This window comes from Triticum aestivum, chromosome 5D (genome assembly GCF_018294505.1).
Source record: "Triticum aestivum cultivar Chinese Spring chromosome 5D, IWGSC CS RefSeq v2.1, whole genome shotgun sequence".
NCBI classification, from domain to species: Eukaryota; Viridiplantae; Streptophyta; class Magnoliopsida; order Poales; family Poaceae; genus Triticum; species Triticum aestivum.
In genome coordinates, this window is record NC_057808.1 from 505,640,904 (window position 1) to 505,712,992 (window position 72,089).

Below are 72,089 nucleotides of genomic sequence, written 5' to 3' on the forward strand. Positions count from 1 at the left end.
GCTCCTCAAAAATAGGCGCCAGAACATCTTCAAGGCAAGGTAAAGCACGGCTTCGCACGGGGGAGGGCGTGCGCTGCAGAGGGCCGTCGCAGATCAGGGGCGGTGTAGGCGATGTCTGGAAACCCGGCGGCCTGGAGGGCGACCGCAGGGGCAGCATGAGAGACGCGGGCGCACAAAGCTCCAGCAAGGCTTGACTGGGCGCGGGGCTCGCCAGGGGGGAAGTCGAGGCCACAGCGCGCTTGGAGATCAGGCTTGGCGGCAGCACGGTTGTCGAAGACAGCGGAGGGGACACCGGGGGGGTCCGCTCCTTGAGAGCGGCGCCTGGAGGAGCGTGGAGAGGTCTGACGCGTCGGGCTGCGCCCCCGAGCGTCAACGCCGGCAGGGTCGGGGACGACCGACAGCTCAAGGGCGCGAACAGGCTCAGCACTGCCTGAGCCAGAGCCCCTAAGCACCAAGCCAGGACACACAGGGGGGGGGCGGCCGCAACAGCCTGGCCGCACACACGTTTGGAGCTACGATACGATGAACAACCCGTGCCTGGTCGATCAGCCTGATATGCACAGACACAGTAACAAAAGTACCTCCATGTCCTGCGGTAGATGTCTCGATCACGCAACGAGCAAAGATTAGAGCTTGTCGATCATCACTCGACGTGGGCAGGGTAGTACGATGTCCACACTCCACTCCACGGTGGCATGAAGAAATCTCTGCTAATTCCAGTTTGCCTTGCCGGTGTGACCAACCGTTGCTCCCGATCGACCGGTCTAATAACGCTGAGTGCTACTACTATGTTCGCACTCCACAGTCCAGTCGCATTTTGAAGTTTCTCCTTTTAGCGTGTTGGTGTGACCGTCCGTTGCACACCATCGACGCATGCGTCTCATATTCAGTACGCATACACAAGGCGTAACTAATTGTGCGCGCACGGGCGGGCGTATCCTTACTCGCAAAGTTTCCTTCCCTTGGTTACGCGCGCGTATGCAGGACGACGGAAGCTTCTGGATCGGCAGGAAACGAGCCAAACCGAAGACCAAGACAAAACTGACCGCGTTCAATTGTGAGGTGCGACACGCGGTTGAGTACACGACGTGCACATTCCAAGAGAGGAATGAATGATGTTGGCACGAGACCGCACATACGCACCGGGCCATGCTGTTCGTGGTCGGCATGGGCACGTCCAGGTCAAACCCAACTCCGGCCATCTGCACACAGACAGAGCTACGAACGCGACCCTTGATTGCTTCCTGCCGCGTCAGCACCCACTAGTACTCATCGTCGACCTACCGACCGACCGTAGCAGCACCACAGCACGCGCTCGTAGCCCTGTCTGGCGGTTCATTCGTCGTGTTTAGAGACAGAAGTAAAGAACAAGGACAAGAATGAATCGCTGTTCTCTTCATTGATTGAAAACTGCTCTTTATACAAAGGGAAGAGACGCTTGTAGAAAGACGTCTGTTCGGAGGAGATGCCTGTCCGGCAGTGAACCGACGCGGAGGATAAGCAGGGATTATCCCTTCATTAACACTCGTTAATTAATCCTAACACGTCCGTGCTGTGCTCTGTCCAGGGTCTGCACCCACCACACGCACGTGCTCGTCACAGAGTACAGTATCACAGGATCCCCATCGCGGTTTCCATTCCCAGTATTCCATTCTACCGTCTCGTCGAATATTTCCGAGCTATACGGGCTCAAGAAATAGCAGCACGTACAGGTACAGGGGCATCCGCACCACACACAGTAGTATGCCATGTTCTTCCACATCTTTTACCATTATAAAAGAAATCATTTGATTCGATCGATCACGAGCCCCTCATGCTGAATAGCAAAGCGACTAAACAGGCAACGAATCAACAAACTCCAACTTATTACACATCAAAGTCGCACAACAGTTTAACCGCAGAACGGTGATAAAACTCAGTCTGATAGATGGATCATCAAAGAAGAATCAACGCATCCAGAAGCAAGGCCGGCATAGGAGCTGTGCACCATGCTAGGGACGTAGCCAGTCGAGGAAGTTCAGCCGGTGATCCTCGCAACCCCCGGACGAGGACGCCACTCCTGCGATGCACTGTATGCTTCACCCGCCACCTGCTCCATGACTTTTGCTCCCAGTGTCAACACCCTTTGATTTCCCTCCTTTATCTGCAAAATTGCCCAATTTGTTATCCACCGAAATATCAACCCGATAAGAGTAATAGGGTCATTTATCAGCTTTCTTTCAAAAATAATATCATTTCTGCTTCTCCAAATTGTCCCAAAGATAGCAGTAACACCAACTAACATCTGTTTTTCAGTTTCATGCTGTAAACTTTTAATCTAGCTACTAAAGTACAAACTCAGATTATAAGGAATATATCTCAAATGAAAAGCACATTTAAACAAACCCCACTCTAGTTTAGCCACCAAACTCCTGAAGAATAACTACTCAGAGCTCTCATCATTTTTTGGGGACCGATCTAGCCTCTTTTCAGCAAATTGTCTCTAGTTAATTTGCTATTTTGACCATCGACCAAAGAAAGACTTTCATTTTTGGCGGAATTATGTTTCCACAAAAAGGTCAAAACCCATAATATTGAATAGCTTATAGTTTTGATAATAAAAAGACTGTCTACAGTTAACATACACTTAATAGAATCCTTGTTGTTAGGCACAACAATTTCCTCACATCCTTTTTTGATGCTATCCACAAGAGCTAGAGTATTACCCCACGTAGTTCTCATAAATCTAAAATCCTCTCGGCCTTTCTGCAAGGTATCAACTACAATAATATTGTGGTCAAAACTAAAATTGTGCAGTCTAGCACAAGAGATTTTAAGAGGTTTATCATCCACCTACTTGTCTTCCCAAAATCAAGTATTTTTGCCATTACCACTTTTTTTGGCAAGGCTGGTAGAACATGTCTTTTATTTTCATGAGACTCAACTAAAAATGGGAGTCCCCTGTCTTAGGTTTAGTTGCAGAAAAGCAACCATTCCGAACATGTTTGTTCGGGAGAATTGTTTGCTAGAGACCATTTAAAGTCTCTAACTTCCATAACCATTTAGCCAGGATAGCATTGTTCATGAGGTCAAGATATCTGATCCCTAGCCCCCCTTGGTCTTTAGGTCTAAAGCCACTGGCCCAGTTTACTATGAGATATTTTTTTTCTTGTTGTCGTCTCATGCTAAACAAACCTAGCCATGAAGAAATTGGCTCTTTTCTTCACACTAATCGGGATGGGGTAGAAAGACATTATATAAGTTGAATCCTCCCCTTATGTTGTTAAAGAACCAAGGACAAATCATCCCAGCAACAATATTATAATCAAAATCAGTGGCATGATTGACTTTCGTTGAAAAATCCAGCGAAACTATTTGAAGCATGGAACTCACATCTTTGAACCCTATTTCTCGCAGCTACAAATCCCCACATCATTACTTTGTACAGGAGAATGTAAAAATTTGTAGAGACCAACAATCTTACTGGAAAATGAAGTAGCAAAACGGTCGCACGAGTCCTCATTGTCGGACTCCTCCCTGGCCAACAGCCAGAATCGACTGCCAGCCAGGAAGACGCCTACTCATCGGCGGCGGCGCTCTATGTAAGTGCCTGGATCCGTGCAGAACGCCGGGGAAACCGAGGGAAGCGACGAGGCAGCTGTGAAACCACCTGGGCAACATTTTTCCTTGGCAACACCTGCACGTCGTTGTCAGTCATGACGGGCATCGCCGGACTGCGTGGCGGTGACCTCCCCGTCATGGTCACCACCCGAACATTATCCCAGATTGAATGGGACGAAACCCAATCGTACGGCAAGTAGCGGTACCACCGCTCGCGCCGCATCGGATCGCCGGACTCCGCCTCCATCACCGCCCAATAGAGGATCTTGAGTGGGGTCTTCCCTGAGATCCGACTCTGCTCCTCCTCCTAGGCCGGTTCAACCACCCGACGTGATACTTGACACATCTCCTCTGCATCCATGTATCGCCAGTAGATCTCGCGGAGCCTCGCCATCTTCGCCTCATCGCCGCCCGCGATCGCCGCCGCAATGGGACCCCCCCGCACCCAAGGCCCTTCCAACCCCATCGCCGCCATGTTCTCTTCCCACGCCCAAGGCCCTTCCAGCTCTCAGATCTGACATGGAAGTCAGAGGGGGAGAAGGAGGGATTGCCAAGACCCTTGTGCTTTCGCGCGTGGATTTAATGTCTGCCAAACTCGTAGGTATTCATTGCCCGCCATTGATTTTTTTGGAAAGTAATATGTCATATATCTCGAGAAATCATTTATTAGGTGCCATCCTATCAAGATCCCACTGCCCAAGTTGTACTTCACTAAAACCAAAATTGGCATCTGTCCATCCGCGGAACGAGCACAAACCAACAAGATTACACCAAACGTGTTGCACCAGTTTCAGTATCCAGAGACGCTACCGTGGGAAAGCGAAGAAACTGTTGGTAAAATGAGGCACAAACAGTGTGGTAAACAGTGTCCGGTCGAGTCTGACACACGCCGCACCACAAACGCACCATCCAGCACCCGACATGCGCCTCAACCGCCGAACGGGTCAGACGAACAGTCATCTTACAAGCCGACCCCACTCGCAGCGACACCCGACACCCCCTTATTAACCGCACACACAGCCAGACCAATCCAATCATCGTCAACCTCGCCGCGTACCTCCCTCCGCTACGCGTCATAAAATGTTAAAACCCCATCCCTCCTAGACATTTCCCCGGTCCATCCACCGGTGCCGCGACGCTGAGCCCCGACCAAGCATGGAGTTGTTTGCGCACGCCGAGGGAATTCTCCTTCCAGCTTGTGCCAATATGACAGCGACTAACCTCTTTTCGTCGAGCTTTTCACTGCCCAAGTTTTCTATTTATAACCTGAATGGTGAGTAGGCTTTCCGCCACCATGACTATAACCATGCTTATATGAACCGCAATTTTATTTTTTTAGAAAAAGGAGGATTACCCCAGCCTCTGCATCAGAGTGATACATGCAGCCCCGACTATATGAACCGCAATGGCGAATGTAGACAAGTATGGATGGATCAATGGATGGATGCTCAGGTGTTTAATATTTCTTCTGAGCAATTTACTGTGTTGTGTGATATCGTGTTTCAGCCATGGCATGTTTTTTTCCTGAACATGCTTTTCGCGTTGAGGTGTTGCCATCATTCATGTCGCTTGTGGGTTTGGACTTGGATGCTCCTGTAAAACGGTGGCGGTTTGCCTAGCCACGTTATGCTTTCCTTCCCTTTTGTGTGAAAAGTTTCATGTATTTCCTTACGTATAGAAAGATTCCCTCATTCGTGTATATACTTTTCTGCTTGGTCTGCGCGCACACTTGAGCAAGTTCCAGCTATGGAAAGGATAGCAATGATTGATGAGGAGATGAGGTAGTTGTACTTGTACATGGATATAGTTTGCCAACACTGTTTTAATCTGAATTTGGCCCTCTTCATGGGGTTGGTGGCATTCGACGCGGATGTTTTGTCCATGATTGGACTGGACATGTTGTGTGCTACTAACCGTCCTTAGCATTGAGCCCCATATATACTCCTGATGATAATGAAAGACAAGTTGCCAATAGTTAGCTAGTACTTATGATTTAAGTGTGTTGTGACGTTAATTATAGAGGCAGGACTTTTTCCTGGAATGTGCGATGCAGTGCAATTCCTTGGATTCCAATTGTTTGGTGGAACCACGATTTCAGTCTTGACGTGTCCCTCCTCCCGTCCCTCCCGTCCCTCCCCCGTGCGGCGGCGCCGCCCCGCACCGGGGAGCCTCCGCCCTCCTCCTATAGCCTCGCCCCTCCTCCGCTCCCCTCCGCCGCCGTCGCTAGGGGCGTCACAGGGCAAAGCCCTTGTGGTGTGGCGGCAGCGGCGGTTTCTTCTCGGATCTCGATCTGGTTGGGAGGCGGCGCTCCTCTCTGGCCAGATCGGCGGCGGTGGCGCAGATTGGCGGCGACATGGAAGTGGTGCGGCAGCGGCGGGGGAGGACGGCACCAGCAACGACGGATCTGGCCTTGACTCATGTCGGGCTAATTCGTTGTGCTACCGATCTCAATCGCCGTCGGCGGGGCACTGTTCCTGGACTTGATCTGCAACACGAGGATGTCTGGGCGCCGGCCCTAGGCTTGGTGGTGGTGGCCTTCTTCTTCGTCGGAGTTGGTCGGCCGGCTGGCTGTGCTCGCATGGTCATGCAGTGACCGGCGGCTTGGCCGGTCGGCGGCGGCGGAACTTGGCCGGTGGCAGCGGCAAAGTTCTGTCTGGATCCCGGGGCGGCGGCCCTAGAGGGTGGAGGCCGGTGAAGCTCGGGCTTCCCGCGGCGGCATGGCGTGGTGCAGTCCCTGTCCAAGGCGGATCTGCGACGGCGATCTGCTATGGATTGGTTCGGATCAGAGACGGCGACGAGCGCGCGGGATCTTTCTCGGCGGCTTTCGCGGCTTGGCGAGGCGGGGTGGGAGCCCTCCTCCTAGGCTCCAGTGGTGGCACACTCAGGCAGTGGCCGGTGCGCCAGGGGTCCCACGGTGGCACTATTGCTGCGGTTGGTCGCCAGATCTAGGCGGCTGGATCTGGGGCTTTGAAAGCGGTCGAGACGGTGCACATGTTATTGGGTGGATTTCGTGGGACGGATCCTGGTGAAAACCTGATCTTCGGTCGATGACCGGAGACGGTGATGACGATGCCCTTATCATCGTTTCCTTCATGAAGGCATCATTGAGGTGAAGCTCCCAACTCCACTCAATACCTCCGGGGGAAACCCTAGATCAGCTAATCGGATGTTGGCGGCAATCATGTGTTGTAACCCCCTTGGGGGCGGCATTCTTGGAGGTGCACTCGGCTTCGTGGGACTAGCGGACGGCTTCTTTGGTGGAGCGGTGCTTCATCCATACATTGATGGCGACGGATCTGGACGCCGTGGTGCAGTGCAGATGCGGAGTTCGATGTGGGAGGATGGACTCGCGCAGGAGGATGACGCTGTCTGGCGTCGTGGTGGCGTCGATGGCAGAGAGACCTGGCACGGTAGATACAACAGTACAGCTCTGAAGATGGACTCGTGGCAGGTGGCTGCGGCGGCCCCATACCCGGCAGGCGTCCTGGTTGAGGAGTGCGCCGGACTGGTAGGTGCCCCATATCAGGCAGGCGTCCTGGTTGGGACCTCAGGTCTTAGATGTTTAGGTTTGGCTGCGATGTCTGTTTGGTATTAGACCCAGACTATCAGCGTCCCTTCATCAACTGGATAGGTGTAGCGACAGTTGTTGCTTAGACGGTGGCTTCAGTCTTACTGTTGTATGACTTTGTAAGATCTTATGAGAATAATTAATAAAGTGACCGCATGCATCGTCCAGATGCAGAAGCCGGGGATCGTCCTCCTTCTCTAAAAAAAGAGGTATTGACAGGTCTTGACGTACGTATATGGCTAGTGACGCATTGCCCGGCCAAACTCTCAATGTAATACACGTAGGCTAGAAACTCCCCATTCCGAAAAGGAAGAGGAAGAAGTTTGATTTCAGGGCCCACAGATGCAACATCGTTCATGTGGAAAATTGATCTTTCTCAACAACAACACAAACAAAAAATGGAAAGGTTATCCTGGCACGCACGGGTCTCTCTCGGTGACAAGCGCGTGCACCTGCTCTATTTAGGCGACGGTGAAAGCCGCCCCAGCAAAGCAAAGGAAGTTAAGTGATCGTGCATCCATCATTCGACATGCACCATAACTGGCGTTTTCACACCTAAAATAGCATCCTTTGTCAGTGTTGCATTCCTCTCATGCATTCTTAACCGTGAAACTTATTGTAGGAACAAATAATTAAACAAACAAGTAAATGGATAGTGAAAGTTTGTTGTCTTTCAAGTACCTCGGCAGTCAGCTAACAGCAGGAGTGACCACTTGTATCAATCAGGTGGCGGAAGATACGTACTCCCCTCCCGGAGAAAGACCGGGATAGCTAGGCTAGCGAGCCGACCTAGAACGACGCACTGAATCTCACGCGAACGCCAAGCTTTCTAGAAATGGGCAATGAAAAAATCTGACACGGATCCTGCATGCATGCGACGAAGCCGGCCGGATTCGGCACGAGTGAGTGGACCGATCGATCGGAGAGTGTCCAGGTCAGACCGAACCTCTCGACAAGACGCGGGGGCGAAGCCGAATGCCCTTGACAGACGCGTCCGTACGTGAGCCAGCAGCGGCAGTCGGCACATACTACGTTTGGAGCTACGATACGATGAACAACCCGCGCCTGGTCGATCAGCCTGGTCTGCACTGCACAGACAGTGACCGTGTGCTTGCACCACCATGTCCTGTGGTAGGTGTCTCGATCATGCAACGAGCAACGGTTAGCGCTTGTCGATCATCACTCGACCTGAGCAGGAGTAGGATGTTCACACTCCAATCCACGGTCGCCTGAAGAAATCTATGCTAATTCCAGTTTGCCTTGCCTTGTCGGTGTGACCAACCGTTGCTCTCCATCAACCGCTCTACGCTGAGTACTAGTACTACGTTCACACTCCACAGTCCAGTCGAATTTCGTAGTTTCTCCTTTTAGCGTGTTGGTACGTGTGACCGACCGTTGCACACCATGGACGGACGCGTCTCATATGTACTCCCTTCGTTCGGAATTACTCGTCCAAGAAATAAATGTATCTAGATGTATTGTAGTTGTATATACATTCATTTTTATGACAAGTAATTCCGAACGAAGGAAGTACGTGTATACAAGGCGTAATTAATTATAAGAAAACGTTTGGGGCCGGGGCACCGGCGAAACGATTCGGCCGGTCTCCCTCTTCCTCGCGCAGCGCACGTACAGAAGGGCACCAGAGCCGGCAGGCACCACGCGCGGGCCAGGCGACCAGCGGGCTCCTTCGATCGCTGTCGCCAGAGAAGAGCGCCTTGTCGTCCGCGTGCGGCCGCCCCTCACCGGATGTCGTTCGCGTGCGGCCGCCCCTCGCCGAATCTCGTTCGCATGCGGCCGCCCCTCGCCGGATCTCGTCCGCCTGCGGCCGCCCCTCGCCGGACTACTACCCCTCTGCCTCTTCCTAGAATCCGCCCCTCTCCCTGGAATCCGCCCCGGCCGCCCCTCGCCAGACCTTGCAGCGCTCGAGCCTCCCCAGCCATGGCAAACTACACCCCACGGTGATTTTTTGTTAGAACCGGTTGTAGCAAATTCAATCGCCGGTGGTAGCAAAAATCTACTACTGTTGCAGCAAAACGGCGTCATCGTCATCGCGAGCAAACACTAGACATCGCGCTTTTTTGTTACATGCTACAGCCTGTATCACATTTTGCTACAACCGGCACACCACTCAGCTACAACCGGCGCCGAGTTTTGCTACATCGGATATACAGAAAGTTGCAAGCGTTCAGTGCCATCGAGGAAAGCTACAACTGTCTACAGAAAATGCTACAACCTTCGATGAAAAAAGCTTCAACCAAACGAGAGATGAATTTTTCACCCGGACGCTGCTCAAAACGAAAAAAGTTTCAATCGTTTACAGAAAAGCTTCCACCGTAGAGGAGAAAAGCTACAATCGTGTCAATTTTTTGCTACTACCGTCTGTGTGTTTTGCTACATCCATTCATGCGGCCATGGTACTTTTTTGTGACTGAGGTGTGACCGGCGACGACGAGGACGAACATTTTTTGTTGCAACAACCTCGTTTTTTGCTACCATTGGCGATGTGTTTTGCTACATCTGATTAACATGTTTGCTACAATGGCGACGCTGATGGATTTTTTTTGTTGCAACCGTTGTCTTCATTTGCTACGACTGACACGGGAAAATGCTACCACGGGGCATCTCTGTTTTTTGCTGGAACCAATCATCGGTGAGGCGGAGCTGCATCCATGGCACTCCGACGAGCAGCGGGGGCAGCGAGCGGTCGGGGCCAACCGAGTCCCGGAGCGCGGGGCGGCCCCGACGGGTGGCCGGGGCGGCGAGCGGACTTGGACGAGTTGAGTCGCGGAGCTGCATCCATGGCGCTCCGATGGGCGGTCGAGGCGGTGAGCGGTCAGCTCCAACCGGCGGCCGGGGCGGCGAGCGGGCGGGGCGAGCTGAGTGCCGGAGTGTGGGGCGGCCGGCGAAGACGGACGGCGAGACGGGGTTCCTTTCCCGTCCGCGCTCGCGAGAGGAAGACGACGCCCTGGTTGGATAAGGATCCAACGGATCGGAATGGGCCGATCTGACGGCTAGGGCTGGACCGGCCGAAGCGTCCGGCCGGTCCGCCGGCGCCTAGCATCGCCCTTAATTATATGCGCACGGGCGGGCGTATCCTTCCTCGCAAAGTTTTCTTCCCTTGGTTACGCGCGCGTATGCGTACACAGGAGACGGAATAGCTTCTGGATCGGGCAGGAAACGAGCCAAACCGGAGACCAATACGAAACTGACGTTCCATTGTAGGGTGCGAGTGTGCGACACACGGTAGAGTGCACAACGTGCGCTCACTGCGCGGCAGCCGAATTCCAAGAGACGAATGAATGATGTTGGTACGTATGAGCCATGTTTGTTCGTGCTCGGCATGCGTCCACGTCCAGGTCAACCCCAACTCGATCTGTACACTGACAGAGCTACGAACGAGACCCCTGATTGTTGCAGTAGTACTCATCGTTACAATCGAAGGGCAAAAGATCCTCAGTATAAAGGGATCTTGGTTGAGCCACACCCACACCCCCTGACAGATTGCCTACTACTATAATTTGCCAAATGATCAGCCACACTATTTGGTTCACGAATATTCTGAGGAATAAACTCCCTCTCGGAACACAAAGCCTTTATCTCCAAGCCAAGATACGAGTCAATTGCACAAAACTACCACATTTGCGGCTAGGTTTGCAGAAAACCACCAAGTCGCTAATCCGTTGCAAAAATCACTGCTTTTTCACTAAACCTCTTGCAAAAACACTGATCATCCACTTTGGCTCATCTAAGCGAGTTTATGACAGATGGGACCAGATCGTCAGTGCTGGCTTGGCAAAAGAAAAGATTCTTCCCCAATCTCTTTACATAGAGACCCCTCTATGAAAAAAGAAAAACGCAATCAAATCCCGCCGTCTCTCCCTCTCTCTGGATGGAATGCACGGGGAGCCGGAGGCGGCCGCCGGGAGCTCGTCCTTGAAGCCACGACGGCGCCCTTTGCCTGTCGTCCGTCGGGATGTTGTGGCCGCTCGGCGCCGTGGATGGGGCCTAACCTCCATGCGCTTCGGCTCCTGGCGCCGGCGGCTCCGCCCGTCTCCGGTGCCTCTTCCAGGCCCGCAGGAGAGCCCCGCCGCCCTCTGCGCACGCGCCATCTAGCCTCGCGCCACTCCACTCGGGCTTCCCCGCAGCTAGCTGCCGCCAGTTCGCCGGTGCACCGGGCACCACCGCCGCCCCCTCTCCCTCTCCAACTTCGTTGTCTCTCTCCCTTCTCCAACACCGCTGCCTGCCACCGCGCCAGGGCCAGGCCGGCCGGCGACGGGACCTTCCCGTCCGTGCCCGTGCTGGGCGAGACGCCGCCCACCCTAGGGGACACCCTCCCTGCGAGTAGAGCCGACTAGTGGACGGTGCCAGAGGAAGAGCTCCACAAATCAACGGCGGCCGGAGCTGGGCCACCATGGCGTCATCCTCGCCAGAGGAGGAGCCGTGGCTGCAGGCTGCAGCACCTCCCCTCGACGGATCCCGTCGCAACTGAGCTCAACAGCGACAGATCTGAGCGGATGGATGAGGCCAACATCAGGAGGAGCAGACTGCGTTTGTTTTCAGATTCCAGGGGTGTGTGTGTCAATTTTTTGCCAAGTCAGCTCTGACGATCTGGTCCCATCTGTCATAAACACGCTTAGACGAGCCAAAGTGGATGATCAGTGCTTTTTGCAAAAGGTTTAGTGAAAAAGCAGTGATTTTTGCAACAGATTAGCGACTTGGTGGTTTTCTGCAAACCTAGCCGCAAATGTGGTGGTTTTGTGCAATTGACTCCCAAGATACCTATAAGCAGAGCGAGAGAGAGCTTCAGTGGAGAACACTGCTAACGCCTCCGAGGAATTGAGCTGTACAATGACTGGAAAGTCCGTATGTTGAATAGCCTTACATGATCTCATGTAACTTGACCTCCAGCGCCTCGTTGCAATTAAAGATATAGCGATAGGCTAAAGATAGGACCGAACCATCTTCTCTTCTCAGTATCATGCCTGCCGCAGCTGTGCCATCTGCTGTAAAGAAGGAACCATCAACCGACAGCGCGATGTAGCCAGCGGGCGGCTAAGGCCAATGTAGGCGTTGTGGAGGCGCAACACTCTCTTGGACGTGAACCAACTCACATGCACGCATCTTGCCTTTAACATTTTCCTCCAATCTATACTTGTGAGAGTAAATAAGAGACTTCAAATAGCTATCAAGGAATTCTACTGTAGCCACCACTCGAGGCGTCTCTGGAGCTGCCAAATGCACCAAATCAACATAATCACCATGTCCCGCATGGTTGCTGTGCAATTCATTAGAACATTCAGCAGCCAATTAGTCCCACTGTCTACTAACATGACATCACGGGGCAAGGGCCATATAGCACGCATGTGCTCCCAAATATTCCGAGCATGGCCGCAGGAAACCAATGCATGGAATGAACTTTAATCTTTGATACCGCACATGTATATGTTTGATAACCTATAAATATAGGGGATTAATTGTGTACTTTTTCGATAAGTAAAAGTGTCGAACCCAACGAGGAGCTAAAGATAGAATTAATATTCTCTCAAGTTCTATCGATCACCAATACAACTCTACGCACACTTAATGTTTGCTTTACCTAAAATAAGAATAAAACTACTTTGTAGGTGTAATAGGATAAGTTTGCAAGAATAAAACTAGAAGTTCTTAGCGGGATAATAAAAGTTAGTCTGTTTTAGTAGAGAGTATTTTGTAACACAAAGATAAAGATTGTCCATAGGCAATTGAATATAACACAATATATACTTATCGTATGGAATGAGGGAGAGACATGAGCTAACATACTTTCTCTACTTGGATCACATGTTCTTATGATTGTAACTCTAGCATCCGCAACTACTAAAGAACATTAAGGTAAAAGTCAACCATAGCATTAAGTAACAAGTCCTCTTTACTCTCATTCCCCCTACTCATGTTTAAGCTTCTGTCACTCGCGCAACCCACTATAAGCGAATTATGAACGTATTACAACGCCCTACAACGGTAATCCCACACGCTTGCGCGACACGGAGGGCATCATAGGACAGCACCATATTAACATACAACTCACATCAATCACACCATACCACAATTAACCCGTAGAACAAAACAAATCTACTCAAACATTATATGATGCCACACGTCATTGGACAATGATAACCCACAAGTATAGGGGATCACAACAGTTTTCGAGGGCAGAGTATTTTGCTGGGGAACGTAGTAATTTCAAAAAAATTCCTACGCACCCGCAGGATCATGGTGATGCATAGCAACGAGAGGGGAGAGTGTGTCCACGTACCCTCGTAGACCGAAAGCGGAAGCGTTAGCACAACGTGGTTGATGTAGTCGTACGTCTTCACGATCCGACCGATCCAAGTACTGAACGCACGGCACCTCCGAGTTCAGCACATGTTCAACTCGATGATGTCCAGCGAGCTCCGATCCAGCAGAGCTTCGCCGGAGAGTTTCGTCAGCACGACGGCGTGGTGACGGTGATGATGATGCTACCGACGCAGGGCTTCGCCTAAGCACCGCTACGATATGATCGAGGTGGATTATGGTGGAGGGGGGCACCGCACACGGCTTGGAACAATCAACTTGTGTGTCTTTGGGTGCCCCCTGCCCCCGTATATAAAGGAGCAAGGGGGAGGCCGGCCAGCCTTGGTGCGCCCCAAGGAGAGGAGGAATCCTCTTGCTACTAGAAAGAGGATTCATCCTTTCCTAGTCCAACTAGGAAGAGGGAAGGGGGAAGGAAAGAGAGGGAGAGGGAGAGGGAAAGAGGGGCCGCGCCCCCCTCCCCTAGTCCAATTCGGACTCCTCATGGGAGGGGGCGTGCAACCTCCTGGGCTGCTGCCCTCTCTCTCCCCTCAGGCCCACTAAGGCCCAATACTTCCCCGGGGGGTTCCGATAACCCCTTCGGCGCTCCGGTTTTCTCCGAAATCACCCGGAACACTTCCGGTGTCCGAATATAGTCCCAATATATCGATCTTTACGTCTCGACCATTTTGAGACTCCTCGTCATGTCCGTGATCATATCCGGGACTCCGAACTACCTTAGGTACATCAAAACACAAAAACTCATAATACCGATCGTCACCGAACTTTAAGCGTGCGGACCCTACGGGTTCGAGAACTATGTAGACATGACCGAGACACGTCTCCGGTCAATAACCAATAGCGGAACCTGGATGCTCATATTGGCTTCACTAGTGGCTTCTCTCAAGATAGCATAAGTATTACGGTGGGTGAACAAATTACTGTCGAGCAATTGATAGAATTGAGCATAGTTATGAGAATATCTAGGTATGATCATGTATATAGGCATCACGTCCGCGACAAGTAGACCGAAATGATTCTGCATCTACTACTATTACTCCACACACCGACCGCTATCCAACATGCATCTAGAGTATTAAGTTCATAAGAACATAGTAACGCTTTAAGCAATATGACATGATGTAGAGGGATAAACTCATGCAATATGATATAAACCCCATCTTTTTATCCTCGATGGCAACAATACAATACGTGCCTTGCTGCCCCTACTGTCACTGGGAAAGGACACCGCAAGATTGAACCCAAAGCTAAGCACTTCTCCCATTGCAAGAAAGATCAATCTAGTAGGCCAAGCCAAACTGATAATTCGAAGAGACTTGCAAAGATAACCAATCATACATAAAAGAATTCAGAGGAGATTCAAATATTGTTCATAGATAATCTTGATCATAAACCATCGGTCTCGACAAACACACCGCAAAAATAAGATTACTTTTCTTGTTGTAGTAGTAATAATTAAAAAGAAAACCCAAAAAGATTTCCCGTTCTTCTTTTGCTTGTTGGGAGCTTTCCCGTGTAAATAGTTTTTATTTCTGTCCTTTTCTTTGGGGGTCGATAGGAGAAGACCATAATTAAATTGTTGAAGTGGCTCTTATATGCATTATTGTTGATTTAACCAAGAGCCCATATTGCCTTGTCTTCTCCTGTTTATTGAATGCTCGCAGATTCCAGCTTAGTCCGATGCACGTGCACTCTTATTATTTTCACATCGTTCGGTCGTGCAAGTGAAAGGCAATTATGACGATATATGATGGACTGATTGAGATGAGAGAAGCTGGTATGAACTCGACCTCTCTTGTTTTTGTAAATATGATTAGTTCATCGTTCCTATTCAGCCTATTATGAATAAATATGTTTGCAATGACAATTAGAGATTATAGTTGCTTGTGCCATGCTTAAGTAGCTATGAGTTATAATGGTTTACCTTGCGTGCCAACATGCTATTAAAATGGTTGTGATGTGGTATAGTGGGGTGGTATCCTCCTTCGAATGATTTAAGTGACTCGACTTGGCACATGTTCACACATGTAGTTGAAACAAATCAACATGGCCTTCATGATATTTATGTTCATGGTGGATTATATCCTACTCATGCTTGTACTCCATGTTTATTAATTTTAATGCATGTTCATGACTTTTGTCGCTCTCTAGTTGGTCGCTTCCCAGTCTTTTGCTAGCCTTCACTTGTACTAAGCGGGAATACTGCTTGTGCATCCAATTCCTTAAACCCCAAAGTTATGCCATATGAGTCCACTATACCTTCCTATATGCGGTATCTACCTGTCGTTCCAAGTAAATTTGTATGTGCCAAACTCTAAACCTTCAAATGAAATTCTGTTTTGTATGCTCGAATAGCTCATGTATCAACTAGGTTTGTCCGTATCTTCCATGCTAGGCGGGTTATTCTCAAGAGGAGTGGACTCCGCTCCTCACTCACGAGAAAATGGCTAGTCACCGGGATGCCCAGTCCCATGCTTTATGCAAATCAAATCAAAATAATTGTAAACAAAACTCCCCCGGGACTGTTGTTAGTTGGAGGCACTCGTTGTTTCGAGCAAGCCATGGATTGATGCTTGTTGGTGGAGGGGGAGTATAAACTTTACCATTCTGTTTGGGAACCGCCTATAGGCGTTGTTTGGATAGGGCCGGATACATGGTAAACGAGTTTGTTGCCGGATTTTAGCAAAATCGGTTTTGCTAATGAATTTTTGGATAACTAATTTACACAGAAACACGTTTGGGTTTGGAAAGGATAAAACTAGCTTGTACATTTCCTTGTTTGGGTAGGAGGATACCGATTCACTTCCTCCCCTTGCCTTCTCTCCCTTACTTTCCCCAAGTTTGGCCATTGACGACGACTTCCCAAAGCTTCGACTCCAGCCGCTCCAGCCTGTGATTCCTCTTCCGTCGTTCGTCCTCACCGCCAGACACCGGTGCCCTCCTCCCGTCGGGACGGCCTCGACGACTCCGCGTGCGGAGGCTTTCCCTGGTCGCCTATGAAGGGGAACGCGACAGAAAACAAAAATTTTCCGACCTACGCACCAGCCCAGGACCACTATGGAGACTGCATACATGGTTTGATCTTTTTCGTTACCGACTCGTAGCGCAGCGGGAAGTAGAGTCGATGACGATCGGCAGTGCAGATCCCCGCAGCTAGGATTTACAACCTCCCAACTGCGAGGATGTATACCCTCATCTGCTCCTCAGACAGCCCTCCGGGAGGCGGTCGAACAGCCCCCCGGACGGTGTCGCGGACAGCCCTTCGGGAGGACCTTCGAAACTCGAACGATCACTCGGACAGCCCTTCGGGAGGACCTTCGAAACTCGGACGGTCACACGGACAGCCCTTCGGGAGGCACTCACGAACTAAGACCGAAACTACGATCTCTCTACAGAGTTGCACACATACGGTGTCATCTATCCGGCAGGGCTTCGCCGTCCAGAACTAGTTCCTGCCGGAACCCAGACAGCCTTACGGCTCTACGAAACTCTTTTCGTGGGAGGGAGAGAAGAAGCCAGATAATGCATGGCATGTGTATGAGAGCAAGGGATGAGTGTGGAGGGCTGCCCCTCCACCTCTATTTATAGGAAATCCCAAGGGGGTAGGGTAGTTTCACAAAAAACCCAAAATGCACATGAATGAAGTCCTTCCATAAGGACCTAGGAGTGAAACCAAGGAACAAGAGGGTCCCCAAGGGGGGATACCCCATGTGGCCGGCCACACCCCCATGAGGGGCCCAAAAAATGGCTCCTATCCATCCATGTCATCCCCAAGATCTTTTGGAGCAAAGCCCCAAAAGGTGGCTTTCCATAAAGTAACCATAAAGCTGATTTTCACTATTCACGACGACATTTTTCAGCGTCTGATCGAACTGAAAATATTTATGTGGGCTAAGAACATTTCCAGTACCCACTAAAATGATTTTCAACGCGTTCCGAAACAATTCCGGTTTTAGTGATTTTCATCTGCGAAACGCATCTGAAGTGGCTCCGGCAGCTCCGGAACATTTCCGGTTTTTATCTCAGAAAATTCCAAAAAGCTTCCAGAATGATTCTGGCATCCTCCAAGAATTATTAGGCATGTGCCGAAACCAATTTGACTTAATGGTGTATCCCGAAACAACTTTTCGGTATCATCGAAACTTATCCGATGACCTCTCTCTGCGGTACGATTCCGCTGTCCGAAACTTTTCGGTGTCCGAAACTTTTTCGGTGATTTTCTCTCAGACTCCCTGTCTAGTATTCAGCAGATAGATGACCCTTAAGCGTGTGACCCTATAGGTTCGGTGAAGTATAGACATCACCCGGAACCCCTTCCGATCAATGATCAACATCGGAGCCGTGGACACCCATATTGACCCCTATACCCACACGAATAAATATTCGAGTGAACCTCCAGTTGCCGTGTGCTATTCCTGTTGCTTCGCGATATGTTACAAATACCCGAGGTGAGGCATGTTGGCATTCCCGTGGATCAACAACTTGTCCACTATGCTAGTTACCTCGTTACCGGTTTTGTTCTCTTTTCTCGTTTCGTGTTCCGGCATCCCCGTGATCAAATCACAAAGTGTCTGGCCAGACGATGATGGACACCGTAACACCGAGAGGGCCCGAGTATATCTCTCCATCGTCGGAGGAGCAAATCCCAATCTCGAGCTATCAAGTCACTTAACATACTTTCCCATGAACCCGTAAGCCGCCGTAATAGCCATCCAGTTACGGATGACGTTTAACAAACCCCAAAGTTCATGAAGCAAGCATGAAGAAACTCGATACTCTCATGGTCTAAGGAATTATGCAAACATTAACCATCTCTGTGTTATAAACCAATAACTTGTGATGAATGTATCTCATAGCATAACATCAATTCGGGTCGATTCAACACAAATGTCCTTCCTGACATTGTGCCCTCAAAATTGCTTGGCATAGACATGCCCATGATTGGGAAAACATAATCATCATGCAACACTTGAGCTAGTCTTAGAGGCACGACTAGGAATACATTTTACCGTTTATTATTCCACACGTGCATATGGGTTCTCCCCAGAGCCTTTATGGATATACGGGCTCGGGAACCACAGCAGTTATAGCATGGAACATAAACATAATTATGAACAGGGAGATAATCAATAACATTTATTATTGCCTCTAGGGCATATCTCCTACAGCCTAGGCCGACTCTGGTCATCCCCGTACTGGCTCTGCTCGGCGAGATCTGCTCCTCGAGCTCATCCCGTAGGTCCGCCGCCCCTGGGCGACCTCCCACATCGGCCCTGCACAGGCTTTGCTCGGGGAGAGGTTCTTCTCGAGCTCATCCTAGATGTACGCCACCCCTTGATGCTGGCCGTCCAGCAGTGTCCGTACATGGAAGTTCAGATCTCAAAAGAGTGCTCGACGCCGCCCACCCTGATAGCGGCCATGTCGGGGCTGGAGGTCAAGCGTGAGGACGATGATTCGGCGGAGCAGGTAAACATTTCATCTTTGTTTGCATTTCAAGGTCGAATTATTTGAGCTGGGAGCTTGAACAATTCATATGATGATTCTACTTGTGTTAATAAGAAATGCCATTCTACTTGCCAAGAGGAAAAAAACTTCATAGTTTACAGGGCTTAACAATTAGCTACATGGTAAAGTCGTTGATTTAATTCTTTCCCATAATAGGGACGAAGTGATAATTTGGAGAGTGGTTTGACACAGCCTTTGCTCATAGAGACAAAGGAGTGGCAAGTTGACAATGCAGAGGATAATGATGGTTGCTGGTCCATACAGATTCCTCATGCCACATGTGAAGGTTTTCTCGTAATCTCTTGAATGTGCTTATTTTTTGTTGCTGAATGCATAACCTTCATCTGCATTGGCTATTTTCACAAATATATCAGTTTCAGTTCTTCAACTTCATTCTCTAGTCTGCAATGGCCATTTTTCTTATCGAATGACAAATTTATTGCACACAGTTGTACATAAAATAATTTAGCATTACTATCATCTTGTAATACAGAACGGGAAATTTTGGAACCTATAAATTGATGAAAAATTGTAACAATTATTACTGTAATGAATCTATAAATAAAATTTAAAAAATAATATTGTAATGCTCAATCATCTTCTGGTTGTTGAGCGGAACGCTGTTGATGTTTACTCCACAACTGTCGAGCAATGCCTGCACGAACTCTCTCACCAGCAGCTCGTTCATCTTCTCTTGCTTGCCCTCTAACTTGCTGATCACCATGGTCAACATGTTGTTGTGCTTCCCCATGCTCATAAAGCTCGAACAACTCATCATGATGATTAACCTTCCGGATGAAGTTGTGGATAATACAGCAAGCCATAACAATTTTGACTTGTGTTTTATATGGATAAGGAATTCCTCCTTTCCTACTTAAAATTGGAAAGCGAGCTTTTAGAACACCAAAAGTTCGCTCAACAACATTTCGTAGTTGTGCGTGCAGATGATTGAACATATCTTTCTCACTAGTATATCGTCGATTACTTCCACGAAAAGAAGCAATATGATAATGATCTCCACGGTACGGGGCAATAAATTTTGGAGTATTTTCATATCCAGAATCAACAAGATAAAATTTACCTGCACTTAAGGTTTGATAGCACGGTCAGAATCTTTATGTAATAAGATTAATCAATATATAGTTCATATGTTTGAACTTTTACCTTCAGGAACAACAAACCCCCCACTAGTAACAGCCCATCTTAGAACTGCTTGATCTGACGCAGAACCTTCCCATCCAGCAGCGACATATGAGAATGTCATGTCAAATGACACTACTGCCATTACATTTTGAGAGGGGTAACCATGCCTATTTCTATAAGGAGTTTGCTTATCTAGCTTGATTTTTGCCGCAATGTGTGTCCCATCAATTGCTCCTAGGCAGTTCTGTTGGGATTTTTGTTAGTCAAACAATGAAGTTTAAATTTTCCATGACATAGTATTTAATCATATTTAAAAGTAACATGTGTTTGCGATAGGAAAATACCTTGAAATATGGGTAGAACCTTGCATCACCCAATATTTTTGCTGGGATTTCATTCCTTGGATCTGTTATGCAAACATCACGCAACCCATTTATGGCATCTAAAACAATGTTGAAGTGTCGGCTGATTGGTTCACCAGAATGCTGATATCTATCTTGGATGACACGGTTCCTAACATTGTGACCAATGATATGGCTAATTTTTTTTAAATAATACTTTTTTTTAAATTACAGAAATAATACGCAAAAAAAGAATTTTCAAAAATAATACACCGTCGGCCTACTGCAGGCCGACTGAGCCCAGTCGGCCCACAGCAGGCCGACTGGTGGCCCATCAGTTTGCTGCTGGCCGATTGGGCCGTCGGCCACCAGATCAAGCCCAGTCGGCCTGCAGTTGGCCGACAGGGTCCAGTCGGCCTGCAGTACACCGATAGGCCTGCAGTGGGCCGACTATGCTCAGTTGGCCTGCTGTGGGCCGACTGGTGCATGCCTATTTTTAATAATACATGATGATATTTTTTAAAAGTATATATTTTAACACGTTATGAATACATGGTAACATTTCTTCAAATACATTTTTAATGGAAATACCATTTTTTTAAACCACACAACATTTTTTAAAATGCTTTTCTGAAATTTTCACAAACTTTTTTTAGAAACACGCGAATATTTTCTTACAATGTCATGATCCATCTAAACATTTGTTAACCCACGTGATATGTGAGTATATTGATTGTAATATCATCTTATATTATGGGATGAAGGGAGTACCATTTTTTACAATGTCATGGATATTTTTTGGAAACACGAGAATATTTCCAGCAAAGGTGACGTACATTCATTTAGTGGCACGAACCATTTCTTTTCATATTTTCCCAAAAAAATTGCATGCATTTTTTGAAAGGCGGGAACCTTTTTCCATTGTGATGAACATTTGTTTTGAAAGTTATCAACATTTCCAAACCGCGCTTTTCCCGCCACCCATTTTCCGCCACCCATTTCCCGCCAACCCTTTCCCGCCACCCATTTCCCGCCACCCATTTCCCGCCAACCAATTTCCCGCCACCCGTTTCCCGCCACCCGTTTCCCTCCTCCCATTTCCCGCCAACCTTTCCCGCCATACCGCAGTCGTTCTTTCCCGCCATTTTCTCGTCTCTACCTATAAAACCCCCTTCAGACGGAGCTGGATAAGCATTGCAGTGTAGTGTAGTTGAGGTGTCCCATTATCCTTTCGATCGTAGTTTTCACCCTGGGATGAGCAGGACTCTTCTGAGGCTAGCTACCGATTTCAGGATGGATAATAGGATAGTTCCATGGGACGAACTCACCGGTAGTGACACCATAATGAATGAGTTGGCTCACCAATTACGTAGGTCTGGGTGGCCTGAAAGGACCTATGAGGAGGTACGTAAAGAACTTCTTAGGTTGCATGACAGGTGGAAGAAGGTAGTGGTGCCGAAGAGTGAAACTTTCAGAAGGATTGCAGCAAATAATCCATGTTTATGGACTGAGGAGAGCGAGGACGAAGATGATATCTTCATGCCGCCGCTTCCGGGTTCTGCATCGTCGAAGGGCAAGAGTTCTTCATCATCGAAGGGCAAGGTTTCTGCATCGTCGAAGGGCAAGAGTTCTTCATCATCGAAGGGCAAGGTTTCTGCATCGTCGAAGGGCAAGAGTTCTTCATCGTCGAAGGGCAAGAGTTCTGCATCGATCGAGGATGACGATGATGACTTCATGTAGTTTTTATGCTGTATGTTGTGAGTTCAGTTACGTGCCATTTAATTTAGATGTAGTTCTATCTAGTTGTTTGTAATGTCTTGTTGTATGAATATTGTGTTCTATCTAAATATGATCTTGTAGAGTAGGCATATGTCTCGTACATAAGTACATAGTCATTTGTCTCATACATAGAATAGACATAAGTCTCACACATAAATAGATGGTAATGTCTCTACTGATACATAGGAGCTGCAATGACGACGTCTGGCCTGCCGGGGAGGTGGATCTCGAATAACAAATTCATCACATATAACTCGGTTTCCTGTAGCAATGCAACTGAACAACCCTTTTCCATTCCCATTCGCTCAGCATTTCTTGAATCTTGCCATCATCAGTTATGTCAATCAATTTTCTTTCCCCAGGGCCATCTGAATGCTTCCTGCTGACGTAGTACACAAAATCGTCTTCCTTCAACCCTTGCTTCAACATGAATTTAGTCTTCAACCAATCAAAAGTGAGGTCCACTTCACTAACTTGCACAACACTTGGAGACAAGCCTTGGACATGAACAATAGGGCTAAGCACCCACTGAGTACCCTCAGCCATCTGCAACACACAAATCGCATTGAGTACCTACCCTACCCCTTAATATCCCCACTAACAAATATTAGACATGTCTATATATTACGAAGCCATATATTACAGAATATTAACGGAGCAACTAATACAATTCACCCACCTACAATTATATTACGAATATTTGCCGTAACAACTACAAATATTGACAGATTAATATATTTGACTGGACTGCCTATATTACGGACCTTTTTTCTGGACTCCTACATATACTGACACTCCTAAATACTTGACATCCACATATAGGACGGATTATTACCGGAGCAACTACACATTTTTACACAACTAATTAGTTGACATCTAAATATATTAACAAATACTACCGGGGCACCTACGAAAAATAAAATGTGGGCTAAAATATACCCTTGAAGCGTGCGTGCGAAGGATGAACGATGAACGGCGGCCACCAAACTGCCGGTGCTCCGGCTCCAACGAAGAACGACGAACAACAGCTTCACCTCCACCACAGTGCCCCAACTTCACCACCCGCACACTGCAATGCTTATCCAGCTCCGTCTGAAGGGGGTTTTATAGGTAGAGAGGAGAAAATGGCGGGAAAGAACGACTGCGGTATGGCGAGAAAGGGTTGGCGGGAAATGGGAGGAGGGAAACGGGTCGCGGGAAACGGGTGGCGGGAAACGGGGCGGGAAATGGGAGGAGGGAAACGGGTGGCGGGAAAAAGTTGGCGCGAACATATGGCGGGAAAAAGTTGGCGCGAACATATGACGATGATGACTTCATGTAGTTTTTATGCTGTATGTTGTGAGTTCAGTTACGTACCATTTAATTTAGATGTAGTTCTATCTAATTGTTTGCAATGTCTCGTTGTATGAATATTATGTTCTATCTATATATGATCTTGTAGTTCCGATAACAGAGTACTAAAATAGAGTAGGCATATGTCTCGTACATAAGTACATAGTCATTTGTCTCATACATAGAATAGACATAAGTCTTACACAGAAATAGATGGTAATGTCTCTACTGATACATAGAAGCGTCAGTGACGACGTCTGGCCTGGCGGGGAGGCGGATCTGGAATCGGGGACCATCCCAACCTGTCGGGTGCCCTAATGTGACGAGGAGGAATCTCAGACTCTCCCTGGTCATGCTGTGTATCCTGTGTGGGGCCTGGTGGAGGAGTCGAAAACATGTTCATCCACTGGGTGTGCTGCGACATCTGAGCCTGTATGTTGTCCTCGGGATGTTGATCACTCCCCCACGTATCATGTGATGCCGACATAGACGCCTGATATCCATAGGCCCCTACGCGATGGAACGTTTCATCATGAAGAATGAGGTCGCGTCAATTAATATTGAAAACAATAAATATGAAGACACATACCTGCTGGGTGTGACGTCTGCTCTGGCTGAAACACGAAACTAGACGAGGGACCGTGCTGCTGTGGCTGTGGAGAAAACACGAAGCTCGACGAGGGACCGTGTTGCTGTGGCTGTGGAGAAAACACGAAGCTCGACGTGGGACCATAGTGCTGCGGGTGCCACGTAGAACTGCCAGGTTGGTCAGGACGGGGTGGCCTGGTTGTCGGCTGCTGTGCTAGGCGTGGACGTGGTTGATGTCGGTGCATGGAGTGACGCGGCTGCTCCTGCTCGTGCTGAACAACATCGGTTCTCCGGGTGCACGTGATAGCCTCGTACACAGTCCGTATCTTATTCTGAATTCTTTTTAAGAAGGGCTATACCACTGGACGATGATGAAGAAGAGGTCCAGACGATAGTGATCGTCCAAAGGTGGTCACGTCGTCGTACAGTTCGCGTGTCAAGGTAGCCTGCAAATTTCCATGACGATTAATAATGTCTGTCTCTTGCACGTCAAAGTATGTGACAACATTACGTAAAGAAAAAATATCTTACCGCGTACTGCCTAGAGCCCGAAGTATCATAGCTCGGGTACATATCCGACGGAGTAGGATCCGGTAACTCCTCTGGGTGGGAGTACTCAACAATGTGTAACCGTGTTCCGGTCATGTAGCGCCGCCAATAGAGATTGAATTCATCGAGATCGAAATTGTGATTCTCGTGCCATAGATTTGTGTTTGCTGTCTCCCATTCTATAACATACGGCTCTAGTCTAACTAGCCAGTCAGCAGTTGTCCTGTTCATGCCCTTCCTTGTCGACCTACAATTGTGGTGTGTGTTCAACAATTACCTAAAGCTTCGAATGGAGTACTATGAAAGAAAATGCAACATTGAAAAACTGGTTAATATCTGTGGATGTGTGCTGGCACCGGGTTCTCTATAGGGGGAGGTAGCTCCAACTGCAGAAGACCAAATTGCCTCATAACCCTCTGTTGTGCCATCTCCTCAACGAAGACATCGAAGATGATCTTCGATTTTGTCATCCAGTAATCTCGGTCCCTTGTGCATAGCACAGACATACCAGCAGGGTATCTCGCTTGTATGGCTGCTTCCGTGTAGGGCTGCCAGATGACCCCGGTGTACGCATCGAACTGCTCGTTCGATGCTATGTATGCCTTCCTGGTCTGATCACTAGCAAAGCGTCTCTGCAGAGAATAAAAGTTAGTAGCCGCTAGCATCGATTGATCTCTTGTGCAGAAAAAGTTGCATTAAACTACAACACGGTGCATACCTTGCGACGAGTCCAACACAGACCGAAAGTAGGCATGTCGATGCCGTCAACATCAAACATGGCGTCTATAGGCTCATGAACACGTACATCTGGTCGCCCTATAGAGAACCTCTCCCACGACCACAGCTGTAGGAATAGAGGGCATCCAAGAAGGGCTGGCTTTCTCGATGTAAGCTGGCAACCGTTGCACATACCTCGGTATGTAGCCGCTAACACCGCTGAACCCCAACTCCTCTGTCTGATCTGATCCGCCGTCTGAGCGCTCGCTATCTCGAGTGCCATAGGGATGTAGAGGGCGCTAATAGTGGTGACATGGTTCTCCGTGAACATCACCTTGCCGAAAAGCCACAGTAAGTAGGCCTCGAGGCTCCGAGTGATCTGTTCCGCAGTCAACGGCGCCCGGAAGTTCTGGATCTGCATTAAGCGAAGAGAAAGTTTTAGTAAGCCGCAATTATTTTTTGTAAAACTTTATGCGCGATAACTTGAAGAGAATAGGTAGGGGAAATTACCCGGAAATTTAGCAACCACTCATACTTAGGTCCGTGATGCTCCCATACCGGATCGGGAGCATCCGGAAAAACACCGTGAAAACGTTCTGTAAGAGCTCGCTCCCAACCAGCCGGTGCGTCCAACGGTCCTACGGCATGACCTACCAACGGTAGTCCGAGCAAAAGTGACACATCCTCCAGAGTAGGAGCCATCTCTCCCCATCTGAAGTGAAACGTGTGGGTCTCTGGCCTCCAACGGTCCACTAAGCAGCTCAGCAAAGACCCATCGATGGCGACGCGTTTCTCACCCGGGATAGACTCAACCAGACGCGCGAAAGGTAAAAGGCCGGCCCATTTCAACCTTCATCAGAGAACTTTTCAGTTAGTGTCTCCCATTTCAACCATTAATATGCATGTCAGTGTGCAAATTAATAAAGCACGTACCGCTGAAGCTATCCTGAGTGTATCTTCCAGTTTTCCTTAGGAGTGCGAGTGACCAGAGGCTCAAGCTTGCGCTCATACCATATCGCAGCACGATGACCCCTATCAATGTCCCCATTCAGCAACCACAATCCCGACATTCCTGCACATACAAAATTCAGAATATAGTGTCACACTTAATAAAAATTCAGAACAAAGTGCCACACTTAATAAAAATTCATAACATAGTGCCACACTTAATAAAAATTCAGAACATACTGTCACACTTTTACAAATTCAGAACATAGTGCCACACTTAATAAAAATTTAGAACATAGTGCCACACTTAATAAAAATTCAGAACATAGTGCCACACTTAATACAAATTCAGAACATAGTGCCACACTTAATACAATCAGAACATAGTGCCACAGCACACTTAATATAAATTCAGAACAAACTAGTGCTAGCTTAGCTTCTTCCTCTCGCCCTTACTCCTCTACTACCTCTACCTCCTCTTCTTCCCCGGTTGCCTCGTCCACGCCCAGTGATGAAAGTGGGACAATTAGTGTCCCTATGGCCAAATTCATTGCATAGAATGCATTGCCTAGTCGGACCTCCTGCTTCAGATTCATCCATATCATTTCGGATGCGCTGACACTGCCGTCTGCCTCTACTTGTACGCATATGCTCTGGGTTTGGAATGTAACGCCTTTCGGCGGGGTTGACGCTGTTGAAATTACCCATTGATCGAAAACCCATCAGCTCACCTGTCCAGGTATTGAGGACAGCCTCTTTCAGAAAATATGGAGACACAAATGATATTGCGTCCATTCCAAGCTGCCCGCAAGCAGCAAGTACATGTGAGCAAGGTAGGTGAAGCAATTTCGGTTTATTGCATGTGCACTCACACGTTGGCCAGGCTTCATTGCCAATTTTCACCTCATGCGTCCTCAACTCATTTGCACATCCGAATTTGTTGTTGGCTAAGCGGACCTCAAACCTTCTTTCTTGATTACCGATGGCGACTACAGTGTGTGACCTAGCTTTTTGCATCTTGTTGTCCATGTACTTCGTGGCTCTTTCACAGTACCGTGTGTTTGGGTTGTTCAAGATATGCTGCTCTGCTATTTGACGTCTGTCTCTGAAATACTTGACGGTGCCATAGAAAATACCCTCAACGATGGCTGTAAGTGGCAATGCCCGGTTTCCTCTGAGGACAAAGTTGTATGTTTCCGCGAGGTTCGTTGTCATGACACGTACCTTGCTCCATGTGTGTCATGTAGCAAAGACCACCTCTGCAGAGGCTCATGCTCTATCCACTGCTCGAAGGTTTTAATCGACCTCCCGAGCCTTCTCCTAGTACCAGGTGGGTCAAAGCCTGGCAGGTCACATAGCTCAACAGCCTCCTCCTCCACGGCCGCTGTTCCTGTTGCCAACCGTGCAGCTACTGCTTCAACATGTGCCCTCACCGCTGCATCTCTTGCAGCTTTCCTATCCCTCACGTGTCTCTGCGTGCACACATTAAGTCCGTCGCGTATCAAATTGTACTTCCATAACTGGTTCTGCTTGCAGAGTTTTTTGAACAGATTCATCAGGTTCTTATTTCTAAACTGCGAGAAGAAATTAGCCCCGAGATGGCGCATGCACCAACGGCTCTGCAAGTACTGCCATGGAACTTGTTCCTCAGGGCCTGGGTTTGTCAGTGTCCTTATCGCACTGAGTATACCTGCATGCCTGTCATGAAGGATGCACACATTGGGCTTCTCCTTAACAACTGATATTTTCAACTGCCTGAAGAACCATGTCCAACTTTCAATGTTCTCACTCTCCACAAAAGCAAATGCCAGTGGGACGACTTGATTTTGGCCATCTTGACCTATGGCTGTCAGGATCTGACCCTTGTACTTGCCTATGAGAAAAGTACCGTCAACACATATCACCGGTCGGCAATGCCTGAAAGCTTCGATGCATACACCGAAAGAGAAGAAGAGACGATGCAAAACCCTCACAGTTGGGAACTCTGGCATGAACATGTCTTGGATATCGATATAGGTGCCTGGATTCCGCTGCTGCAGGGTGTGGAGGAGGTGGACAACAGAGTCATATGCATGAAAATAAGAACCAAATCTCCTCTCAAGCGCTGCATGCTTAGCCCTCCAAGCCTTGCCATAAGAAATTCTGTACTTCAACCTGGCGAACACTTTTGTCTGCACTGCCTTCACTTCCATAGCTTTGCCTTGCACTATCTCATCGTAAAACAGTCGAGCAATAAGCGTGGATGAAAGGTTGGCATGATCTTGAGGGATGCAGGGAATAAGACAAGTGTGATTAACTAAGTCACTTATCACCCAACTTGTGCCATACTTAGGGAGAAAGCCGTGCACCCTTGCGGGACAATCTGCGTTCTTGCATACCATTGTGAGGAATTTCTGACTGGACACCTCAGCTTTGAAAACCCTTTGCGTGGACATTGCCCAATTAATTTTTGCATCCTTCAGGGCTTGCTTGTTCGGATACATAGCACCCATCGCAATATTGTTCTGGTGATATTGCTAGGCTGAATCATGTCCATCATTCACGGTCATTGCAGATGATAAGTCATGATTCCACCATGCAAGATTCAGGACCTCCTCTGCATTTTCTTCTTCATCTGACTCGTCAGAATCATCGGCATGACCCCTTTCAACATCGGTGTCTTCTTCTTCCATCTGGTTCTGCATGTGCCCATCTACCTCGTCAGCGTCCACCTCACCATTGTAATCACCATCGGCATTTCCTCCTTCTACCTGACTACTCTGCCCTGGTTCATAACCATAAGCATTTCCTCCTTCTACCTGACTGCTCTGTCCTTGTCGTAACCATAAGCATTTCCTCCTTCTACATGACTGCTCTGTCCTTCGTAGCCACCCTCCCCTTCATGTGCAGTGACCTCCTTCACGACGGGAAGCACTAAAGCAACATGATTGCATCCCCTTCGTTCACAACCTTGTAACCACCGCACCCAATCGGAGTCTCCCTCTATTGGCCTCAAATAAAAGTAAATTTTTGAACTTGACCGTGTCCACAATGCATGAACACCGACGGTGTGTGTTTCAGTATCAAGACCTAAACTTGCCGCAATCCATTCTTTCAACTGACTAACAGACCATGTTTGTGGTGCGTTGATTGCCACCTCTATGTGAGTAAATTCACTCAGATCTGCTCCCAACTCATTTGTTTGGACAGTACCAGGACCATAGTAAAATCTCAACTTCACTACATCGGACATCTCGACTCACCTATTTTTTTCAACATAGAAATACAAGTATTAGACATGTCTATATATATATTACCAGGACCATAGTAAATTTCACGATCAATATAATTTAATCTATGTGGACGATTATGATGAGTTGCTTCACTCTTCTTTTAATAATAATATAATAAATAGGCCCATGTTTACTAATAATAAATAGGCCTCAAATAATAATAATAATATAACCGTCAAATATGATAATTTAGTTTATTTGAATTATATGGCCCATGTTGATGTATTTTTTATTTTAATCTATGTTAAGAATAATTTAGAAAAAGGCATGCGTCTTATTTCTACGATCATGTAAAATTCTTCCTTGCAAAGAAGTTTTTATCCGAAGTTTTTTTTTTAAACTACAGCGTGTCCGTTTAAAAAATAACAGTGTGGGTTAGCGGGTAATCCGCTTCATATTGGCATCGGGTACGGACTGAAACGTTTTTTAACATGTAGTTCTACTTTTCCCATTTTTTGTTTGCTTGTTAAATTTCCATCACACTGACATGCTATGCACATGCCGACCCTAACTCTTTAAAAAAAACTTGTCTCTTCTTTCCAACTTTTTATTCATGTTTCCAACTTCTTATCCCGCACCTGTGTACGTGTCAAGTATTAAGCAACAACTTATTATCCCCACTAACAACTAATACAATTCACACACCTACAACTATATTACGAATATTTGCCGTAGCAACTACAAATATTTACGTATACTACCGGGGCAAATAACAATAATCGCACACAAATTTAATTTCACATTGAACGAAGCGTGCGTGCGAACGAATAATATTTACGTATACTACCGGGGCAAATAACAATATTTCTGTATACTACCGGGCCAAATAACAATAATCGCACACAAATATTTACGTATACTACCGCGGCAAATAACAATATTTACGTATACTACCGGAGCACCTATGAAAAATAAAATGTGGGCTGAAATATACCCTTGAAGCGTGCGTGAGAACGAAGAACGAAGAACGACGAACGACGAACGACGAACGACGACGAACGAAAAACTGCCGCTGCTCCGGCTCCAACGAAGAACGACGAACAACAGCTTCACCTCCACCTCACTGCCCCAACTTCACCACCACCACACTGCCCCAACTTCACCACCACCACACTGCCCCAACTTCACCACCACCACCTCCACCAAAATGCTCACCACGACCACCACGAGCTACCCCGTCAGTAGATCGACACCTCTTTTGGCTGCCCTAAATGAGTTGAACCCATTCACGGTGCCAAAATGGCAAAAATGTAGCTCATTTAGGTGTACAAATGTGTGCCATTTTTCTGTAGAGAGAGGAGGAGGAAGAACACAGAAGAAATGAGCCACCAGGTGGATAGGAGAGGAATGAGAGGATAAGGGCGGGCACGGGAGAAGAATAATGGAGGAAGGAGAGGAAGGAGAGGATAAGGGCGGGCCGGCCAGCGCGCGTCAGGTCGGCAGCACCCTGTCGGCCACCAGGTGGCCGATCGGCGGGCGGCAGGCCGACAGGGGCGCACCACGCCGACAGGCCACTGCCTCCCCCTCGCGACGTGGCCTGACCAACCACAGGCCGCCGCGTGCCAGCCCGGCATGCAGTCGGCCTCCTGCTAGCCGATCGGCCTGCTGTGGGCCGACTGGGCTCAGTCGGCCTGCAGTGGGCCGACGGTGTAATATTTTTGTAAATACTTTTTTCTGCGTATTATTTCTGTAATTTAAAAAAAATGTATTATTTAAAAAAAATAGAAACATGAGTAGTTGTTCGTCCACTGTCATTCGCTTTGTATCCTTCAGTAAGCCTCTCTCACACAAAGCATCTCGCAGCAAGTAGAATATGTGCTTCTCAAGATGAATTTGTTCGTAAAATTTAACTGGATGTCCCTCTAGCAACTCTTTTGTTTTCTGGGCACCAGTTAATATGGAGGTGTTACGAGGTGTTTTGAATAACCTTGTGAACAACACATCACGAAACACGGACACTGCAGAAATGTTATTAATAAGAACTTGCTCGGAATCAGAAAATTCATCATCTGGCACATATAAACTGTTCATGGTTCCCTGCACAGTGTACACTATTGATTGTATCATCTCAGAATAATATTTTATAAGATATATAAAATAGTTGGAAATGAACTTTCTCAAAATGAAAGTACAGTTGATCGTTGCAACACAAACTGACAGAAAAAGCAATGGAAATTGTTCTCTAAATACATAAAACGACAATTACTGAAATCAAATAATGGTGTATTACAAAATAACTAAGGATCAAGAATCCAAAGCTTTCGAGTTTCTTCATCCATCTCAATGAAAATGGTGCGTTTGTCACCATCTGTAAATGCTTTTACTGCTTTCAGTTTTGTGCTGGCATCGAGGCTACCCATACTATTTAATACTGACACGCATGATTTAACCGAGTAAGTGTCATTTTGTTCTGCTGTTTTTTTCTTTGCTTCAGCAATGCTGAGTGATGCATCTGCAAGACGATCAATTGCTGTTATGGCATCATCAGCTATACGTTTTTGTCCTCTTGTAGTTTCTTTTAATCCACTTCCAGGGAATTTCCTTTTTTCTGGCTCAATGGCTGTCGACTTCTTAGTGAACACAACAGGGGAGCCATTGTTTTCATCAGACTCGATTTCATGTACTTCAACATCCTTATTGAGATCAATTTGAGATGATTTAGTTGTGCATGAACCATCTTTCCCTTTGCTAGATATAGCACCAACTCCAGATGCCGTTGAACTAGCACATATTTGTTGAAGATCTTCCCAACTAGGCCACACCTTTTCTCGATATTCTTGGAGTGACTTATCCTTCTGCAAGTTGTTAATTTTTATTAATAAATATAATATACCAATTTTATATGAATCCTACTCGCACAAACTTACCTCAATTAGTTCCTCCCAAGTTTCTTCTGAAGCTTTTATCATTTTGTCATCATCATCCCAACCAAATCCCGTCAGTTTAAGAAGTCTATCCATGGCAGCATAGCAACTCCTATAGTACTTATGGCGATTTTTCAATTGTTGTAATTCAAGTTTGTCTACTCTTGAATCATTGAATTGTTCTAAGATATCACGCCATGCTTTCTTTGTGTAACCTGTTCCTTCTTTCCCTCCGTGTAAAGTTTGATCTTTCATTATAGTGAGAAGTATTTTGTCCTCCGAAGATTTCCATACATGCCTCTTTTTATCTGGGTTTTCTTTCCTATTTTTTTGGTCCTTCTGATCATCCATATTTATCTACAAGAAAATAAAAAATTTAAATGAGTATGTGATTGACAAACTTAATTTCTCTTGACATTTCAAAGCCTCCAATTTAAAGTTGTACTTACAACAAGCCATATTGCAAAGTGAGTTATTTGGTTGAGAAGAGCACTGTTAAGTGGAAGAAATGAACATGATAATAATATTTCAACTGCATTCGTGTGATCTCTTGGCGTGTATTCTTCTGATTGCAGTAGACAAATGGGGGTCTAGGACTGAGCTAATCTTTAATGTTTTACCTATGACAACACTTACTACTAATTGTTTGATTTCTACGTGTATTCCTATGTTCTTTTCACAATGCAGGTCGACAAAGGAACTGATGGCTTGTATTTCAGTGATCTACTGTTGGCTTACCATTTGTTTTTATAGAGGTAAAGCTGCATGTGCGTGTTGAATTTAAATTTGAGGGCCCCTTATATCCAGGAGTACATGATTGGCCTACATACTAGACTATGATACTTGTGTATACAATTTAGACTACAGCACAAACATACATACTTATATCGCACAGTTCAGATTGGCCTAGTGCCTATTAATACCATATAAATATATAATTAGAGTTAGCGTGCCATTTACTCTTCTTTCATATCTGGCATTTACCTGGTTTCCATGTACAACAGCAAGTAACTAGTGTAGTGGGTTTCTTTTATAATCAAACAGAGGTGTGTTTCCAATTAGAGAGAGGAAGGGACAAATTGCCAAGTTGGTGGTTCTAGTTTCATCTACGAATTGGCTATCTCAGATTACCGGAGTTTTTTCTTTCTGCAAAATGAGCTTCATTACCAAAAAAATGAATCGATGAACAATACCATGAATTTGTAGATCTACGGACGAATTTGTTGATCAGGATGATTGATCGATGAACAATACCATGAAATCTGTACATCTAAACTCATATGGACCAATTTGTTGATCAAGATGATTGATCGATGAACAAAACCATGAAATTTGTACATCTACAACTTATATGGACTAATTTGTTGATCTGGATGATTGATCAATGGACAATATCATGAAATATGGACATCGACTACAACTTATATTGACAGGATGATTGATCTTACCAGGGTCGTGCAACTTGATTGAAGATGGGAAGATGATGAGAACCGCCTGATGAAGAAGCTGCTGAGAACCAGCGCCAGCGTCTCCCAGCCAGCGCCTGTGAATGGAATTGACGGCCAGCCAGTTCTATTAGCGATGGGGCCTGTATATAAGCAATGAAAAAGGCGCGAGGGCGAGCAGCAAAACGCAGAACTGGCACCAGAAAAGTTGTTGAGAAGCGAGCGGGCGGGAAAAAGTTGTGGCGATCACGCATATAGCAATCGCGTTTGTGGAAAAACGGATAAAGCTCATTTTTCTATAAGCCCGAAATCTTGGGTTGTACAGTTCCAAGTTTCCTATAAACGTGGATTGGTTATAGTAGCCAAACGAGGTTTTGTTCGGTTGAACCGTTTCCCTGGTTTATAGAGTACGGATTCTATATATATCTTCTATCCAAACAACGCCATAATGTGTGTAGCATGGAAGATATCGCCATCTCTTGGTTGTTATGTTGACAATGAAAGTATGCCGCTCAAAATATTATTTATCTCTATTTCAAAATCGAGCTCTGGCACCTCTACAAATCCCTGCTTCCCTCTGCGAAGGGCCTATCTATTTACTTTTATGTTGAGCCATCACCCTCTTATTAAAAAGCACCAGCTGGAGAGCACCGCTGTCATTTGCATCCATTACTATTAGTTTATATTGGGTATGACTATGACTGGATCTCTTTTACCATGAATTACAATGTTTAGTCAGTCCTTGATCTTTAAAGGTGCTCTGCATTTATGTTTTGCGGTCTCAGAAAGGGCTAGCGAGATACCATCTTGTTATATCATATTATGATTGTTTTGAGAAAGTGTTGTCATTCGAGATTTATTATTATTGCTCGCTAGTTGATTATGCCATTGATATGAGTAAACATGAGACCTAAGAGTTATTGTGAATGTGGTTAGTCATAATATTTGCTGAAAACTTGAATGCTGGCTTTACATATTTACAACAACAAGAGCAAACAGAGTTTGTAAAAGTTTTTCTTTGTCACTTTCAGTTTATCAACTGAATTGCTTGAGGACAAGCAAAGGTTTAAGCTTGGTGGAGTTGATACGTCTCCGTCGTATCTACTTTTCCAAACACTTTTGCCCTTGTTTTGGACTCTAACTTGCATGATTTGAATGGAACTAACCCGGACTGACGCTGTTTTCAGCAGACTTTCCATGGTGCTATTTATGTGCAGAAACAAAAGTTCTCGGAATGACCTAAAACTCCACGGAACTTATTTTTTGGAAAAAAAATAAAATACTGGAAGAAGAATCCACGTCAGGGGGGCCTCCACCTATCCATGAGGGTGGGGGCGCGCCCCCTGCCTTGTGGGCCCCCTGTTGCTCCACCGACCTCAACTCCAACTCCATATATTCATGTTCGGGGAGAAAAAATTAGAGAGAAGGATTCATCGCGTTTTACGATATGGAGCTGCCGCCAAGCCCTAAAACCTCTCGGGAGGGCTGATCTGGAGTCCGTTCGGGGCTCCGGAGAGGGGAATCCGTCGCCATCGTCATCATCAACCATCCTCCATCACCAATTTCATGATGCTCACCGCCGTGCGTGAGTAATTCCATCGTAGGCTTGTTGGACAGTGATGGGTTGGATGAGATCTATCATGTAATCGAGTTAGTTTTGTTAGGGTTTGATCCCTAGTATCCATTATGTTCTGAGATTGATGTTGCTATGACTTTGCTATGCTTAATGCTTGTCACTAGGGCCCGAGTGCCATGATTTCAGATCTGAACCTATTATGTTTTCATGAATATATGTGAGTTCTTGATCCTATCTTGCAAGTCTATAGTCACCTACTATGTGTTATGATCCGGCAACCCCGAAGTGACAATAATCGGGACCACTCCCGGTGATGACCGTAGTTTGAGGAGTTCATGTATTCACTATGTGTTAATGCTTTGGTCCGGTACTCTATTAAAAGGAGGCCTTAATATCCCTTAGTTTCCATTAGGACCCCGCTGCCACGGGAGGCTAGGACAAAAGATGTCATGCAAGTTCTTTTCCATAAGCACGTATGACTATATTCGGAATACATGCCTACATTACATTGATGAATTGGAGCTAGTTCTGTGTCACCCTATGTTATGACTGTTATATGATGAACCGCATCTGGCATAATTCTCCATCACCGATCCAATGCCTACGAGATTTTCAAATATTGTTCTTCGCTTATTTACTTTTTCGTTGCTACTGTTACAATCACTACAAAACCCAAAAATATTACTTTTGCTACCGTTACCGTTACTTCCGTATTACTTTGCTACTAAATACTTTGCTGCAGATACTAAGTTATCCAGGTGTGGTTGAATTGACAACTCAGCTGCTAATACTTGAGAATATTCTTTGGCTCCCCTTGTGTCGAATCAATAAATTTGGGTTGAATACTCTACCCTCGAAAACTGTTGCGATCCCCTATACTTGTGGGTTATCACCAAGCCGGCGGCCAAGGCCAATGTAGGCATTGCGCAGGCGCAACACTCTCTTGGACGTAAACTAACTCACATGCACGCATCTTGCCTTTAAAAATTTCCTTCAAGCTATACTTGTGAGAGTAAACAAGGGACATCAAATAGCTATCAAGGAATTCCAGTGTAGCCACCACTGGAGGCATCTCTTTGCCATGGCACAAGTCATTCTGCAGCTGCCAAATGCACCAAATCAACATAATCACCATGTCCCGCATGGTTGAAGTGCAATTCATTAGAACATTCAGCAGCCAATCATTCTCACTGTCTACTAAGAGTACATCCCGGGGCAAGGGCCATATAACACACATGTGCTCCCAAATATTCCGAGCATGGCTGCTGGAAACCAATGCATGGAAGGAACTTTCATCTTCGATACCGCACAATGTAAAGATTTGATAACCCATAAGTATAGGGGATCAATTGTAGCCTTTTTTTGATAAGTAAGAGTGTCGAACCCAACGAGGAGCTAAAGGTAGAATTAATATTCTCTCAAGTTCTATCGACCACCGATACAACTCAACACACACTTAACATTTGCTTTACCTAGAACAAGAATAAAACTACTTTGTAGGTGTAATAGGATAAGTTTGTAAGAATAAAACTAGAAGTACTTAGCGGGATAATAAAAGTTAGGTTGTTTTAATAGAGAGCATTTTGTAACACAAAGAGAAAGATTGTCCATTGGCAATTGAATATAACACGATAGATACTTATCATATGCAATGAGGGAGAGGCATGCGCTAACATACTTTCCGTACTTGGATCACATGTTCTTATTATTGGAACTCTAGAAAGCATCCGCAACTACTAAAGATCATTAAGGTAAAACCCAACCATATCATTAAGTAACAAGTCCTCTTTACTCTCATACGCAACAACCCCCTTTCTCGGGTTTAAGGTTATGTCTCGCAACCCACTATAAGCGAATCATGAATGTATTGCAACACCGTACAACGGTTATCCCACACGCTTGCGCGACACAGAGGGCATCATAGGACAGCACCATATTAACATTAAACTCATATCAGTCACACCATACCACAATTAACCCGTAGGACAAAATAAATCTACTCACATTATATGATTGCCACACATCATTGGATAATAACATATACTATTAAGCACCATGTTCAAGTACATAATTACAACGGGAACAGAGAGGTTACACCACTGCATAGAGTTGTTGGTGTAGATCGCCGTCACGATGATTTCCCCGGTGGAGCTCCGGCAACACCGGAAGAGAAGGGGCAGAGCCCCCCTCCTTCTTCTTCTTGCTTGGCCTCCCCCATAGATGGGAGGAGGGTTTTCCCACTGGTCCATGGCCGCCATGGCTCTCGGAGGGCAGGAGCCCCTCCGAGATTGCATCTCTCTCTGTGTTTCTCTTCTGTTTTTCATTTATTTTTGGACACCTTCACCGTTTTTTATATTCCCGAAGATCCATAACTCCATTGGGATGAAATTTTTAGGGGATTTTTGTCTAGAAATTATCTTTCTTGCGGCGAAAGAAGGGCTCCAATTGAGGTAAGAGGGCGTCACAAGGCAACACAGCGCGCCCTGGGGTATCGTCTTGCATTGATTCTTCTTCCCAAAAATCACATATATTCCAAAATAAACCTTAGCAAAATTTTATCTTGTTTGGAATTCATTTGATATGGATATTCTGCGAAACAAAAAAACATGCAAAGAAAAGGAACCGGCACTGGGCACTGGATCAATATGTTAGTCCCAAAAACAATATTAAATGTTGCCAAAAGTATATAAAAGTTGTAGAATATTGGCATGAAATAATCAAAAATTATAGATACGACAGAGACGTATCAAGGTTCCACGTCTAGCCAGGTGCCGGTTTGCCTTGTCGAGCGTGGCCCACACACCGACATCCACGTAGTGATCTTCATCTTTTGCGGTACAACTGCTTTCCAAATACAGTTCCATAACGACCGCTCACCATGCGGTGAGCTACTTGATGCACCATGCGGTAATCATGTTCAGTTGTCGCTAATCTATATGCACTCTTCAGACCGTGGGTAGTAACATATATAGGGTTCAACTCAGCAAATTTACTTATGTGGTAATGATTTAATGAGGAGAGAGATGATTTTAGTAACATAGCTCGTTATTTACACTATGGGTAACACCACACATATCAAGACAAGATGAGTCTATAATCTAATAAAAGAAGTGTTGCATGACACCACACTTATGTTAGGCCCCACTATGGGTAGTCTCACTGTAAAATTTCCAGATTTCTAAGGATTCCCAGCGAAGAAGTCACTTTGTTGTCTTGGAGATGTTCGAATTTTTATAATCTCCTGAACATCATCACCCAAAAATGAGTATTAAGCATGTCAATGTTCCAGCTTCCGTTATCATCCAAGAAATCGGCCACCCGGTTAAACCGACAATTACGGTTCAGAGTAACTGGGCCAAAAGAGGAACACCTCGGAATCCATGGATCTCGCCAAGTTCTGATCATGGCGCCATTCCCAACCCTCGAAATAATGCCCTTCTTCACCAGCTCCAATCCCCTTCCAAACAGCCGAGGAGGTACGTGAAAAAAATAGTGTCCAAAAGGTTCCCAGTCGGACAGTATTTTGCATGGAGGAGATGAGCACACAAACTGTTAGGTGCATCCAGCAAACCGCCACACTTGTTTATCAAGTAATGCTTGGTTGAAAGCCCTAATATCACGGAAGCCCATACCACCGTTAGAACTGGGTAATATCATTTTTTCCCAACTAAGCTAGGCCATCTTATGCTTTCCCTTCTCGACCACCACCAATATTGCCTCATCAATCGTGTAAGATCAGCACATACTGAGGCAGGAAGACGGAACACACTCATCACATATGAAGGGATAGCTTGGGCCACCGCCTTAATAAGAATATTTTTATTTCCAGAAGACAAGTATTGTTCACTCCAATCCAATGGACATTTACTCAACACCGCTTGAACGGTTTCAAATCTACCCTTGTGCATCCTCCCTTCCGGCACTGCAAGGCCCAAGTACTTAGGCTCAAACACTTCATTTGTGATACCTAGAATATTTTTTATCTCCATGGAAATCGTAGGTAAGCAATTTTCAGAAAAAATAATAGAACAGTTGGTAGGGTTAATGTGTTGGCCCGTGGCTGAGGCATAAGTGCTCAAACCATCCTTAACCAAACATGCCTGTTGCTCAGAAGCTTGAATGAATAACAATGAGTCATCCGCAAATAGAAGATGTGAAATAGTTTGCGCCCTTCGGCATATCAATCCCTCCTCCGCCATGGACTTGCTGATCAGTGCAGACAATGCGCCAGCAACAAAGAGAAATAAAAACATGGACAAAGGATCGCCTTGGCGAAGTCCCTGCGAAGGGGTAAAAGACTCGAGTAATTTTCCACTAAACTTTATGCAATATTTCAGCGAAGTAACACAAGCCATAATACGAGAAATCCATGATGTAGTAAAACCCCACTTACATAGGGCTTACACAAGAAACACATAGTCGGCGCGATCATATGCCTTCAATAGGTCAAGCTTGTAAGCACATAATGCCAGATTATCCTCTCACAGAGATAGAATATGATGAATCACTCAAAAACAAAGATGGAATTATCTGAAATATGTCTACGTGGAATGAAAGCACTTTGGTTTTTAGAGATAAGATCCATCATCAAAGGCCTTAGCCTATTCACCATGCATTTTGACACAATTTTGTAAACCACATTGCAAAGACTGATGGGATGAAAATCATTTATGTCCTTAGGTTGCGGAACCTTTGGAATTATAACTATCGCCGTATCATTCACTCCCATAGGCATAATCCCTATCACAAAAAAACCACTGAACAGTCGCACAACATCTGATTTAAGCATTGCCCAGTTATAATGATAGAAACGAGCTGGAAAACCATCCATACATGGGGCCTTAATAGGGTCGATCTGGAAAAGAGCATCAAAGATCCCCTTCTCTTAGAAAGGTGCGCACAAGACCTCGTTCATCTGCACTGTCACCTTAGGCTCAATACACTCTAAAACTGCCTCTGGGGAGAGGGTTGGGTTGTTGGTACAAACCTCCTTGAAGTAGGAGGCTGCCATTCGCTCCATCTTCTAAGGAACATAGCACCATGTCCAATCCAAGTTGCCCAAGCACCGAATATAATTCCTCCTTGCCTGCCAAACATCGCGATGGTGGGGGTATTTGGTATTCCGCTCCCCTTCTTCCAGCCATGTGATACATGAGCATTGCAACCATAACATTTCCTCACGGTATAGTAACTCATCAAGTTGGTTTCTCTTTTTTTGCATACTCATACGATCTGATCCATTATATCTAGCTCACCACAGAGCTTCTCTATGTCATTGTTGATAGGAGCAAAATTCTTTCAGCTCCAATCCTTCAAACTATGCATAAGTGCTCACAACAACTCCGCTACATAGGAGGATAGTGGTATCCCTAGCCCACCAGGGTTCAAGTCCTGATACTCGCATTTATCCTGGATATATTTCAGGATTTCCGATGATGCGCGTTCAGTGGGAGGATACGTTCCCGTCGACTACGAGGCGTCTACGATGAGTTTGTAAAATCTCAAGATGATATGTGACTCAGTCTCCCAGATGTGCTCATAAGGGTAGGATGTGTGTGTGTGCGTTCATAGGGGTGAGTCTATGCGCACATATATGAGCGCTTATGTCTGTACTGTGTTAAAACAAGTACTGGACATTGTGACCTGCCTGGACATTGTGACTCACTGGAGACCTGGCGGGCGGATCCGATGGACGACAAGGCCGAAGGCCCAGGAGGCTAGCTTATACTCTGGTGGGCTGGCTTAAGGAGAAAGGGATGACGAATATTTCCTTTACGAGGGAGCAAGACCCGGACTTGTATTCAACTTGTAAGAAAAGATAGACTAGTCCTAGTCCTACTAGGACTCCGCATGTAACCCGCCCCTCTAACTTATATAAGGAGGGGCAGGGTACCCCAAAGAGGGACAAGCAAGAAACAATAATGTCTAGGGCTAGACACAACTAAAGGAGAGCCGGCTTATGCGGCGTCTCCCTGATGAGCATAATGAGATCTAGCCACAAACAGCATGTAGGGCTATTACCGGATGATGTTTCCCGGGGCCTGAAGCTGTCTAAATCCTTGTCTTGTGTTGCGTCTCTCGATTCCAACCAACCCCTCTCAAGCTACCACATAGATGCACTGGCCTCGCGACTAAGTCCTGACACTAAGGACATTTGCCGTGACAATTCCACGACACTACCTAAGCCTTTTTCCCTTGGGAGTCGCGCTCCCGAGGGTCATCTTTATTTTACCCCCCTGGGCCAGTGCTCCTCTGAGTGTTGGTCTAAACTAGAGCCCTTTGCAGCGCCACCTCGGGGAAACTTGAGGCCTGGTTTTAGTTGTACGGATTGCTCATCTGATGTGCCCTGAGAACGACATATGTGCAGCTCCTATCGGGATTTGTCGGCACATTCGGGCGGCTTTGCTGGTCTTGTTTTACCATTGTCGAAATGTCTTGTAAACCGGGATTCCGAGACTGATCGGGTCTTCCCGGGAGAAGGAATATCCTTCGTTGACTGTGAGAGCTTATAATGGGCTAAGTTGGGACACCCCTGCAGGGTATTATCTTTCGAAAGCCTTGCCCGCGGTTATGTGGCAGATAGGAATTTGTTAATGTCCAGTTGTAGAGAACTTGACACTTGACTTAAATAAAATGCATCAACCGCGTGTGTAACCGTGATGGTCTCTTTTCGGCGGAGTCCGGGAAGTGAACACGGTTTTGGGTTATGTTTGAACGTAAGTAGTTTCAGGATCACTTCTTGATCATTGCTAGTCTCACGACCGTTCCGTTACTTCTCTTCTCGCTCTTATTTGCGTATGTTAGCCACCATACATTGCTTAGTCGCTGCTGCAACCTCACCACTTATCCTTTCCATACCCTTTAAGCTTTGCTAGTCTTGATACCCATGGTAATGGGATTGCTGAGTCCTCGTGGCTCATAGATTACTACAACAATAGTTGCAGGTATAGGTTTTGCGAAGATCATGACGCGAGAGCGATGTTACTTGTTTTGGAGTTCTTCTTCTGCTTCTTCTTCAATCAGGGGATAGGTTCCAGGTCGGCAGCCTGGGCTAGCAGGGTGTATGTTGTTTGAGTTTCTGTTTGTGTTTCATCCGTAGTCGGATGTTGATCTTATGTATGATGTATTGGTGTATTCTTGGGGCGTTTGTGCCTTTTGTATGTTTCCCCATCTATTATGTAATGTTGATGTAATGATATCCACCTTGCAAAAAGCGTTTCAATATGCGGGTCTATCCTTGGTGGGACCTTCGAGTTCCTCTCGGATAGGGTCGCATATTGGGCGTGACAAGTTGGTATCAGAGCCTCGACCGACCTTAGGAGCCCCCCTTGATTGATTGTATAGTTTGGCCGTTGTTGAGTCTAGAAGAAAACTGTTTTTCGGAGTCTAGTTATATCGGAGAGTAGGAATTCTTTTTACTCCTCAGCCCCTTCGTCGCTCTGGTGAGGAATCTTGACGTAGGTGTTTCGACTTACTTCTCTTCCCCTTCAATTTTTCTTTAGGATCACGCGGATAGTTTTCATTCGTTGTCCATCCTCTTTTCAATCCGGCGCATTTTTTCTTCGAGTGGTTTCGCTCCTCGCCATCTTTTGCAAGATCAGTCCTCAGTGCTTTCTCAACCGACGTTGTTTCCCCATCAGAAGTTGTCCTTGTCTTTCCCACCCGCCCACCCTTCTTCTTCTTTGAGCCGGAGTCCGTGATCGAGTATCCATCCTACTCGTGTGAAGCCTTTGCATTCTTTCCTCAAGTATTTAAACTCTTCAAGCTATTCGTCGGTTCTCCCTTTCAAGTTGCCTTTGTTTCCCGCCCTCCCACCCTCTTTTTCCCGGAGCTTGAGTCTCTTTCGAGCATCAATTTCATTCGTGTGGAGTATCTTCAGTCTTTCCTCAGTTGTCTCAACCGGTGAATTCTCGCCTAGTTAATCATTGTTCGTCTCATTTCCTTTTCCGGTGGATTCAATTCCAATTTTCGGTAGTGATTATATTCTTTCCTCGGCTCAAATGTTTCCCGTTGCTCGTTCCCCTCTCGTCATTTAATCGTTCCGGAGTGATGAAGACATCTCAGGAGATTTGTCTGTGTTCGAATTAATCCGAGGTTATCACCTCATTCAAATATTTCAATTGTTCCGGTGCATCATCTATCTCTGCAACAATATTTTTCAACGGTGTTTCTTTTTAGTGGGCCCTAACCCACAGGTCTTTTCCCCGGATCTTACCTGACTCTTCTGTCGTGGAATTGTCACGGCAGATGTCCTCGTGCAAGGACTCAGTCGTGGAGCCATCGCAACTAGGAAGCTTAAAGGGGTTAAACGGGACAAAGGACACGAGGATTATACTGGTTCGGCCCTTTACGGTGAAGGTAAAAGCCTACTCCAGTTGAGGTGGAATTACTTAGGGTTTCGATGACCAGGGAGCTTAATCGCTATGCCTGGCTTTCGATCTGATGTTGCCTGTCCTGAACCGCCGCCGGGTCGTCTCCTTATATAGAGAGGTTGACGCCTAGCGGCTCTCAGAGTCCCAGCCGGCTTATAACAGCATCCGGCTCGGACTCTTAACTATTCTTGCCTTACACTACAAGTCTTGCCATAACGGCGGTTTATCACTACGGGCCTTAAGCCGCCTCCGGGTCTTAAACCCATTACTGAACCGCCATCCTCAAACTTGGTACTGGGCTTCACGTGATGATCATTATGACATAACCCGGCCCCTCCTGGGCGGGTGACTCGAATGGTTATATCCTCAACATTAGGCCCCGGATTGATTTGAACCGGTTCAGGTCAATCTTCAATACCTTTTAAAAGAAAATCTTCCGGCTTCTGCTTGTGCGAAGGTTATAACCCGCCGTGACGTCATCTTCTGGATTCTTGGTAACCCGCCATGACGTCATCTTCCATTAAATTCATTTTTTATTCTGCCATATCCCAACGGATCTTATCTTAATGACCATCCTGAGAATCGAGGCGTTTCTGCGGCAAGATAATCATGTCTTCAGCCTCGTCGTTTCTCGCGCCCATTTACCAGCCGTCCCTTATAAATAGGCCCGGTCCATAAACCTTTCGCCACTCTTCTCGATCCATCGTCTTCCTCCTCTGACGCACCAGAGCTCGAGCTCCTCCGCCGCCGCCGCGCCCCTCGTCTTCCTCAACCTCGGCCGCTGCATCATCCTGAATCGGTCCAGAGAAACGGCGGCGACCTCCGCTGCTCATTGGCACCAGTAAGTCCTTGCTACTTCGTACAGTAGATTCGCATTAGGGTTCCATGATTCTTCCCTGTTCTTCGTAGTTTCATCTCGATTTCTTCATAGTCCCTCCACCGAGGCTCCTTTGGATCCGAAAACGGTACAGACTCCCTGCGGTAGTAGTTTCTCACCCATTTTTATGCTAGTAGATCCCTTTTGCCCGAAAAAAGACCTCATTTAGACTTTATGAACTCCTCTGTATCAGTTTTTTAGGTCTAGAAATTTTTCCTTTCTGGACGATCGTTTGATCCAAAGTAATCTCTGCAATCTGTGAAACTTGTTTGTGCAACACTTAGACAAAAACTGCATCTGTTAGCCATGGCGGCTCATATCGCCGGCTTAAAAGAGACCCTGCTTTGTAAAATCTCCGGCTCACTCACAAGAGAGTTAAATAACTTAAATTGCATCAGATATCCGCAGTGGCTTAGATAACCTGACACAGTTAGTCATATATCATTAGGCCCCTTCATAAACCGCCATCTTGAATACTGAACTGAAATCTTCCTCCGGCTTAAATTTGAACGGGGAATTTTCTTTTGCCGTAGGCTTCCATTTTCCACAATGCCGCACAAGGCTCCCAAAGCGCCCATTACATGCAACTGGGTGAGATCCAACATTACTGATAGCACCTTAGATGACTTCGTAAAAATGGTCTACCTGCCTAAGAAGGAGGTCATGTCCTACCGAGCTCCTGACCCGTTCGAAGAGAGACCTCAACCAAAGGACGGAGAGGTTGTCATATTTGCTGACCACATGAGCCGGGGCTTTGCTCCTTCTGGCTCAAAATTCTTCAGAGATGTTCTACACTTTTTCGATCTGCGACCTCAAGACATTGGACCCAACTCCGTGTCGAACATTTGTAACTTTCAAGTGTTCTGTGAGGTATACCTTGGAGAAGAACCCAGCCTGCTACTCTTTAGGGAGTTATTTTACCTGAACCGCCAGAATGAATGTGCCAACGGGCCTAGCTTGGAACTTGGTGGAATCTCAATCCAACGACGGAGAGATTGCTCTTTCCTTATGCTGAGCCACCAAGCCACCCGAGGACTGGAACCAGACATGGTTCTACTGTCAAGATACTTCTCCGGCTGATGAGAACCCTCTGCCCGGCTTTCGCGCCCTGCGTCTGGAGTCAAATCACCCTCTGCCAGACAAATTATCTCAAGCTGAGCGTCAACCGCTTATTCCCACCATCAACAAAATCAAAGCTCTTCTGGGAAACGGCCTAAACGGCATTGATATAGTCCGGGTCTGGATTGCTTGGCGGGTGATTCCTCTAAGCCGCCGCCCCGGCTTAATGTGTGATTACACGGGCCGGAAGGATGATTCTCTTCGGCACAGCCCTGACAACTTACCTGAGGACATCGTTGATGACATGACCAAGTCTCTTCTGAACGAGAGCTTAGAAGATTGCGGGAGGACAGGCCTAAGCCCCTTGTGCAAGGCTAACCCGGCCCCGGCGGTAAGCTATTGACCTGAACACCTTACTTTCCATTTTAACAATTTTCGTCTTAACTTCAAGAAACATTTTTTGTATTTTTCAGGCTAATGATAAGTTCTGGAACGTCAGGTATGACCATGAAGCTGCTAAAAAAGCCAGGAAGGTTAAAAAAGCCGCCAGGAGAGCCGCTCCCCGCAAGAAGGGGAGTAAGCCTAGCGCCTCAGATCTGCTTCACCTGGAAGACACCTCTGAGTCAGAGGTAGCCCTTGATTCTTTAGGCTCCTTTTTAACCATCTTATTGACACTGATTATCTGCAAGAGGATACTGGAGCGAGTAACCCGGTGATTGAAGAGGTAACTATACTTTCCTCCGACTCGGAGCCCTTGCCAAGACTGAAAGTCCGAAGTGTAACCTGGAAAGTAAGATTTTCACATCCTTTAGCTTATCAAGATCCTCAATTTCTTTTGAAGCGACAGATTCATGAGAGTCGGAGGCAGACCCGGACCAGCAAGGATGCAGACCTCTCCTCCGGCTTACCCGAAGCATCAAGGAAGCGCCGGACCGAGGTTATCTCCGACTTATATCCTTTTCATCCTTTGGCGGGCGTCACTCGTCAACCACTCAATTCTTCTGATTCAAACTATCAGGGAACTTCACCTTCCTCTGGCGACTCCATGCAATCTAACTTGCCGGCCTTCAAAACCGCACCGGGTAATGATAGCTAGCTTCTTTTGTGCTTATCTTACTCATGTTTTTGCACTAACCCTTTGACTTTCAGTATACAAGTAAAGCCCAGCAAGAGGGCGAAGAAAAGTAAGCCGACCGAAGATCCCCAGCCCCTGAACCGCCATCTGCACCAGCTCCAGAAACCACCACTGCCCCATCTGATGAGCAAGCCATGGAGGGTTCTGATAACCCGGAGATCCCCAGCCCGGCTCATCCAGATGACCCGGACGTGGTGATTACCCGGACCGAATTTGTTGAACCGGGAAGACCCACCGTGCTGGCTAGGTGCTCTGCCAAGGAGGAACTTCTGGAACGCCGCAGAGCCAGGCTGGACATTACTAACTATGCCAATCTGAGCATTGAAGATATTGTCACTGGCTATATTGGCCAAGTGCACAACAGCCGGGACCTGGAGATTGACATGGTGAAGCAAATACAACAAAAATCTGAGGTACGACTCCCTTGCTTACTCCATAGTCATCCTTACCATGCCAGCCCCCAAATCTATTACTTATGATGGAATATGTTGTAGATTTAATACCGGCTTAATAATTACTGCAAGAAGACCGGCTTCCCTGGTGACACTCACGGGCCGGATTAAACAACATAGTTTAACCGGTCTTTACCTTAGGTTAATCAAGTAGTTGAGCAACTTTACACATTAGCCCCCAAGTGCCGAGTACCTTTGCCTGCAAAGTGCTGGGGACTTACTTTCATGAACCGGCACTGTAGATAGAGCCTTTCAGCATACATTAGTCCCCAAGTGCCAAGTGTTTTTGCTTGCAAAATGCTTGGGACTTAATATTGCATTATAATCACCTTAACTGTAACCCGGAATTTGTACAGGCCGCCTGTAAGAAATTTGAATCGGAAATCTCTGATCTGAAGAGCCGCCAGAAGACCCAGGAAAGTGAAACCCAAAAAGCCAACTCCAAATTTGAACTCAGTGTATCCGCACAAGAGAAACTGAAGAAAAAATTTGAAGCAGAAAAGAAAGCCTGGGCAGATGAAAAAGCTGCTTTGCTCAGCCGGGCCGAACAAGCGGAGGCCACTCTTACTGAAAGAACCACCGAGCTCTCCGGCTTAAAACGCCATGTCTCTCAGATGGTCTCCGCAATCTTTGGTAAATTTCTAACCAGTTTACATCGTTTAGTTCCCATAAACATCTCAATTGCCAACAACTCACTTGACTTGGTAATGCAGGTCCCAGGAGTTCCAATCTCAACCAGAGCGTGCTGACCAAGCTGAAGGCGGTTTACACCTTGGTGGAGCAACTTTACACCGGGTCACAGCGTGCTTTAGCTGTTGTGGCTCTGTCCAATGAAGTTCCCACTCACCTGGCAGATGTACTCAGGCGGCTTGCCATACTTCCTCAGCGCTTCCAAGAGCTGAGACGGGCTTCTGCAAGAGCCGGAGCCATAGCCGCTCTGAGCCGTGCCAAGGCGTTTCTACCGGAGCTAGACCCGGCTGACATCGTCCTTGGGTATCCCAGCTTGAAGGAAGACGGCACCCCCTTTGAACAGAAGGACTTCGCCGCCTGTGTGAAGAGCGTACGCCCTGTGGCCACTTTGATTGGCAGTGACACAGATCTTTCCAAATATCAGCCGGGCTATGACACGGAGAATCAGAGAATTCCAACACCACGCTATGAGGCAGTCAGCCTGATTCCGCCAACTCGTAAGCATACCTTCGCCCCTGAAGTTGACCCGGCCGGGTTAATTGATGATGAGGCTCAATTTGAAGCTTTGAGCGGCATTGACTGGAAATCATCAACCTTCCAGGTCATGGAAACAGCCGGAGGAGCGGAGAGGGATGAGCCGGTAGCTTCAACCCAACAGGCACTTTAATTTCTTAGGCGGCTCATGGTTATTCCTCAAAACAATGCCTCACCTTTTGGACTCGGGGAGTCGTGTAATAGAGTAGATCGAACACTTAATTTTGTCGTGCCATCGTGCACGTGTGCAGCACTTAACTCTGTTTAAGCTACCCTTTTATATCCCTCCGGGTTACGTTTGATCCTCTGCTTTCCTTAAGTTTAAAGAGCTGTCTGTAATTCCTCTGCATAGAAAACAAATCGCAAGTCCCTAGGCGGCTTACCGCATGGAGAGTCATATATTTTACATATAACCCGGAATATGAATCAAAGTCATAATAAACTGGCTCACAATTATATCTTAGAGATAACCATAACAGCATACCTGCGAGCTTTCAAGTGAACTTCTGGTTTATGTAACCCGAATAAGGAGGTTGAGAACTCAACTCCGGTTTACCAGCACCCATAATGCTTATTGTGTGCTATCAACATTATCAATCAAGGTTAAACCGGTGGAATAAGAACCAACCTTGAACACCTTTGATATGATTAAAAGAACTTGTTGCAAACCAAGAGATCAGAAACTTAAGGGCTTCTGATTCGAATACGACCAGAGAACCGTCCCAAAGGGGTTAAGCTAAGATTCGAATGCGATCATATAGCCCCCAGTGGCTTTGGCGCTGCCTATCAAGAGGGTACCGACAGCTATGTTCTCTTTGGTTCGAATACGACCTATGTTTGAACAGGAAGCCCCCAAATGACCTTGAAATTTGTTTAACGACACTGATTCAAATACGATCCACGTCGGCTCCCAAAGGGGGTTGAGCTATGATTCAAATATGATCAAGAAAAAACTCCCCAATGAGCTCAGCAATATGCCAATCAAATGGGTATCGACAGCTCTGTTCTCTTTGGTTCGAATACGACCTATGTTTGAACAGGAAGCCCCCAAGTGATCATGTTTTTAACGGCGAGATTCGAATACGATCATAAGCCGGATCAACCTCCAAGTGACCATGTAATGTTACAATGAAAATAACAACGATACATTTACCTTGTGAGGAAAAAAGGACAGAGGTCCTGCTTTTTTATTTATCACAATATATACATTGCTATAGAAATATGTACATTATGAGAGCCGGTGGCTCAAGTGTAATAAGGCCGAAGCTGAGCTATGTTCCACGGGCGGCGGGTCTCCTCCTCCGACTTACGTGAATCTCTATGCTCTCGAACATCGATAAGGTAGTATGACCCATTGTGCAAGTTCTTGCTGACCACAAAGGGCCCTTCCCAAGGTGGGGATAACTTGTGCGCATCTGTTTGATCCTGGATGAGCCGGAGCACCAAATCACCTTCCTGAAAGGCCCGGGACTTAACTCGGCGGCTGTGATAGCGGCGCGGGTCTTGTTGGTAAATCGCCGAACGAGCTGCTGCTATGTCACATTGTTCATCCAACAAGTCAAGAGCTTCTTGACGCGCCTGCTCATTGTCTGCCTCGACATAAGCAGCCACTCGAGGCGAGTCATGACGGATGTCGCTAGGGAGGACCGCCTCAGCTCCGTAAACCATGAAGAAAGGTGTGTAACCCGTAGACCAGTTAGGAGTAGTATTGATGCTCCATAACACGGAAGGTAACTCCTCCACCCAACAACCTGGCGTCCGTTGCAAAGGGACCAAAAGCCGGGGCTTGATGCCCTTCAAGATCTCCTGATTGACTCTCTCAGCCTGACCATTGGATTGAGGGTGAGCCACTAATGAAACATCGAGCCGAATATGCTCTCGTTGACAAAATTCCTCCATGGCGCCTTTAGACAGATTGGTGCCATTGTCAGTTATAATGCCGTGTGGAAAACCAAAGCAAAATATCACCCTTTTCATGAACTGAACCGCTGTGGCCGCGCCACACTTACTAACTGGCTCTGCCTCAACCCACTTTGTGAACTTGTCGACCGCCACCAGGAGGTGGGTCTTCTTATCCTTGGACCTTTTAAAAGGCCCAACCATATCAAGCCCCCAGACCGCAAATGGCCAAGTGATTGGAATCATCCTCAACTCTTGAGCCGGCACATGAGCCCATCGCGAGAACCTCTGACAACCGTCACATTTACTGACCAAGTCCTCTGCATCAGCATGAGCCGTCAGCCAATAAAAACCATGACGAAAAGCCTTGGCCACAAGGGATTTTGAGCCGGCATGATGGCCGCAATCCCCCTCGTGAATCTCACGTAAAATTTCTTGACCTTCCTCAGGGGAAACACAACGCTGGAAAGTTCCAGTGACACTGCAACGATGCAGCTCGCCATTGATAATTGTCACTGACTTAGACCGCCGGGTTATTTGTCTGGCCAAAGTTTCATCCTCAGGCAATTCTCCCCGGGTCATGTAAGCCAAGTATGGTACTATCCAATCTGGGATAACGTGGAGAGCCGCCACCAACTGTGTTTTCGGGTCAGGAACAGCCAAGTCTTCCTCTGTAGGCAACTTAACAGAAGTGTTGAGGATATAGACCTTAGAGTCACCCGCAAGGAGGGGCCGGGTTACTCATAATGGTCATTGCCAGAAGCCCGGCGCTAAGCTCGAAGACGGTGGGCCAAAGATGGGCTTAAGACCCGGATATGGCTTAAGGCCCGTAGTTACAATCATTATTATGGTAGAACTTGTAGTGTAAGGCAAGAATAGTTGAGAGTCCGAGCCGGACACTCTTATGAGCCGGCCGGGACTCTGAGAGTTGCTGGGCGTCAGCCCCCTATATAAAGGGACGACCTGGCGGCGGTTTAGGGACAAGAAAGATCTGACCGAGAGCCAGGCATAGCAGTTAAGCTCCCTGGTCAACGAAACCCTAATCAATACCACCTCAACTGGACGTAGGCTTTTACCTTCACCGTAAGGGGCCGAACCAGTATAAACCCTCGTGTTCCTTGTCCCGTTAACCCCTTCAAGCTTCCTAGCGGCGATGGCTCCACGACTAAGTCCTAGCTTGAGGACATCTGCCGTGACAATTCCACGACAGTTGGCGCCCACCGTGGGGCCACCGCACGATGGATTTGAGTTCTTGAAGGGCAGCTTCGAAGGGCTCAAGGGATACGTTGTGGGCCGGATGACCAAGAGTCGTTGCGGCAAGCTCTACATCGACGATGCAAACTGGGGCCCCTACGCCGGCTCAATTGAGTACGGGTACCGGGTCCCCTTCGGCGGAATTCATGTTTTCATTGGCAAGATTGGTGAGCCGGGCCCTGAGTCGGATCTCTGCGCCGATCTCATCGAGACGGCTCAGCGCGCACGACCCGCCCGGGCCCGGCCTGCCTGAAAGCATGCTTTTGTGGGATGTATCCATGGAGGGCTCTCTGATCGATCTGGATCTGGTGATGAGACGGCCGCCGGCTCTGATGGCGAGTCGTCCACAGATGAGTCAAACTCGTTGTATCAACTTCAAGATGGCAGGCTCATGGGTTGTTCCGATGGTGATAGTATTCCGGACCCGTTTGAGCCGCCAAGTCAGATTGGAGTCTTTATGGCCGGTGCACAGCCTGTTCAGAACCCTGCTGCTGGAGCGGGAAACCCGGTGCCCTCGCCGGCTCAGGTGCTGATGGATCTCACGGACAAGATGACGGCCCTGTTAACTGCCGCGGTTGACCCGGCGGATCAAGCTCAGCATGATGCGGAGGTGGCGCAATTAAAGTTAGATCTAGTGAAAGCTAAGGAGGACCTGGCAGCGGAAGGGATCAGGATGGCTGCGGAGAGGGCGGCTCTTGACGCCCAAACACAATTGATCTAGGCGCAGTCTTTCCGGCTCACGATGGATCAGAACACGTCCAATGAGGTCATGAGAAGGAGGCATCAGAAGGCCCAATCTCGGCTCCCTCCGGTTTACGATCCACGAAACCTCTTCAACACACCAGGTGCAGGGTCTAGTAACCCGCCAGGGGTCATAGTGCCCGGGTCTGGGACCCCTATTCAGCCACAAGTGATGGGGCCTCCCCAGGTGCCCCCTGCCCCGCCTCAGTACGTGCCAATACCACCGGGTCATTATGCCAACCCGCTGGAGAACATGGTCGCCGCGGCAGCACGGCTGGCGGCTCTCCCAATTGACGGCGACTCTCCGACGGCTATTGAAACCCGCCGGGTCAGGGAACTCCTTCAGACAGCACTGGCGCAACAAGAGGCGTACTCCTACAGCCGGGACAGGATCCACTCGACCCCTCGTCCAGGCCGGAGCCCGAGTTACAGCAGACACATGGTCTCAGCGACCGGCTTAAGTAACGTCCGACGCCATGACCCGCCCCCTACCCATGGCCCGGCTCATAGCGGAGCCTTTCACGCAGCAAACCAAGACAGAGTGCGGCAAGAGGCGGAGCAGGTGCCTCAGTTGACGGCTTACCAGACTCCCCCGGCTTACCCGACGACGTCTGTCGACGTGGGTATCCCTAACAGGACTGGGGGTGTCCCTTGTTTAGTACCAGCTATCCACAATGAACGTCTACCCAAGGACTTCAAAGGCCCTAGGAAGGTGCCTAATTACACGGCTGACTTACAGCCCGCAGCCTGGATCGAGATTTACGAGATGGCCATGGAACTGCTGGAGGTCAGTGAGGCGGCAATGGCCAAGTACTTCACCATGATGTTAGATGGGACTGCCCGCACTTGGTTGAAAGGGCTACCACCAAATTCCATCGGGTCTTGGGCTGAGCTGAAAGCCCGGTTCATCCAAAACTTCAAGGATACCTGTAGGCAGTCTATGTCAATTGTGGATTTGAGTAACTATAAGCAGCAGAAGGGTGAATCCACGACACATTGGGTTCGCCGGGTCAAGGAGATCATACATTCATCAGATAAGATGGATGCCGGCTCTGCAGTCTTAATATTGGAGCAGAATTGTCGTTTTGTGCCCCTGAAGATGAAACTCGGGTGGCTTAAGCGCGACTGCAATGATATGGGTACACTGATGGCGGCTCTTGTCAAGTACGCCGATTCTGATGGTACCAAAGACCCCGCTTCAGATGATGAAAGGACAGGGAAGGGAAAGAAGAATGGCAATGGCAAGGGTCCTCAGCATAACCCGGGGAATCAAGGATGTGAGAAGCGCAAGGCCGATGGCAGCCTAGAGTTTGTAGCCAATGCCAGCTCACAGGGTAATAACCAGCGACGCAAGGGAAGGCCCCCTCCCCGAGCCGGCGGGTCAGGCCCGACGCTGGAGCAGCTGTTGAATGAGCCTTGTCCAAGGCATGGCTCTAGAGAGAAGCCACCTACCCATCTATGGAAGGATTGTGCAATCATGAAGGCCTTTAAAAATTACAATGGCCCGGGCGGCGGCTCAGGCGCCGGCGGTTTTCATGGCCCGGGCGGTGGCTCAAATTCTAATCCTCGGAACGGTCAAGGGGGTTTTAATCAGCAGTCTGGCCAGGGTCATCAACAGCAGCAGGGGGGTTATCAGACCAATCCAAAGCAGCTTAGCGGTGGACAGTATCATGTGTTTACCACCAGTCTGTGTAAGCGAGATCAGAAGCCTCATAAGAGGGCTGTGAATGCTGTTGAGCCGGCGGTTCCACGCTACTTGCGGTGGTCTGAGCAGCCTATAGTGTGGAGTAGGGAGGATCATCCTCCCCGGGTGGATAATCCGGGTCACTTGGCCTTGCTGGTGGCTCCTCAGGTGGGAGGATATAAGTTCACTAAGGTGCTCATGGATGGAGGCAGCAGCATCAACATCCTCTATTATGAGACGTTCCGTCGTATGGGGTTGATTGATAAGAACCTCAGCTAGTCAAACACTATTTTCCACGGTGTGGTGCCTGGTAAGTCGGCTTACCCAGCCGGCAAGATCGAGTTGGAAGTGGCCTTTGGAGATGAGCACAACTACAGGGTGGAAAAATTGACCTTTGAGGTGGTCAAGATAAGAAGTCCGTACCATGCCATATTTGGGCGGCCGGCTTACGCCAAGTTCATGGCACGGCCGTGTTACGTGTATTTACAGCTCAAGATGCCGGGTCATAATGGGACCATTACGGTTCATGGAAGCCGGAAGGTGGCCCTGGAGTGTGAGGAAGGCGGTGCAGCTTATGCAGAATCTGTTTGTGCAACAGAGGAGTTAAAGTTTTACGAAGACAACGTTGACCCAACAGATATGACCTCTCTGAAAAAGCCGACTACGGAGCATGAGCTGGCAATGAAATTCAAGTCAGCTGATGAGACTAAACTTGTTGATTTCGTTCCAAGAGATTCATCTCAGCAGTTTAGCATCAGTGCCAATCTGGATCCAAAATAGGAAAGCCCGCTCATCGAGTTCATCCGTGAGAATAGGGACATCTTCGCGTGGAAACCTTCTGACATGCAAGGTGTACCTAGAGAACTCGCTGAGCACACTCTCAATGTTGATTCGAAATTTAAGCCGGTCAGGCAGTTCCTTCGGCGGTTCAATGAGGAGAGGCGGGAAGCTATTGGTGAAGAGGTGGCCCGGCTCTTGGCGGCCGGGTTTATTGTTGAAGTCTTTCACCCAGAGTGGTTAGCTAACCCGGTCCTCGTACTCAAGAAGAACGGCACTTGGCGGATGTGTGTGGACTACACGGACTTAAACAAGGCGTGTCCGGCTGATCCTTTTGCCCTTCCCCGTATTGACCAAATTATTGATGCTACGACAGGTTGTGCGCGCTTAAGTTTCTTGGATGCTTATTCCGGTTATCATCAGATCAAAATGGCAGTTAAGGACCAGGAGAAGACGACGTTCATCACTCCCTTTGGAGCCTTCTGCTATGTATCTATGCCCTTTGGACTCAAGTGTGCACAGGCAACTTATCAGCGTTGCGTGCAGAACTGTCTTCATAACCAGATTGGGTGCAATGTTCATGCTTATGTGGACGATATTGTGGTTAAATATATAAAGGAGGAAACCCTGATAGATGATTTGAGGGAAACCTTTGATAATCTCCGGGTTTACAAGATGATGCTTAACCCGGCCAAGTGTGTTTTTGGTGTTCCTGCAGGCAAACTCTTGGGTTTCTTGGTTTCTGACAGAGGCATTAAAGCTAACCCGGAGAAGATCAAGGCCATCACCTCCCTGGCTAAGCCGGCGTGTATAATGATGTTCAGCGCTTGGCTGGTCGCATCGCTGCTTTAAGCCGGTTTATAAGCCGTTTGGGTGAGAAGGCCATGCCATTATATCAGTTGATGAAGAAAACTGATAACTTTGTCTGGAATGGTGCAGCTGATACTGCCTTTGAGGATTTGAAGAAGCAGCTGGCAGAGCCCCCAGTCCTTGCTGCTCCGGTTGATAAGGAGCCCTTATTACTATATGTGGCGGCGAACACACGAGCTGTCAGTGTGGCTGTGGTGGTGGAGCGCAAGGAAGAGGGTAAGGAGCATCCGGTTCAGCCGCCGGTTTATTATGTCAGCGAAGTTCTCATCGAGTCCAAACAGCGGTATCCACATTGGCAGAAGCTTGTTTATGGTGTGTTCATGGCGAGCCGGAAGCTTAAGCATTATTTCCAGGGTCATCCCATCACTGTGGTTAGTTCGGCTCCTCTTGGTGATATCATTCAAAACAGAGAGGCCACAGGAAGAGTAGCTAAGTGGGCCATAGAGCTCGGACCTCATGGTCTCAAATACGTGCCACGCACTGCTGTTAAATCTCAGGCCTTGGTGGATTTCATCAATGATTGGACAGAGTCACAAGTGCCTGAGCAAAAGCCGGATAACACATATTGGACTATTCACTTTGATGGGTCCAGGCAGTTGGAGGGCTCGGGGGCTGGAGTCGTATTGGCTTCCCCTAAGGGTGATAAGTTCCATTATGTGCTACAATTGATGTTTCCTTGTACCAACAACGTAGCTGAGTACGAGGCCTTGCTCCACGGTCTTCGAATGGCTAAGGAGATGAGCTTGAGCCGGGTAAGGTGTTTCGGTGACTCAGACTTGGTGGCTCAACAAGTATCAGGGAAGTGGGACTCTAAGGACCCTCTCATGGCGGCTTATCGCCGCGAAGTTGATGCCATTGCTGGGCACTTTCAGGGCTACCAAGTAGAGCACATTGATCGCAGGAAGAACAAGGCGACTGATGCCCTAAGCCGGCTGGGCTCTCAGCGAAAGCCGTTGCTACTTTCCTGGATGTCCTGTATAACCCTTCTGTTAAGTTGCCTACAGAGGAAGACTTGGCTGTCCCTGACCCGGAGGCACGACTGGTGGCGGCTCTCCACATCATACCGGACTGGACAATGACCTATCTGGCTTACATGACCCGGGGAGAGTTGCCTGAGGATGAAACTTTGGCCAGAAAAATAACCCGGCGGGCTAAGTCAATGATTGTTATCAATGGCGAGTTGCATCACCGCAGTGTTATGGGAGCATTCCAGCGTTGTGTCTCCCCTGAGGAAGGTCAAGAGATCTTGTGTGAGATTCATGAAGGGGATTGTGGCCATCACGCCGGCTCAAAATCTCTTGTGGCCAAGGCTTTTCGTCATGGTTTTTATTGGCTGACGGCTCATGCTGATGCGGAGGACTTGGTCAGTAAATGTGATGGTTGCCAAAGGTTCTCACGACGGGCTCATGTGCCAGCTCAGGAGCTGAGGATGATCCCAATTACTTGGCCCTTTGCGGTCTGGGGGCTTGATATGGTTGGGCCTTTTAAAAGGTCCAAGGATAAGAAGACCCACCTCTTGGTGGCAGTTGACAAATTTACCAAGTGGGTTGAAGGGAGCAAGTTAGCAAGTGTGATGCAGCCACGATGGTTCAATTTATGAAAAAGGTGATTTTTCGCTTTGGCTTTCCGCACAACATTATAACTGACAATGGCACCAATCTATCCAAAGGCGCCATGGAAGAGTTTTGTCAACGAGAGCATATCCAACTTGATGTTTCCTCGGTGGCTCATCCTCAATCCAATGGTCAAGCTGAGAGAGCTAATCAGGAGATTCTGAAGGGCATCAAGCCCCGGCTTTTGGTCCCTTTGCAATGGACGCCGGGTTGTTGGGTGGAGCAGTTGCCCTCCGTGTTATGGAGCATCAACACTACTCCTAACAGGTCTACAGGTTTTACGCCTTTCTTCATGGTTTATGGGGCAGAAGTAGTCCTCCCCAGTGACATCCGTCATGACTCGCCTCGAGTGGCGGCTTATGTTGAGGCGGATAATGAGCAGGCGCGCCAAGATGCTCTCGACTTGTTGGACGAACAGCGGGATGTGGCAGCAGCTCGCTCAGCGATTTACCAACAAGACCTGCGCCGTTATCATAGTCGCCGGGTTAAATCCCGGGTCTTCCAGGAAGGCGATCTCGTGCTCCGGCTCATCCAAGATCAAACAGATGCGCACAAGCTATCCCCGCCTTGGGAAGGGCCCTTTGTGGTCAGCAAGAATTTGCACAACGGGTCATATTACCTCATTGACATTCGGGAGCACAAAGATTCACGTAAGTCGGAGGAAGAGACCCGTCAGCCATGGAACATAGCTCAGCTTCGGCCTTACTACACTTGAGCCACCGGCTCTCATAATGTACATATTTCTCTCAGCCATGTATATATTATGATAAGCAATAAAGCAGGACCTCTGTCCTTTTTTCTCCTCCAAATGTGCATGTGTTGTTTTCATTGCAAGATTACATGATAACTCGAAGGAGGATCCGGCTTATGATCGTATTCGAATCTAGCCGTCGGTAATAAGGTCACTTGGGGGCTTCCTGTTCAAACATGGGTCGTATTCGAACCAAAGAGAACATAGCTGTCGATACCCATTTGATTGGCAAAGTGCCGAGCTCATTGGGGAGTTTTCTTTGATCATATTTGAATCTTAGTTAACCCCTTTGGGAGCCGACGTGGATCGTATTCGAATCAGCGTCGTTAAACAAATCTTAAAATCACTTGGGGGCTTCCTGTTCAAACATTGGTCGTATTCGAACCAAAGAGAACATAGCTGTCGGTACCCTCTTGATTGGCATCGCCACACCCACTGGGGGCTATATGATCGCATTCGAATCTTAGCATAACCCCTTTGGGACGGGTCTCTGGTCATATTCGAACTGGAAGCCCCTAAGTTTTTCTGACTTGTCACAAGTTCTTCTGATTATGTCAAGTATGCACGGCCGGGTCGCACTTTGCCGGCTTAACTTTGATTTGCAGTACTAGTCGAACACAATTGGCGTTAGTAAGACTGGTAAACCGGAATTGAGGTACCAACCTCATAGCCCGGGTTATCTAAGCCGACAGTGTACTTGCAGGCTGGTAAGTGTGTTGTTACGATTATATCAAGGACATCATTGAGGGCCAGTCTTTGGTGAATCATATTCCGGGTTATAGGCATAAGACTATGATTCTCCATGCGGTAAGCCGCCTCGAGACTTGTGATTTGTATTTTCTTGCAGGGTAGTTAAAGACAACTATTTCAGCTTAAGGAATATGACTGATCAACTGTAACCCGGAGACATATAAGGAAGCAACTTTCATAAGGATTCAGCATTCAACACGTGCACGATGGCACAACACAGTTAAAGTGTTGACCCTATTCTATTACAAGACTCGTTGAGTCCAAAAGGGTGAAGCATTGTTTCACATAAATCGTCTACAGAGTTAAGACGCTTGCTGGGTTGAAGTCTCCGGCTCATCCCTCTCTTCTCCTCCGGCTGTTCCCAAGGTCTGGAAAGTCGACGACTTCCAGTCGATGCTGCTCAGAGCTTCGAATTGAGCTTCCACGTCAATTAACCCCGCCGGGTCAATCTCCGGGGCGAAGGTCTGCTTGCGAGTCGGCGGGATTAAGCTGAGGGCCTCATAGCGCGGAGTGGGGATCCTCTGATTCTCTGCATTGTAACCCGGTTGATACTTAGTCAGATCTGTATCATTGCCAATCAGAGTGGCCACCGGGCGTACGATCTTCACGCAAGCTGCGAAGTCCTTCTGGTCGAAGGCGGTGCCGTCTTCCTTCAAACTGGGGTAGCCCAGAGCGATGTCCGCCGGGTCTAGCTCTGGAAGGAACGCCTTAGCCCGGCTTAGAGCCGCTATGGCTCCGGCTCTTGCAGAGGCCCGTCGCAGCTCTTGGATGCATTGAGGAAGAACGGCGAGCCGGCGAAGAACCTCAGCCAGGTGAGTCGGCACCTCGTTGGATAGGGCCACCACAGCCAGAGCACGCTGTGACCCGGTGTAGAGTTGCTCCACCAGGGTGTACACGGCTTTCAGCTTGGTTACCACGCTTTGGTTGAGGTTGGCGCTTCTGGGACCTGTTTAACAGAATAAGATAAGCCGCCGACAAGGATGAGTTATGAGATATACAGATTCTAAACTTGATGAAAGCTGGTGAGATGACTTACCGAAGATTGCGGCAACCATCTGGGACACTTGGCGCTTTAAGCCGGAGAGTTCGGCGGTCTTCTCTGAGAGAGCCTTCTCCGCCTGTTCGGCCCGGCTCACCAGAGTGGCCTTCTCTTCGGCCCAGGCTCTCCGTTCAGCATCAAAGTCTGTCTTCAGCTTTTCTTGCGCGGCAATGCTGGACACAAATTTGGCGTTTGCTTTCCGGGTCTCCGTCTCTTGCGTCTTCAGACGGGTCTTGAGATCAGCGATGTCAGCTTCAAACTTCTTGCCAGCATCCTGCATAATTTCCGGGTTATAGCATGAACAGTTACTATGCAAATTTAAAAGTCCCAAGCGTTTTCCAAGCAAAGACACTTGGCACTTGGGGGCTAATGCGTATCGAACGTTCCTATCTACAAATTTCCGGTTCATGGAAGTAAGCCGGAACTTAAGTCTACAACATATTCTTTCATAAGTCGTCGACTTGGGGGCTAGCATGGTAAAGGTAACTATGCAGTAAGTAAGAGGACAGAAGAGTGATACCTCAGACTTCTGCTGAATCTGGTTCACCATGGCGATCTCTAAGTCCCGGCTCTTGTGCACTTGGTTGATATAGCCGGAGATGACCTCTCCGATGCTCAGATTGGCATAGTCGGTGAGGTCCAGATTGGCCTGGTGGCGCCCTAACAACTCCTCCTTAGCGGAGCACTTGGCCAGCGCAGTAGGTCTCCCCGGCTCAACATATTCCGTCCGGGTGATTACTACATCCGAGTCATCTGCTGGTTGAGCCGAGCTGGAGGCCTCCGGGTTAGCAGAAGCTTCTGCTATGGGCTTGTTGGTTGGAGCAGCGGCCTCAGGAGCAGAGGCAGCTGGCGGTTCTTGAGCGGCTATCTCCGGCTCAAGCAAGTCCGGCTCATCGGTTGGCTTGTTCTTCTTCGCCCTTTTGTTGAGTTTTGCTTGGGCACTGAAAAGACAAAAAGGTCAAGCACAAAAGTTTAAGTAAAGACAAAATACAACATGAGGTGATCATCATTACCCGGGCACGGTCTTGAAAGCCGGAAGATTCGACTGCATAGAGTCGCCAGAAGAGGGGGAAGTTTCCTGATAATTTGAATCAGAAGAGTTGAGCGGTTGACGTATAACACTTGCCAAAGGATGAAAAGGGTACAACTTTGAGATCACCTCGGTCTGGCGTTTCTTCGATGCGTCAGGTAACCCGGAGGAGAGGTCAGTGTCTTTGTTGTTCCGGGTGTGCCGCCGGCTTTCATGAACCTGTCGCTTCAAAATAAATTGAGGATCTTGATAAGCTAAAGGATGTGAAAAGCTTACTTTCCAGGTTACCCTTCGGACTTTCAGCCTTGGCAAGGGCTCCGAGTCAGAGGAAAGTGACATTACCTCTTCAACCACCGGGTTACTTGCGCCGGTGTCATCCTGTTGGTGAACAGTATTGGTAAGGTGGACAGAAATAAATAGCAGATATAACAAGAGCTTACAGGTTCAGGGGTTACCTCTGACTCGGAGCTGTCGCTTAATTGCATCAGCTCTGAAGCAGTAGGCCTACTTCCCTTCTTGCGGGGAGCGGCTTTCTTCGCCTTCCTGGCCTTCTTGGCCGCCTCGTGGTCATATTTGACCTTCCAGAATTTGTCATCAGCCTGAAAAATACAATGATGATTTCTTAAAGATTCAGATGAAGGTTATCTGCAGACGGAGATAAAATGTTGAAATCAGCGGCTTACTGCTGGGGCTGGGTTGATCTTGCAGAAGGGGGCTAACCCGGTCCTCCCGCAGTCTGCCAAGCTCTCGTTCAAAAGAGCCTTGGTCATGTCCTCAGCAACATCTTCAGGAAGATCGTTGCGACTGTGTCTCTGGGGGTCATCCTTTCAGCCCGTGTATTCGCACATTAAGCCGGGGCGGCGGCTCAATGGGATCACCCGCCACGACATCCAGACCCGGACCAGATCGATTCCGTTGAGACCATTGCCCAGGAGAGCCTTGATCTTTTTTATGGTGGGGAGCAGAGGTTGGCGCTCCGCCTGAGTCAACTTGTCAGACAGAGGGTGAGTTGGTTCCAGACGTGAAGGGCGAAAGCCGGGCAGAGGGCTCTCGTCAGCCGGCGACGTGTCTTGGCAATAGAACCACGTCTGGTTCCAGTCTTTTGGGTGACTCGGCGGCTCGGCGTAAGGGAAGAGGCAGTCTCTCCGTCGCTGAATGGAGATTCCGCCGAGTTCCAAACTTGGCCCGTTGGCGCACTCATTCTGGCGGTTCAGGTAGAATAGCTCTCTGAAGAGCAGCAGGCTGGGCTCTTCTCCAAGATAAACCTCGCAGAACACTTGGAAATTGCATATGTTGGACACCGAGTTGGGTCCTATATCTTGTGGCCGCAGGTCAAAGAAGTTCAGCACATCTCTAAAAAACTTTGAGCCGGGCGGTGCGAAGCCCCGGCTCATGTGATCCGCAAAAATGACCACCTCCCCGTCCCTTGGCTGTGGTCTCTCCTCTGATGGGTCGGGGGCGCGGTAGGACATGATGTCCTTCTTGGGTAGGTAACCTGACTTGACAAAATCCGCTAAAGTCTCGTTGGTGACATTGGACCTCATCCAATTGCAAGTGATGGAGGCTTTAGGAGCTTTGGGAGGCATGGTGAAAGTCGGCAGCCTATGATAAAAGGAAACGTCCGGTTTAATTATAAGCCGGAGGAAATTTACAGTTCAATGTTAAAGTGGCGGCTTATGAAGGGGACTAATGACATATATCTAAGTGCACCGGGTTATTTAAGCCGCCCGAAGTATTGAGAGTAATTCGATTGTCTACGGCCTTATCACAGATGAGCCGGAAAATTCTATGGCGCATGGTCTCTTTTGAGTCGGAAGGTTCTACGGCGCGTGGTTTCTTTAAACCGGAAATGTAAACCGCCATGACTCAATGAGTGCAGTTTTTACTAAGTGTGGTGAAAACAAGTTTCACACATTGCAGTAAATAATTTGGATCAAAATGGTCGGTCAAAAGGAAAGTTTCTAGACCTAAAAACAGACGCAGGGGAGTTCTTGAGCTCGAACGAGGCCTTTATGCAGTAAAAAGAGGTCTACTTGCATTTGAAATGAGTACTAAACAGCCGCCGCACTGGTTCTATACTGTCCTAAGATCAAAAAGAGGCAGTAAAAAGGAAAACTACCAAGAACTCACGGGCGGCAGCGAAGAACACGGAAGAACAGGATGAACCTACTGCAGATCTGTTCTACGGGGCAGTCAGAACTTACAGGTGCTGGTGAGTCGCGGAGGTCGCCGCCGTTTTCTCTGGACACAACAGGTTGATGCAGCGGCCGGAGTTGGTGAGGAGGAGGAGACCCGCGGCGGCGACGGCAACAGAGCTTGAGCGGAGGAACAGTGGCACGAGGAGGAAGAACGGGTGGCTGAAGGACCGACGGACCGGGCTATTTATAAGGACGAGCTCATAAGTGGGCGCGAGAAACGAGGAGACCACGACGTGGTTATCTCCCCATGAAACGCCTCGATTTTCGGGATGGCAGTAAAGATAAGATCCGTTGCGGATCTGGTGGAGTAAAAAACGGACTTAATGGAAGATGACGTCACGGCGGATTACCCGGAGTCCAGAGGATGACGTCACGCCGGGTTATGGCCTTCACACAATTATAAGCCGGAGATTTTTCTGTCGAAAGGATTGAAAATTGACATGAGTCGGCTCAAATCAATCTGGGGCCTAATGTTGAGGATATAGACCTTAGAGTCACCCGCCAGGAGGGGCCGGGTTACTCATAATGGTCATTGCCAGAAGCCCGGCGCCAAGCTTGAAGACGGTGGGCCAAAGATGGGCTTAAGACCCGGATATGGCTTAAGGCCCGTAGTTACAATCATTATTATGGTAGAACTTGTAGTGTAAGGCAAGAATAGTTGAGAGTCCGAGCCGGACACTCTTATGAGCCGGCCGGGACTCTGAGAGTTGCTGGGCGTCAGCCTCCCTATATAAAGGGACGACCCGGCGGCGGTTTAGGGACAAGAAAGATCTGACCGAGAGCCAGGCATAGCAGTTAAGCTCCCTGGTCATCGAAACCCTAATCAATACCACCTCAACTGGACGTAGGCTTTTACCTTCACCGTAAGGGGCCGAACCAGTATAAACCCTCGTGTTCCTTGTCCCGTTAACCCCTTCAAGCTTCCTAGCGGCGATGGCTCCATGACTAAGTCCTAGCTTGAGGACATCTGCCGTGACAATTCCACGACAAGAAGGGTTATGCAAAATGTCCAAGAAAGTATTAGGCGGCACCGGCTTTCGCTGAGAGCCCAGCCGGCTTAATGCATCAGCCGCCTCGTTCTTCCTGCGATCGATGTGCTCTACTTGGTAACCCTGAAAATGTCCAGCAATGGCATCAACTTCGCGGCGATAAGCCGCCATGAGGGGGTCCTTGGAATCCCACTTGCCTGACACTTGTTGGGCCACTAAATCTGAGTCGCCAAAGCACCTTACCCGGCTTAAGCTCATCTCCTTAGCCATCCGGACACCATGGAGCAAGGCCTCGTACTCAGCTGCATTGTTAGTACAGGGAAACATCAACCGTAGCACATAGCAAAACTTGTCACCTCGAGAGGAAGCTAGTACAACTCCAGCCCCCGAGCCCTCCAATTGCCTGGACCCGTCGAAGTGAATAGTCCAGTATGTATTATCTGGCTTCTCTTCAGGCACCTGCAGCTTTGTCCAATCGTTGATGAAATCCACCAATGCTTGAGACTTGATAGCAGTGCGTGGCACGTATTTTAGACCATGAGGCCCAAGCTCTATAGCCCACTTAGCAACTCTTCCTGTGGCTTCTCGATTTTGGATGATATCTCCTAGGGGAGCAGAACTAACCACAGTGATAGGGTGACCCTGGAAATAATGCTTAAGCTTCCGGCTTGCCATGAACACCCCATAAACAAGCTTCTGCCAATGTGGATACCGTTGTTTGGACTCAATGAGTACTTCGCTGACGTAGTAAACCGGCCGCTGAACCGGATGCTCCTTACCCGCTTCCTTACGCTCCACCACCATAGCCACACAGACGGCTCGTGTGTTAGCGGCTACATACAGCAATAAAGGCTCCTTGTCAACAGGAGCAGCAAGGACTGGTGGCTCAGCTAGCTGTCTTTTCAAATCCTCAAAAGCAGCATTAGCAGCATCATTCCAGATAAAGTCATCTGTTTTCTTCATCATCTGGTACAGTGGCATGGCCTTTTCACCCAAACGGCTTATAAACCGACTCAAAGCAGCGATGCGACCCGCGAGACGCTGGACGTCGTTTACACACGCCGGCTTAGCCAGAGAGGTGATTGCCTTGATCCTTTCCGGGTTAGCTTCAAGGCCTCTGTGAGAAACCAGAAAACCCAAGAGCTTGCCTGCGGGAACACCAAAACACACTTGGCCGGGTTAAGCATCATCTTGTAGACCCGGAGATTGTCAAAGGTCTCTCTCAGCTCTTCTATCAAGGTCTCCTTCTCCCTGGATTTAACCACGATATCATCCACATAGGCATGAATGTTGCGCCCAATCTGGTTATGAAGACAATTCAGCACGCAACGCTGGTAAGTCGCCTGTGCACTCTTGAGCCCAAAAGGCATTAGACACATAACAGAAGGCTCCAAAGGGAGTGATGAACGCCGTCTTCTCCTGGTCCTTAACTGCCATTTTGATCTGATGGTATCCAGAGTAAGCATCCAAAAAGCTTAAACGCTCACAACCCGCCGTAGCATCAATAATTTGATCAATACGGGGGAGAGCAAAAGGATCAGCCGGACAAGCTTTGTTTAAATCCGTATAGTCTACACACATCCGCCAGGTGCCGTTCTTCTTGAGCACGAGCACCGGGTTAGCTAACCATTCTGGATGAAAAACCTCAACAATAAACCTGGCCGCCAAGAGCCGGGCTACCTCCTCACCAATGGCTTTCCGCCTCTCCTCATTAAATCGCCGGAGGAATTGCCTGACCGGCTTAAATTTCGGATCAATATTAAGAGTGTGCACAGCGAGTTCTCTAGGTACACCCGGCATGTCAGAAGGTTTCAATGCAAAGATGTCCCTGTTCTCACGGATGAACTCGATGAGCGCGCCTTCCTATTTCGGATCCAGATTGGCACTGATGCTGAACTGCTGAGATGAGTCACCTGGAACAAAATCAACAAGTTTAGTCTCATCAGCTGACTTAAATTTCATTACCGGCTCATGCTCCGTGGTTGGCTTTTTCAAAGACGTCATATCTGCCGGGTCAACATTATCCTTGTAAAACTTTAATTCCTCTGTCGCACAAACAGATTCAGCGTAAGCAGCGTCACCTTCCTCACATTCCAAGGCTATCTTTCGGCTGCCATGAACCGTAATGGTCCCATTGTGACCCGACATCTTGAGCTACAAATACACGTAACACGACCGTGCCATGAACTTGGCGTAAGCCGGCCACCCAAATAGAGCATGGTACGGGCTTTTTATTTTAACCACCTCAAACGTGAGTTTTTCCGCTTTGTAGTTGTACTCATCTCCAAAGGCTACTTCCAGCTCGATCTTACCGACTGGGTAGGCCGACTTACCAGGCACCACCCCATGGAAAACAGTATTGGACTGGCTGAGGTTTTTATTAGTTAGTCCCATACGACAGCAGGTCTCATAATAGAGGATGTTGATGTTGCTGCCTCCGTCCAAGAGCACTTTAATGAATTTGTATCCTCCAACCTGAGGAGCCACCACCAAGGCCAGGTGACCCGGATTATCAACCCGGGGAGGGTGATCTTCCCTACTCCACACAATAGGTTGTTCAGACCATCTCAAATAACGGGGAACCGCCGGCTCAACAGCATTCACAGCCCTCTTATGAAGCTTCTGGTCTCGCTTGCACAGACTGGTAGTAAACACATGATACTGCCCACCATTAAGCTGCTTTGGATTGGTCTGGTATCCCCCCTGCTGCTGCTGCTGATTACCCTGGCCAGACTGCTGATTAAAGCCCCCTTGAAAATTCTGAGAGTTGGAATTTGAGCCACCGCCCGGGCCATGAAAGCCGCCAGCTCCTGAGCCGCCGCCCTGCCCATTGTTGCCATTAAAAGCGTTGGAATTTTTGAAGGCTTTCATGATTGCGCAGTCTTTCCATAGATGAGTGGCCGGCTTATCCCTAGAGCCATGCCTTGGACAGGGCTCATTCAACAACTGCTCAAGCGTCGGGCCTGACCCGCCGGCTCGGGGAGGTGGTCTCCCCTTACGTCGGTGGTTGTTACCCTGCGCATTGACGTTGGCCACAAACTCCACACTGCCATCAGCCTTACGCTTGTTACCTCCCTGGTTCGCCGGGTTATGCTGAGGGCCCTTGCCATTGCCATTCCGTTTTCCCTTCCCTGTCCTTTCATCATCCGACGCGGGATCCTTGGTACTATCCGAGTCGGCGTACTTGACCAGAGCTGCCATCAGCGTACCCATATCATTGCAATCGCGCTTGAGCCGCCCGAGCTTCATCTTCAGGGGCGCAAAACGACAGTTCTGCTCCAGGATTAAGACTGCAGAGCCGGCATCCATCTTATCAGATGAATGTATTATCTCTTTGACCCGGCGAACCCAATGGGTTGTGGACTCTCCCTCTTGCTGTTTGCAGTTAGTCAAATCCACAATTGACATAGATTGCCTACATGTATCTTTGAAGTTCTGGATAAACCGGGCTTTTAGCTCGGCCCATGACCCGATGGAGTTAGGCGGCAGTCCTTTCAACCAAGTGCGGGGAGTCCCATCCAACATCATGGTGAAGTATTTGGCCATTGCCGCTTCACTAACCTCTAGTAACTCCATAGCCATCTCGTAGCTCTCGATCCATGCTCCGGGTTGTAAATCAGCCGTGTAATTAGGTACCTTCCGAGGTCCTTTAAAATCCTTGGGCAGACGTTCATTACGGAGAGCCGGCACCAGACACGGGACACCTCCGGCCCTTGTAGGTACGCCCGCATCGACAGAAGCCGTCGGATGAGCCGGGAGGGGCTGGTAAGCCGTCAACTGAGCCGCCTGTTCTGCCTCTTGTCGTGCTCTGTCATGGTCTACCGCGTTAAAGGCTCCATTATGCGCCGGGCCGTGGCCAGCTGGCAAGTTACGGCGCCGGACGTTGCTTGAGCCGGTCGCTGAATCCATGTGCCTGCTATAACTTGGGCTCCGGTTCGGACGAGGGGTTGAATGAATCCTGTCCCGGCTATATGAGTATGCCTCTTGCTGCGCCAGAGCCGTCTGAAGAAGTTCTCTGACCCGGCGGGTTTCGACCGCCGTTGGAGAGTCGCCCTCAATTGGAAGAGCCGCCAGTCGCGCCGCTGCGGCGATCATGTTTTCCAACGGGTTGGCATAATGACCTGGTGGTATCGGTACATACTGAGGCGGAGTAATGTTCACACGAGGAGGCCCCATCACTTGTGGTTGAATCGGCGTTCCAGCCCTGGGTGCTATGATCTCCGGTGGGTTACTGGGCCCTGCACCTGGCGTGTTGAAGAGGTTTCGAGGATCGTAAACCGGAGGGAGTCGGGATTGAGCCTTCTGGTGCCTCCTTCTCATGATCTCATTGGATGCGTTCTGATCCATCGTGGGCCGGAAAGATTGCGCCTGAATCAGCTGAGTCTGGGCATCGAGAGCCGCCCGCTCTGCAGCCATCCTGATCCCTTCTGCTGCCAGATCTTCCTTGGCTCTTGCTATATCCAGCTTTAGCTGTGCCACCTCCGCATCATGTTGAGCTTGATCCGCCGGGGCGACCATAGCGGTTAACAGGGCCGTCATCTTATCTGTGAGATCCTCAGCACCTGAGCCGGCGAGTGCACAGGGCCTCCTGCCCCAATGGCGGAGTTTTGAACAGGTTGTGCGCCGGCCATGAAGATTCCAACCCGGCTCGGCGGCTCAAAGGGGTCCGGAATACTGTCGCCATCGGAACAACCCCAGAGCCTGCCATCCTGAAGCTGGTATAACAAGTTGGTCTCATCCGTGGATGACTCGCCGTCAGAGCGAGCGGCCGTCTCATTGCCAGATCCAGACCTTCAGAGAGTCCTCCATGGACGCATCCCACGAAAGCACTCTTCAAGGCAGGCAGAGTTCGGGCGGGTCTCGCACGCTGAGCCGTCTCGATGAGGTTGGCGCAGAGGTCCGGCTCAGGGCCCGGCTCGCCAATCTTGCCAATGAAAACGTGCATTCCGCTGAAGGGGACCCGATACCCATACTCGATTGAGCCAGTGTCGGGGCCCCAGCTTGCATCATCGATGTAGAGCTTGCCGCGACGACTCTTGGTCATCCGGCCCACAGCTTATCCCTTGAGCCCTTCGAAGTTGCCCTTCAAGAACTCAAATCCCCCGTGCGCTGGCCCCACGGTGGGCGCCAACTGTCGTGGAATTGTCACGGCAGATGTCCTCGTGCAAGGACTTAGTCGTGGAGCCATCGCAACTAGGAAGCTTAAAGGGGTTAAACGGGACAAAGGACACGAGGATTATACTGGTTCGGCCCCTTACGGTGAAGGTAAAAGCCTACTCCAGTTGAGGTGGAATTACTTAGGGTTTCGATGACCAGGGAGCTTAACCGCTATGCCTGGCTATCGATCTGATGTTGCCTATCCTGAACCGCCGTCGGGTCGTCTCCTTATATAGGGAGGTTGACGCCCAGCGGCTCTCAGAGTCCCAGCCGGCTTATAACAGCATCCGGCTCGGACTCTTAACTATTCTTGCCTTACACTACAAGTCTTTCCATAACGGCGGTTTATCACTACGGGCCTTAAGCCGCCTCCGGGTCTTAAACCCATTACTGAACCGCCATCCTCAAACTTGGTACTGGGCTTCACGTGATGATCATTATGACTTAACCCGGCCCCTCCTGGGCGGGTGACTCGAATGGTTATATCCTCAACATCTTCTAAGTTTCCCGGAGTTATTCTCAAATCCTTTTCGAAGTTTGACGTAAGTAGGAATTTCATCAGTCAGATGCTTCTCCAAGATCGCTTTCAAATTCTTTCATGATCGGGTCAACCTTTTCCTCTTTTCATTCTCCCGGAGTATCTCATCAATTTTGGTGTTGTTTCTCGTCGTCATTCTCAACATTTGAGGACCGAAGAAGAGTTTCTTTTAAATCTTGCCCGTTCTCTCGGAGATTCGTGGTGCTAGCTTCATGTTATCCTCTCAAATTGTTTCTAGTCGTGCAATTCTTTTCATCCATCCGGAGTATTTCAGGAGCTGTTTTCTCTCTCGATCATCTGAAGGCCACCTTTTCAGAAGATTTCTTCATCCCAAGTTTTCAGATTCATTCTCCAATTATTCTATATGCATGCCCCTTCGTTCGTTTACATATTCTTCCGGTGCTTCGTTCAAGTATGCTTCAATCAGCTCATGATCTCTTCTTTCAATTGCATCTTGATTCCCTCAAGTATATTCGTGCTTTTCCTATTTTTCCGGGTGAGTCATTCTCCTTCGTCATTCAATTTTGAATTCTAACGGTGGTTCGTTCAAGACCCCTTGTCATTTGTAATCATATCAATTAATTCGTTCTTTCCAAATCCTACCGGTGGTTCATGAAGACTTTCTCAAGTTTTGCGCTATATCCCCCCTTAATCTTTTCCAACGCGAATAAGTGGTATGCAAATCCATGGTATCTCATCAATTTAATTGATGGAGGATAGGCATAACACAATTCTTATTCTTCCCCATCAAGTTATCTAATCCCTCCCTTCAGAGTTGTTCATGTTGAATATACTCTAATCCCAAGTGATTCCATATTACTTTCCGGAGTTCCAAGCTTCCTCGGCCATCTCGTCGGAACCTCCATCAGAATCGCAAGGCTCAAACCTTATTCTATTCATCCTTCAATTCTATCTCAGAATCCTTTTTGCAACCAGAGTGGTTTCAAATTCATTCTTATTCCTTGAGCTTTGATTCCCATCGTAATCGTCGTTCCTCTTTTCTATTCGGGTGCCCTCGACCTTGTTCTTTCTCTCTTTTTTGCTCTTATTTCACCTCATCTTCTTTCCCTTCCGTCTCGGTCCTAAGATCTCGAGACGAGATCTCTTGTTAGTGGACGAGTGTTCTAACGCCTCGGATCCGATGCGCCAGGTGTCTTCCAGTTTTTCGCCGTCTTTGTCATGTCATTTGATTGCGTGTTGCATTTTGCCATGTCATCATCTGCATTTAATCTACATGCTTTTCAAAACTTGCATCCGGCCTTTTTCCCCGTTGTCCGTTTCGCGATCCGACACACTCGCACGCGTCCGTCGCCCCTCTCAGACCTTGGTTCGTGAGCGGGAGAAAAAGTTCTTGGAATGGGCCGAGATTTGCCGAGTGGCCTTGCTATATCACCGGCAGACCGCCCGTCAAATTTCGTTCCATTTGGAGGTCGTTTGATGCCCCAACAGTTAACCCCGTAGCCCGAAAGCCCCTTTTGTCTTGCAGCCCAACACCCCTCCAAATCAGCCCACTAACCCAGCAAAAACCCCCTCCATGCTCTCGGTCATTCGATCATGATTGTGTGGGCGAAAACCGCACCTCATTTGGACTCTCCTAGCTCCCTCTACCTATAAATATGTGACTTCCCCCGAAAATCCCGGATGAAACCCTAGCCTTCCTCTTCCTCGCGCCGCCGGACACATCCGCCCGCCGCCGGACTTGTCCACCGCCGCCAGCCACGTTGTCGGGGATATACCCCGCGGTATGACCCGGCCGGAGATAGTACCCGGCTGGGACATGATCTTTCATTGGTGACCCGGCAGACTATAAGTCGGCGGGAACAGTTAGGCATTGTAAGCCGGCAGGCACAGTCATGTAACCCGGCATACACAGTCATGTAACCCGGCAGACATGTCGGGTGGTTGATGCGACATATGCCAAGGGATGGCTTATCATTGTGGGAGCCAATAAAACGTCGCCGGTGCCTGGAAACGGGATGAGGCGAAGACATGCACGCCGGCGAATCTTACCCAGGTTCAGGGCTCTCCGAGGAGATAACACCCCTAGTCCTGCTCTGCGGGGTCTCCGCATGATCACTAAATCGATAAAGGGTAGCTACAATCGCTCCTAGAGCTGT

At 48.1% G+C, this 72,089-nt stretch overlaps 1 protein-coding gene and 1 long non-coding RNA gene across 2 annotated transcripts; one reads left to right on the forward strand and one right to left on the reverse strand.

Moving 5' to 3' along the window:
- The first annotated feature begins 18,860 nt into the window (after positions 1-18,860).
- Positions 18,861-34,078, forward strand: LOC123125799 (uncharacterized). The gene is made up of 4 exons (XR_006461493.1): positions 18,861-18,970; positions 19,215-19,295; positions 33,230-33,297; positions 33,994-34,078. It is a non-coding gene; the product is annotated as an uncharacterized lncRNA (long non-coding RNA).
- On the reverse strand, positions 19,600-32,947 carry LOC123125798 (putative nuclease HARBI1). The gene is made up of 5 exons (XM_044546252.1): positions 32,546-32,947; positions 31,984-32,473; positions 20,497-20,558; positions 20,174-20,396; positions 19,600-20,090 (listed from the first exon to the last, which is right to left on the reverse strand). The coding sequence occupies exons 1-5, from the start codon at positions 32,891-32,893 to the stop codon at positions 19,600-19,602; spliced, it is 1,614 nt and encodes a 537-aa protein (XP_044402187.1). The 5' UTR covers positions 32,894-32,947.
- Positions 34,079-72,089: the final 38,011 nt, after the last annotated feature.

What these genes read in the sequence shown, in the direction of transcription:
- LOC123125798 (XM_044546252.1), bottom strand. Translation starts at nt 32,893, where the DNA reads ATGGATGATCAGAAGGACCAAAAAAATAGGAAAGAAAACCCAGATAAA. An exon ending in CTTGGGAGGAACTAATTGAG is followed by an intron (nt 32,474 to 32,545) that starts GTAAGTTTGTGC and finishes AACAACTTGCAG; the next exon opens with AAGGATAAGTCACTCCAAGA. An exon ending in AGTAAAAGCATTTACAGATG is followed by an intron (nt 20,559 to 31,983) that starts GTGACAAACGCA and finishes TTTGCATAACAG; the next exon opens with ATCCAAGGAATGAAATCCCA.